Source organism: Pleurodeles waltl, chromosome 7 (assembly GCF_031143425.1).
Source record: "Pleurodeles waltl isolate 20211129_DDA chromosome 7, aPleWal1.hap1.20221129, whole genome shotgun sequence".
NCBI classification, from domain to species: Eukaryota; Metazoa; Chordata; class Amphibia; order Caudata; family Salamandridae; genus Pleurodeles; species Pleurodeles waltl.
In genome coordinates this window covers 824,484,095-824,556,183 of record NC_090446.1, presented here as the reverse complement: position 1 = coordinate 824,556,183, position 72,089 = coordinate 824,484,095, and positions in this window count along the sequence as shown.

Genomic DNA, 72,089 nt, shown 5'->3' with positions numbered 1-72,089 from the left:
GATGGAAGTCTAAATATTTCCAATGGTTTTTGTACCAGGCTCTTAGAGGAGGTGCAGCTTTTGTTCCCAGGCTTACAGGTTTGTAAATGAATGAACATTACATCGGACATCTTTTGCTTGGTATTCCCCCTAGACTTTTTCCTTCACTCCCATATTTTTGCGAAATTTATTTTGTTGGCTTAAGGACTGTACACTTCCACCTGCCAACAACTGGCAAAGGGCTAATGCTCTCCCCCTTAAATACAATGAAACTTGTAAGTTCCTTGTATATGGTACAGCATGCACCCAGGGCCTACAATCTAAATGCTACAAACAGGCTGCAGTATTCATGCAACCCACTAAAGTAGCTTGTAAAACATTTGTCAGGCTTCCTCTGCAGCCTATAGGGTAGTTTTAAAATGACATTTGAACATTTTCCTGGGTAGTATGCCTTTCTTTTTAATACTTGTGAAGCAACCCTATTGTAGGGCCAAAAGATTCATAGGGAAGGGTAAATGATATTTGAAAAGTAAGAAATGTGTGCTTATGTTAAACATGTCCTGGTATGGAAGGACTCCTAAAGCCCTCATTTCTCACAGTAGCAAGGCTATTTCTCCCATACACTAACACTGGGTTACCTTATTGCATTCAATATGGTATAACTTCAGTTTGTGAATAGGTAAATAAATTATTGTTCCACTCATTTGGACTTTAATTTAAATCCCTCTTTAATGGTGAAGTTGGATTTCAAGTTATTATTCTGAAAAAGCCACTTTTAGAAGGTTTGCATTATTTTGCCTACACCAAACATGCTTTTCTGTCAATGTCCAGGGTCATTGAACAGTTATTGCCTTTTTTATGGTGTTTTGTGTATTCATCGCAGTCATGAAGAGAAAAGGAACCTAGGTGTAGCAGAGGGAGGAGATCTTCCTGACAGAATAGTTGGGGAGGAGTTGTGCCCTGCCCTGATTACACATCAAAGGACCTTGCCTGCAACACGTTGAAATTATCCTGATACAGACCTACCCCTTCCTTTGTTACCCTAGAAAGTTTAATCCAAACCGGGTAAACTGGAAGAACTAACCAGAACCAATTTTGGAGTAGGCTAGGATTGTCCCCATCCTATACACACTCAAAGACTAGTAGTCTTTATAAAAGTAACACTTTCAGAACGTCACAAAATAACACACATGACTTGTGGAATATTTAGGAGAAGGCCTGAACTGCTGTCTAAAGAAGGAAAATTGGGACTGCTTGTTTTTAACTAATGATCCCCAGAAGTGACTCTGAGGGTCAGTTGGCTACCCTCCTGTTTGAGCTACAGGAAAACAACAAGCAGTAACAGTCCAGCTCACCAGCACCAAGTAAACCTGCCTGAGCCCTGCTGCTGGCTTCTGTCTGATTGAGTCTTGACCTCCATGAGGTTCCTCTTTCTTCCTCATCCCTTAACTGACACTATAGCATACCCGTCCTACTCCAAACCAACAAAACCTGCACTTTAGGTAAAAATCCAGAGGTTTGTGACTCTTCATGACCACAAGCATTCAGATTTTTGCCTCAAACTGCCCATGCATCCCGCCAATGCAAAGGTCCATCAATGACAGCTCTTCCCACAGGCACAATCTCTCCACAGCTCCCACCAACTCAAAGCTCTGGCTGAGGCTCCTTCTGGGGACTTTGACTCAAAGAAGGTCAAGCTCTTTATCGGGATGAACCTGCTCCCTGTATCCAACCTGCTCATCATCCCAGTCAACCTTAATTTTCTTTTTCTAAAATGTGTTTTCACTTTCTTATTGTTTGAGTGATGCATAAACATATTACATGTTGCTCTAATTAAATCTTGACTGCTGTTGTGCCAAGCTACCGGACGGCCAATTACATGTTTATTTAGTGACTTGATTCACCATGAAAATAATTGTATTTATTTGAGTGGGCGTTGTTAGACTTGGCATCCATGGCATGGTCTCAACTGTCTTTTTTCTTACCTCTTTCACTGTTTTGCTGGTTGTGGTACTCTGGGATCCTTACCACTGCTGACCAGTGTTATAATGCAAGTGCTCTCTGTGTAAACTGTATGTGTAATTGCTTTTCCATGATTGGCATATTTGATTTACTAGTAACTCCCTAGTTTAGTGCACTAGAGGTGCCTACAGCATGTTAATCAAATGCTACACCGACACAAGTAGCACTTTAAACAAGACTCAGCGGTGCCACTGCAGTGTCTGCGTGTGTAGTTTTAAACTGCCAATTTGACCTGTGTTTGTACAAACTTGCCAAGCCCAAACCTACCCTTTTTGTACATGTAAGGCATCCCTAACGTAGGCCCTAGGTAGCACCATAGGCAGAGTGCAGTGTATGTTAAAGGTAGGACGTGTACTTATGTGCTTTACATGTCCTGACAGTAAAATACTGCCAAATTCAGTTTTCACTGTTCCAAGGCCTGTCTCTCTCATAGGTTAACATGGGGGCTGCCTTTAAATATATTTTAAGTTTAGTTTCCCACTGTGAGCAGATAGCGATTTGGAGTTTGGGGTGTCTAAAATCACAATTTTGGTAAAGTTGGTTTTTAGATCGTCAGTTTGAAAATGCCACTTTTAGAAAGTGGGCATTTTCTTGCTTATCCATTCTGTGCCTCTGCCTGCTTATGTATTCCATGTCTGCGTCAGTCTGACAGTTGGGCTGTTGTGAATTCCCTCTAGACAGTGATACAAAAGGAGCTGGGGTTTATCCTGCATATCCTGATGAATCTTCCAGCCTAGAATGGGGAGGAAGGAGCTGACACTTACACCTGAAAGGGCTGTGCCTGTCCTCACACAATGCAGTCTCCAACCCCCTGTTGTGAATCTGGGACCAGACCTGAGCAAGGCTAGATCTTGTCAACAACACTTTCCCTAGAAGTCTGCCTACTTCAAAGGCAGAAAGGAGTTTAAGTAGTGGACCCCAAACCTCAGATTTTTAGATTACTTCTGAATCAAGAGGAATCTCTGCCAAGGAGAATAGTTGAAGAACTGGAGGAGGAGTACTGCCTCTTTGTCTGTGAGTGTGCTTTGCTGGGTTGGCCTGCAGTTGCTGCTTCTGCCTTGGAGAGGACAAAGACTGGACTTTGCTGTGTTTTCCTGCTTGTAAATTGTCTCCAAGGCCTTGGACTAAGCGTATCGCCCTGTTCTGAAGTCTCAGGGCCATCAAAGACTTCCTCTGTCAGCATCTGTACTCTCTTTCTGAAACTCCTCCCCTGCAAAGTGGTGCCCAATCTCATCCCTTGGCCCTTGAAAGGAGAAGTCGGTGGAACCAAGGTTGAAATCCATGCACAGGAGGCATATGGGAGAAAAATCGACACAGCACCTGTTTTGAGGGTGAAAAATTTATGCACCATCTGCATCTCGGCTGGGAAATCAACACAACACCCATGTGCGGCTGCTAAAATCGACACATCACTCAGGCTGTGCAGCTCTTTACCACTGTCAGCTGGAATTTCGCATACATCATGGCTGGCCGTCAAAACCACAGTGAACCTGGACAGACCCTAGGTTGCCCGTCTATAAATTGACACATCACTCTTCTGCGGGTGAGAAAAATTACGCATTGCCTACCCGACCGGAGGAAAAAAATAACACAGCCTCACTTGCAATCAACGAATCGACGCATCACTGACTTTTCCAATGCACGCTCGCCAGTGCAGTTTTATTTTTTAAGCAAACCAGGTAATTTGTGTAAGAACAACCCATTCATTGTTTTCTATGGATTAAGACTCTTTTTACTTTACAAATGTATAACATAACTTTGCTTATGTACGTTGGATTTTTCTTGTTTTGGTCTTGTTTGATTTAGATAAATATTGGCTTTTTTCTAACCTGGTGTTGTATCACTTTTGTGATGTTTTCTCTGTGCTACTGTGAGTTGGTACAAATACTTTACACATTGCCTCTGGGATAGGTCTGACTGCTTGTGCCAAGCTTGTGCCAAGCTACCAAGGGGGTGAGCAGGGGTTATCCTAGGGGTGTATCTCCCTTAACCTGACTGGAGTGAGAGTCCTTGCTCGAACAAAGTGCATACTGACTGTCAACCAGAGACCCCATTTCTAACAGATGTCCACCCCACTCAACTAGTAACTCACTTTCTTACAACTAGAATAAGGCAATACCTCACTATGGGACGATTAATTATGGTGTGTATTTTCTAATGGGACAGCAGGTTAAAAATAAAAGTGTATCATTCATGAGGGGTTAAACAACATATCACTTAGGGTTTGTAATTGTGTATCTCAATTTCAGGAGCACACATTTGAAATGAGATTCATGCTGGGAATTAAACATAGGATAGCTGATTGTCTTCAGAAGCAAAGATTGTAGATGAGGAAGAAGGTTTCATAATTTCTGCTACAAACAAATGTGCCATTCAATAAGAGGAACGTTTAGAAGAAATAGGCAAGGATGAAGGGTTTATGGAAATCAAACAATGGGGAAAAAAAGTTTGGTCAAAAGGAGGTGCATGGACACATTATGTTTTTTGGATGGTGGGAGAGGAATTGAAGCTCTAGGATGGCATGTTTTGCAGAGCTGAGAGGAGAAGGATTATGGGGAAAGCCCTTCAAGGCAATTAAGTCAAGTATCAACAACTTCAACTAAAAATCACAAAGTGTTTTATTTAGGTCCAGGTGAAATGCTAATCAAGCCAGTATAATTAGTGTAATTTTGAAAAGTTTGCATTACAACATTTATGTGGAAAGACAGAGAATGGGCAATTATGCCATATCACATATTTCCGGAGAGAAGTGTTAACACAAGATGTATATTTTGGATATTTTTCAATGTGAGCAACATTTCAGGAAGATTTTGCACCTAGGGAGACCATTCAGGTAACTTTGAGGGCACAATTATAATATGAATGTGAGCAGCAGTGTTTTGAATGTGAGAGGCAGTTCTTTTAACATACATGTTGTACTTGAGTGAGGCATTCAAGTAATATTTTAGTGTAAATTGCAAATCCAAATGTGAGTGCCAGTGTTTCAAATGTAAGAAATTGGAAATCAACTCAAATTACTTTTTGAAACTGAATTTTTACCCGGATGGATATTTTTTGATTGTGAGATGCATTTTGTATAGTTTTGGCTAATATTATGCTGCAGCAAATTAACACGATAAGCATATCCCTATTGTTTCTTATGTCAGATTTGGGTATACTTGTACCTAATAAAGTCATATACATTTCAGCCTATGTACATTGGCAAGAAAAGAAAGATTCCAAATGTGTTAATTTGAAGTCTGATCACAGTATCTGCACAATACTATTACCTATGTGGAAACTACTCTATAGGACAAAAAGCATGTTCTGTTAAATAAGAATTCAATGGTCCAATGTTAATAACAAGACATTTTACATGTGACAAACAAGATTTCAAATTGATGATCCTATTCCAAAATGAAAAGCAGAGGAGACAGGCAAGAACAATTTTTTTCCAAAATGAACTAATTTGAAACGGCAAACTTACTTGATTAACCACAAAGGGAATGAATGAACAGATTGACTACAAATGCTTTCTACAGCCACATGTGTTAAGAGTTATTATGATGTTCATTTATTCTAAAATGATGGCAACACACTTACAAAATATGTGACAGAATTGTCTTGGTAAGTTAAAAGAATATGTTGATCCTGGGAAGGAAAGACAGATTTTAAGAGAGTTAGAGCATGTACCAGAAAACACTTAATTACAGAGAACAACTGGTTTTGAAATTTCAGCAGGAATGCTTTGATATTCAGGAAATTACTTACAGAGAATATAATGATTTCTTGTAAAAAGAAAAAAAAAACAGACTAAAGAACAAGGAAAATGTTTAACTATCTCAAACCATATGCTACACCACTAAGAAGTCAATGCATTAATCAGATTGTTTATGGAGATTAGTTAGTTTAATAGTAGACCATGATCGGGTATAAAGTGTATTTCTAGAGGAGTTTTTTAAAGCATTTATGAGAAAATAATGAAGGACAAGACAGACTTTGATGAAAAGTAAAGAATGATTGTGAATGCTGTTATGTATATCGTACAAAAACAACCCTTTATTTTTTGAGACATAAAATATCAACTAGAACATTAGATCCATGGATATTAAATGGTTAAATATTTAAAATGCTTTCAAATCTGGAAGAGTTCAATTGTGCTACTGTAAGAAACCTTTAAACATCAGAATAGAAGTGAGAAGAAAGGATTTTCGTCTTATGTTTATTAATGCAAATTGCTTTGGTCATTTGTTGTTATGGGCTATTTTAAATTATATATACACTGTTATGTGCTTGTAATTATTGATAATATGAATGCAAATATTAGAAAATGAACAATAAGGGATCAGTAAATGTGAATTTAAGTTAAATATGAAAGAAATATGCATGATAAAGGAAAAATATATGTCAAATAGCATTGAAAATAACATTCATCATGATATGCTTTTTATATTAACTTAAAACTATATATGTTTCACCATGAACATTTAAGTTTAATTAAAAACCTATACCAATCAAATTGGTAGGTTCAAAACATATATGAGTATTAGGAAAATACAGGACATTCATACTGTGTACATGTAGTACAAATTCACAATCAAGATCTGTATGAATGTTTGGGACAACCCACAAATAAACCACTAGAATTTATTAACTATTTCGTAACAACTCCTCACATAACTACATGAACTACATGTTACATGTGCTTCAGTGTCATATTTCTTTAGATTTTCCTGGATTGTAAAGCTTTCGGTTCATGATCAGCATATACCCTCTTGGTAGCAGTGTGTAGGATACCATGTGTGCACTTTTGTTTTGTTATTTCCTCCTACAATGGTTCATGTTACTGGATCCCAACATTGGTTCCTCTGAATGTGCAGTAACTCATTTCGGGTGAAAACCGACAGCAGTGGTAACCATGGCAGAATCTCTATAAATTCTTTGAAGCAAACTATTGGTGGAGGAAATGTAATTACCTCCAAATAATTATTGAGGTGTGTGCAGTCTAAATATATATTTAACAAACAAAATACCATGCAAATTCTGATTCTGGAGGAAATACATCAGCTTTCAAAACTGGATGTTACTCTATATTAACACACACATGCAAATCTCATTATATCCTTCATTCCCCTCAGAGACAACTGTGAATACATTAAACACATTTTGATATTTGTTGTAGAAAGGGTGGAGTGAGATCTTGTCTCCCCCTCCAAAATACCTATAATTCAGGCTGTGCGTGGTGGAGGGTGATCACCTGCAGCGGAAAGCCACAGATATAGGGTTATAAGATCTTGCTTGCCATTAAAAAGAACATCGAATTTCAGTGAAAAGATGTAAAAGTGAAATTGAAAAAAATGTAAAAATGAGATTCAATGAAAAAATCAAAGGGTAGAGCTCTAGTTATGACTTTTAACAATACAAAATAATGGTAAAAATCCAAAAAAGCACTGAGATTTCCCAGTAATATTTAACTGACTTAATTATAACTTGCACCGATATAAAACACTACTTATGAGAACACATATTACATCAAGCCACATATATATTATATTATTGATGACATCTAACATCTATGGTGGTGCAAGTCATACATATGTCAGTTATGTATAACTGGTGAATATATATTAATTTGGGCTAGCCAAGATGACATTACAGGGTTCTTTACTATACTAATGTGGTGTCTGGCTACACTTACATTCAACCTCCCCTTTTTTGGTATGTGATAAATCAAAGAACATGTACATATTTGGGAAAAGGTGCAAGGGCTCCCATGATGTGGTTGCAGTAGTCGGCTCCAAGTTCCTTAAAAGACAAGAGCAGATATTACACTGGGTCAAATTAGCACTTTGATGAAATATTTTTCTGTGTTCATGAGCATTTCAATGATGTATCCATGATGTTTCTAAGCCATTGTCCAAGGCCAGAAATTCTTTACTGGGAATAGCTAAGAGAAGGTCAATCTTTTAACTTTAAAAAAAAGTAATTTCTAAAAAGGATAACCAAAGTGGTGTTGTACAGTGCAAAATGACACAACTTGAAGCTATCTATGATTGGAAGATTGCAGAGGAAATGAGAGGACTGAGTCCCCATCTCCTGAAATCATGGCCATAACATCTCACTTCATGTTGCTGCCAGCTCCCTCAGCCAATCAGATCACTCTATTATCTGAAGTTGGGTGATCAGAGGAATCACACAAGCCTCGTGTGAACTCAACCAACCAGATTTGAAGTTTTTGAACCTTAAATTCTCAAGAACTACTGAACATATTTCCACCAGATGGCAAAAAGCATGTGTTCTGGATTAAGATTTAGCTTTCTGCCAACTTTGGTGAATTTGATGTTATTCTGTTCATCTATTTTAAAATCGTGGGGAAACTGAGTGAGTTTTGGGAGTCCCATTTTTTCCACTTCACAGATCACCCAAAACCTTCCAGGGAGGAACTGAGGTGGATGACCATTTATTTTGGATTGTTTCTTCAAATAACACCAAAGTTATTAGCAAACCAAAAATATTTGTCCTATAGTAACCAGGTACTAACTATAAATACACAGTGATGACCACCACTGTATAGTAGTCATGTATTACAGAAATGTGGTAACCACTCTTTAAGTATAGTTGGGACTTACCACATATAGGAATCCCTCAGATTTTTTCTCACTAATAATTTTGCCTCATTTGATGAATCTCCTGAAAACTTTCCAGCCTATTAATTTTTCGATGTTAGCAGAGGATGGAAAGTTTTGTGGTGATTGGTCAAGGGGGTGAAACAATAAACGGGAGGTCCCAAGATGCTTTTGCTTACCACAGCATTTGTTACATAGATTTTGTACTCATGTGTAGCAGCCAAACGTCCAGTAGGGTTTCTATTTAGATTATGGTGTGCAGATGTTGTTTTTTGTGCTGCAGGTAAATAGGGTAAGTATTTTTTATGTCATAAGGTATTTAAGCTTACTGATATTGGTTGTTGTGGTAGTTTCACAAAATTTTGTGGAATTTCATGGTATTTTGTGAAACTACCACACTTCATAGTCATGGCATTCCATTATGGGTCTGATTTTGATCTTGACCGAAATACCGTTGTCCTACTGGGGAGGCAGTCCCAAGTACTCCATCAAGCTGATGGAGCTCCAATCATCATACTTAAATCTATGGGAGATGAACCACCATCCGTGTCAATGGAGCATACTCCTTTGCACCAGTTTATCCTGCAGCTGATGTGGCGGACTCCAGTGCTGACAATGACTACTCCATTGCCGTCAGGACAGCTGCATTGCACCAACAATATATAGATAAAACAGTTGTGCTGGTGGTGTACCAGTGATGGACCCATGATGGCAGGAGTTATACCCATAAGTATACATATTGTAAATGTGTTTTCATTTTCACTGTAGTTATTTAAATAGGTAAGTGTATCTCAATTTTTGCTTAAGTATTGTCAATGGTGTTAGCAACTGACTACAATAACCATGATGTCATTTTTTTGTCTCTGCAAATCACAAATGCAATGGTATGCTGCCTCCATTTTCTTTCAGATATTCACAAATGTCAACGTTTTATGTACTTGTCATTCACCATTTCATGGTATGTTTGAACATGTAATCTGCTGCATTGATCCAGTATGTTGTCATCTTTTTGTTAGTCCATTGGATTGATTCAATTGCTTCCATCTAAAATCATACTTTGTGAATTCAAAGGCTTCATTTGTAGCTGAGGACACATTTGATGTACAATAAGGACCTTTAATTTTATTTTGTTTGTAAGTCATCTTAGGTTCAACACCCATGACCAGTAGACTACACCCTGTAACAGAAGACACCTTCACTCCAGACCAGGATCAAGCCTTCAGTGAGAACACCACTCCGGCAGATGTGGACAAGCTTGGCCCATGTAGTCTGTATGGGCAGACAGCTCCAGTGATCCACACTCAGCCCACTCCTAAACCTCCCTCCCCACCTGCTACAACACTGCAGCTTCAGAATACCACCACTCACTGTGCTCAAAGGAATATAACACTCATTGTGTGCCCCCCAGTCCTGACTATTGATGAGCAACCACCACATCCTCCTCCAGTTCTGCCAGGACCCAGTGGGATGGACCACACTGCGTCAGGGCCATAGGATAGTGGTGTAGGGGTCATGGGAGGGAATCTGTGTGCCAACAAAGTGAGGTCACAGGGATAACTGTCACAAAGAACACCATTGGCTGAGTCCTAGGTGCACTGCATTAGTCCCAAGACACGATGGGCCAGGCCATAACAGAGATCTTGGAGATGAAGCAGGTGCAAAGCGAGCACAATGCAGAGATGCAAAATCTCAACCTTAATTTCTGGTACCTGATTGGGATGATGTATAATATTTTCTACCACATGTGTAGGGGTTTTCCCCTACCATCTTCTCCTGTCTGTCGTCCTTCAACATCAGGACAAACTACACCTGCCACAGACAGGGAGGCCCTTTCAAAACAGAACATTGCTGTACCTACCCTAGTCCTGTAGCTGTGGATCTACCCCCTCCCTACCTGAGGAGAGGACATGCCTCCACACCACCAGGAAAGGATGGTTAGACTTCAAAGAGGTGATGAACCTAATTTCCTCCAGTGTGTGTCTACCATTCACTCTGTGGACTATTTCAGGGACACATTTACCTTTTGTGAGGGCATTTGTATTTTGTACATTGGACTCCAAACACTTTTTGCACAACAAAAAAAAATAGTTTTATCCACCATGATCGGCATTAGTTGTTTTTCCTTGTTTTTTTTTAAATTCTGGTTTCAAAGATAGTTCACTAATTTTTGTTACAAAATAAATGCACATAACTTAAAGTCAAAGACTGGTGTAGTATTTTCTGCGTTATTTCCTTTTCTATGTCTTACTTACACCATCATTTGTTACACCTGTCAACAAATAGGATTCAAAACTTGAGTTTCCCATTAAAAAAGCTGGAAAAGGAAGCATGAAATCTCAAGGTATTGGCGTCATACATTTTTAGGCAACAAGTCTTTGACAAAATCATATGTGATTTTCACAAACCATGAATAACCAAATAGTCCAAGCCATTTAGAAGTTGGCACTACACAACCTTGACACCATAGACAAAAGGGAACATTTCATAAAACCTAATTAAATAGGATAATTGAAAAATGTACACTTTCACTTTAAATGTGCGCCTAATGTTTATGTGTCTTGTACTGTATCACACAGGCACGTCATAATGTGATCAGGATATTATATCAGCATTTTTTAATACAATCACGTATTGTTATCACTTAAATGCTGCAATCACGATTGCTCTGCACGTTTGGGGTATTGAATGTCAAGGTTTTGCGCATCATCCTTTAGCATATAATAAAACAATGATGCTGCCAATGTTAGGGCAGGCTAATTCTTCCAATTGTGTTTCCATAGGCAATAATCTGATGTTGTCATATGAGACAGGTAAACAATCTGAAGAAGCATGGTACCAGGTGATAACCGTGGTGTGCAAGGTTTTTTTCTAAGGAAAAATAACACTGTCCTTTTTTCATTGTGGAGGCTCTCTCCGTTGTTTTGAGCTGGGTTTTTAAGTCACAACTTAGAAATGTCTAACTCAAGATGACGGTGAAGGATCCTAAAACAGAATAAAAAGGGGAAATTAATGATTTCACATGGGAAATTTGACTGAAATGATAAGTTAGGAAGACACGTATATTTAGCACGAACAAAGATAATCTATGTCAGTAAACACAGTAGTTAATTTATGGAAACTTTTATCAACGAACATCTTTGCCTTGGATTTTCGTGTACTGGCCATTCCTACTAAACTGCTATCACAGACTGATATGTTCAGTACGTCACAAGCTGTTCTGACATTTTATGTTACAATATGTAATAGTACACTTACACTCAGTTGAAAAAGAGGTCAATAACATATATATATGGGTCAGTTCCTTCCTCTTCACCACCTTCACCTTCACTGAGCATTTCAACATCCTCACCCGGTGACTCTTCATGGTCTCCATCCTCTGTGATGATTGGGATATTCCATTGCAGGGTGATGTTGTGCAAAATGCAGCAGGCAGATGTGATTTTGTACATCTTATTGGGTCAGCAGAGGAGGGATACACCAGTCTTATCCAGACAGCAAATTCTGGCCTTGAGGAGCCTAGAAACCTGCTACACTGGCCTCTGTGTTCTTCCATGTGTCTCATTAAAGCAGATTTCCCCTCAGTGGATTCCTCATCAGTGCTAACAGCCATGGTCGGTTAGGATTAGCTCAGTCTCCTACATGAAAGCAATAAGTAAACAGATTAAGATTAGATCAAGGCATTGTACATTCCTAAACTAGGATTAAAGCAAATGATCTTCAAGTCATTTTATAACTACCAACCAGCTAGGCCCTCTTAGATCCAGATTGTGACATTTGCAGGGGTATGGTGCTGCTCCGTAGTGCAAGGTGTTGACCCTAAAAAGTGGGTACCCAACTTGAGATGGACAAATCAGGTAAGCAGGCAACGTGCACATTGATGGAATGGAAGTTCATCTGATTGTGGTAGACTTGTTCACTGGTACAATGCAAAATGTGTGCCATCAATTACTCCAACCACATGTTGTGCGCCCCCCCCCCAAAGCATAAAATTCCCCTTCACATTGGTAAAATCCTGATGTTTTGGAAAATAGATAAAGCTCTTGATGTGTCTCGTCATCGAAGCAAGGACTTCTCATAGCACACCACTGAAAGTTGGTTGTGACATGCCTCCAGATACTGCCATAGTGTATTTGAAAGATCCTCTGGACACAAATTTAATTATTACTATGAGTGCCACTATTGGTGTTATTGCTGTTGTATTCCTATTGTGAGGCAGGAGATGAGGCTGCAGCTGGTGACATAAATCCAGTATACTTTAGCTATTTGACCTGAATTTCTTTATGATGTTCCTTTCCTCTGTGGGGGCAAACTCTGGAAATGGTCTGAAGTCTTGAGACTATTGTCTTCTACCCTTCTTTGGGGTTATATGTCAGCAATTAAGGAAAACAAACTGTCACCTAAAAGGTTAAACACAATACATTGATAATGAGCACACAACTTATGTCTGATTAAAACTAGCAATCTTATTGTGCCATACATGTACACACAATTTTTACTTAATGTTACAACTTGAAACCTCAATTTTTACTATGTCTGATATGTTCAGCAAATAATATGTACATTATACATTTGAAATGTATTATTTGCACATTATTATTATTTTGTTACCATAGCATAAACTGCAGCACTATCGCTGTTGAGCATAGTAACAATTCACTATTTAATGTGTCATATTTTTGCAAAAACACTGCTGTACATATCTGACATTGGTAAACAAACCAGCCCACATTTTGAGTGGTGGAGATGAACACGGCCGTTGACGAAAGTTGACCGCATAGCAGGTGTAACACTCCACAATGGACCCAGCCATAGGCTAATATATGTGACAGCTACGGATGAAAGTCAATGGCTGTGTCTGTCTCCATTGCTGATTGTGTATGCCATGTACTTGTACTCTGCAGACCAAAAAAAGCTAATTTGCTTCCTAACAATGCACCTAACAATACCTCCTCGATTGTTGCTTCTGTTACAGACCTCTGGGAGCTACGATGCCAGGTAAAGCAGGTGACAGGACCCCTGCCATCTCTGCTGAGTAGTTGGAACCCCTCACCACAGTGGTCCCATCCCTGTACAGCCATCTGTATGGGAACCCAGAGGAACAGGTACATATTTCAGTGGGAAATATTTTACTGAGTAACTTTGTCCTTCTTTATAATCAGGCAATTTCAACCTTTTTGTTCATGGGTGAAGTAATGTGATTGAAAGTGGTGAACTGAATAATTTAGCTGGGTATAGAATGTTGTTTGACAATGTTAGAAATGTCTGTACGTTGAATTGAGAAGTCATCTGAAAGAATAAGCAGAATTGTCAGTTAGTTACCCACAGTTCTAGACTTCATTAGACAAACTACAGGTTCCTTACTTCTAGTGGGGAGTTGACACCTTAGCACTAGTATAAGTGAAAACCTACAGTTCATATCAAAATGTGAGAAATCTAAAGTGCAAGAAGAATCATTGAAGTTATAGAGTTGTCTGATGCTGTTCTGTCAAGTGAAATTAGAGTCCATATATTGAAATAACAGTATCTGTAAAATTTGAATATATGTCTTCAAGCCACATTTGGGGAAAGGTATTACCTGTGATGCAAGTCTAAATGACAGAGGCTCTCTATAATCCATATAATTCAAACCATGCTATCTGACTCTTAATAGATTAGGTATTAAGACAATGTAGCTGCGTGGGGAGTATATGCAAATAATGTACAGGTTGCTTAGCCTTTAGTAGCTCACAATGATTTAGACTCATCAGGAGTGGGTTTCACTACAGAGTAGGTTTTATAGCCCTGATCTAGATGATGTTTGTGAATTGGATTGGTGACATGAAGAGATAAAAAGTGTCAAGGGCACTCAACAGATCACTGCAAATTAGTATTTCCTAGGGACTTTTAAATGTTGGTAAATAATCTGTGCTGAATGTTTTGGACATGCATGTGAGAGATGCAACAATACAGTGCCATAGCACTAAAGACAAACACAGTGAATCAAAACATATTTTGTTTTTATTTTTTCTCATTCATACATGTCAATGACCATCAAATGTGTGAAATCTGGAAGGCCATCATCAAGAAGGAGTGGACCCTGCGGGTCTACAATAAGTATAGCCTACATTGTGTGAAGAGGTGAGATGACCTATGATACTAGACCAGAAAGTCAGCTGAATTCCACTCAGACAATCCACCCAATGAAGCAAGCGTATGCACCATACCATGACCACTCGAATGGCCTGCATCCTTTCAATGGCCTGCCAGAAACTTGATGGACAGTTGAGGATCCACGAGCAGCATCAAGAGGGTGAGTTATTGTTTGTAGCTACTCTAGTTTTTTTATTTTTATTTACAGCACTGTGTTGTGGCATCAACATGACAGCTGACATACATCCAGCGCACACAAGGATTTCTGGGGGTGTGAGTTTTTCAGACAGTGACTGATGATGTGTTTGGTGTATTGATTTGTGATAAAGTTTGCCATTAGATTCCTCATCACAAGTCAAGCACTTTTTGAGCAGACGTGTGGCCGCATAAAAAAAAAGAGGTACCTGCATTTTTCAATGTTATGAGGGCCAGTTGTACGTAACATGCCATATATGAAGATTGGGTCAGGTTTGATGCTCCGTCACAAATGTGAGTAGATAATGTAGGCAGTATAGGCCCTAATACAGGTGACGTGGCATACTGAGCATGATACTGTTGATTCAGATTTTACATTGACAAGTTTGTACAAAGACCAAATGATAATGAGCATCAGGTCCAAAGGACTGGAACCATGAGTCTGATGGCATCATTCCTTATTAAAAACATGTTAGAAATATGTTTTCACAGAAAGATTCAAGACAGTTCAGGTTGACAGTAGCAGATTGGCATGAAACAATGGCAGCTGGCTTGTATTTACAGCGGGGTTGAGGGCGCTTGGGTACCATAATAATACTTTTTTTTAAAGGCACATACCTGACAGCATCCTCTTCTCTTCACAGCATCCTCCTCTCCTCATGTCATGCACCTGGAAGCTCCAATGCAGGACAAGGAAACTACACAAATAAAATGTGGTGCTGTTTTCATACGGGTTACCAGCATGAAAGAAGTATCAGGCTTAGTAGGGCAAGAGCACTGCAGGCTTGTGCTTTCTGTAACCTAGCTGTCGTAAGACAGCTAGGTTAGAGAAGTCTAAATTGTGCATATTAGGCTGGCCATCGCAAGATATCCGGCCAATGGGGCATGAACACTTTAAACTAAAGTGCACAGCTCCCTGTTCTGTCACTCAGCAGCAATTGTTTTGCTCTGTCCTGATACTCTTTTCAAAACAAGGTGCTGAAAAATAAAATGGTATCTTTATTACCATTTTATTTTTCAGTTCTGAGGGAATTTTTGAGTCTTAGTCCTTCACAAATGTTCATGAAAGCCAGTCTGTTTCAACCAACATGAATTCTTTAGGCATACTGCATGATTGAAACAGAGAGGAATGTGTCCACGTTGTTGGCAGAGGTACACATATACCAAGGAACAATTTAGTGTCCTTAGTTATATCCAAATGAGAAATCAATTAGGGTGAGAAATGTGATACTTAAAGGGAAAATTGTAGATTGGAAGGGTACATCACACATATGTTGGAGGATCCTATCTTGAAAAGTCAAAATCAGGCTCAAAATTTGATTCCTTTAGGAATGTGAACATGTTTTCGCTTTGTACTGAAGTGGATTAGAAATGTGTCAAGGACTTTTGTTAGACCTGACAGCCTTAGGGTGGTCACCCCTAACTTTTTGCCTGCCTCCCTCCACTTTTGAGATACTGTTGTTGATGGGTTGTAGACTCTGTGCACTTTACCACTGCTAACCAGTGCCAAAGTGCATATGCTCTCTCCCTTTAAACATGATAGCATTGGATCACACCCAATTGGGCTATTTAATGTACTTGTAAGTCCCTAGTAGAGTGCACTATATGTGCCCATGGCCTGTAGATTAAAAGATACTAATGGGCCTGCAGCACTAATGGTGCCACCCGCTTCAGTTGCCCCTTGACCTTGTCTCAGGACTGCCATTGGAAGGCCTATGTGTGCAGTTTTACCGGCAATTTGACTTGGCATTTAAAAGTACTTGCCAAGCCTAAAACTCCCCTTTTTCTACATATAAGTCACCCCTAAGGTGTGCCCTAGGTAACCCCTAGGGCAGGGTGCTGTGTAGTTTACATGTCCTTGTAGTGTAAAACTCCTACATTCGTTTTTACACTACTGTGAGGCCTGCTCCCTTCATAGGCTAACATTGGGGCTGCCCTCATCCATTGTTTGAATGGTAGCTGCTGATCTGAAAGGAGTAGGAAGGTCATATTTAGTATGGCCAGAATGGTAATACAAAATCCTGCTGACTGGTGAAGTTGGATTTAATATTACTATTTTAGAAATGCCACTGTTAGAAAGTGAGCATTTCTCTGCACTTAAATCTTTCTGTGCCTTACAACCCACGTCTGGCTGGGTTTATTGAACAGCTCCTTGTGCATTCACTCCGGCACACCCCAAACACAGAATACTCAGCCTCACTTGCATACATCTGCATTTTGAATGGATCTTCCTGGGCTGGGAGGGTGGAGGGCCTGTTCTCACACAAAGGCCTGCCTCACCCCCTACTGGGACCCTGGCAGACAGGATTGAACTGAAAGGGGACCTGGTGCACTTCTAAGCCATTCCTTGAAGTTTCCCCACTTCAAAGGCACATTTGGGTATAAAAACAGGGCCTCTGCCCTACCACCTCAGACACTTCCTGGAGAAGAAACCTGAACCAGAACCAGCACCCTGACAAGAAGAACTGCCTGGCTGTTTAACGGACTCACCTGACTGCTTTCTGAAGAGGACTGCTGCCTTGCTGTTTCCCTGCTGTTTTGCTGCTCTAATGCTTTGCTGCAGAAGCGCTCTCGAAGGGCTTGGATAGAGCTTGTCTGGTGTTCCCTGAAGTCTCAGGACCAAAAAGACTTCTCTCCTGCAGCTGAAATCCCCGTGTGGTGAAAATTTGAAGCACTGCCTTCCAAGAAGGACGCACAGCCTGCTCGCGGTGAAAAATTCACTGCTTGTTGAGTCCTGAATGACGCATCCCGACTTCGCGACTGAAGATCGATGCAGCGCCAGTGACGCGACCGGACCTTCGACGCCCGGCCCTACTGGATCGACGCAAGGCAACTCAGAACGACCCCGCCCAACTTCCTGAGAGGAATCGATGCAACGCCCTACCGTGCGGAAGAAAATTGCACGCATTGCCTACCGGAATCGACTCAGCCCCTGTGACTTTGCTCCGAAAGCCCATGATTGCACGCATCGTCCCCAGGGCATCTGAAAACCCTGCAACAAGAAGATGATCCCAGTCCGCATGCTGGACATCGACGCAACATCTTCCCCGTGTGGAAAATAACTATGCAAGTCCATGTGCGAAGGGGCGAAACCGACACACACTCACCATTTTCCAGGCATCTCCTCTTCTGCGGTCCCTTGCAAGGATTTTTCAATGAAAACCAGTTACTTTGCCCTGCAAGAGACACTTGTTATTTCTAGGAGATCTTAAGACACTTTTTATGCTTTTACAGTAATATTTTGACTCTAAGCCACTTGATATCACTTTCAGTGATTTCCCTACATTTGCTTATTTCATCTTTAATTGTTTTGACCTGCATTCATTCAGATAAATAAATATATTTTTCTAAACACTGTGTGGTGTATTTTTGTGGTGTTATATTGTGGTATTGTATGATTTATTGCACAAATACTTTACACATTGCCTTCTATGTTAAGCCTGACTGTTCAGTGCCAAGCTACCAGAGGGTGGGCACAGGATAATTTGGATTGTGTGTGAATTACCCTGACTAGAGTGAGGGTCCTTGCTTGAACAGGGGGTAACCTGGCTGCCAACCAAAGACCCCATTTATAAAACCTTTGTATTTACAAATGCTGTTGAAGCCATTTATCAATCCACTACGAAAATATTTTTAAAATATCCTCAAAAGCATAGGTATGCACACAGTGTGCATTACATTGCTAACCTAATTCAGTACAGACTCCACAAAATATATAGTACATTTGAAATACAATTTAGTTACTTGAAATAAGTGTTAGCATTGTGAAATGGTCAGACAAAGGAAACACTCTTTAAGTTGTTTATAGGCATATTGATACAACATTGCAGCATTTGTGGACACACATTGATCCATATTTTACTTTTGGTAAATGTAAATGATACAGATTATTTGACCTTGTAAACACACTGTTCAAATGTATTTCTGGTTAATGTAATTTTTGGAGCTATAAGTTCAGTATTGTAAACAACAATGGCCTGGCAATCAGAGGCATGCAACTGTATATGCAGAGAAGAAAAATGATAAGAGACAAGGAAATACATGATATAGGAACTAGCATGAGGAATTTCAAAACGTGACCAAATGTAATCAGTAAATGTTCCCTACATGCATGAGATACTAATGATAAAGAAGCCACGTTTCAGAGCCTTGAAGCTGGTTAAATATTTAGGGGAATTTTTAAGAGGCCCTAGCACCTCTTTGCACCACATTAATGTCATTTTTCATGCTAATGTGGCTCAACAAGGCCAGAATCGATGTGCCATATTTACAAAGTGTTGCATTTCATGCAATGTGCCAGTTTGTAACCCCTTGCACCACATTATGCCTGCGCCAGGCATAATGTAGGCAAGGGGACCAAAAACATGGGGCAAAGAAAGCTCAGAGCAGGCGTTAAAAGGGGGCATGTCATTGTTTTCAATGAGCCCTCTGTACTGTTCAGGGTTAGTGCCAACAATTTGGCGCTAACCCTGAACAGTACATCAATACCGTCAGAGATTCTGATGCTTTTGCCCACTACCCTGTGCCATGGTGCACTTTATTTTAAATTTGGCGCATACATAGTGGCAGTCGGGTGGGCATGGGGCAGCAAGGAAAGTGGCCTACATGCAATGTAGCTCCTTTTTCTTAGATCAGGCCCTTAGACATGGCAAATTTTTTCTGAGCAAAGTTCATGTTGAATTCTATTTACACATATTGACTCAAACTTTTGCATCTGTCTTTTCAGCATCAGGGACAGATGGAGGAGTCATTGGCCAGGTCAATCAATCAGTCAATCAATCAATATATTTATAAACCGCACTACATACCCGTGAGGGTTTCAAGGCGCTGGGGAGAAAAAAAGGGGGGGGTTCTGCTACTGATCGAAGAGCCAGGTCTTGAGGTGTCCTCCGAAGGTGAGTAGGTCCTGGATCTGTCTAAGGTCAGACGGGGGGTGTTCCAGGTCTTGGCGGCAAAGTAGGAAAGAGATCTGCCGCCGGAGGATTTGCGTCGGATGCGGGGGATGGAGGCGAGGGCGAGGTTGGAAGAGGGGAGTTGTCGGGTGGGGGTGTAGAAGCTGAGTCTGTTGTTAAGGTAGGCTGGTCCGGTGTTGTGGAGTGCTTTGTGTGCGTGGGTGAGGAGTTTGAAGGTGATCCTCTTGTCGACGGGGAGCCAGTGCAGGTCTCTCAGGTAGGGGGTGATGTGGCTGCGGCAGGGAATGTTGAAGATGAGTCGGGCGGAGGCGTTTTGGATGCGTTGGAGGCGTTGCAGGTGTTGACGAGGGCCTGAATTACTGTTTTTCTTGTTTCGGTTGGGATCCATTTGTAGATTCTGTGAAGCATGCGGAGGGTGTTGTAGCAGGAGGAGGAGATGGCGTTGACCTGTTTTGACATGGAGAGGGATGAGTTGAGGATGAAGCCAAGGTTGCGTGCATAGTCGGTTGGCGTTGGAGGGGTACCCAGCGTGGCTGGCCACCACGAGTCGTCCCAGGAGGAGGGGGTGGGCCCGAGGACGAGACCTGCGTTTTGTCCGAGTTCAGTTTCAGCCGGCTGCCTCTCATCCAGACGGCGACGGCCTTCATGCCCTCGTCGAGGTTGGTTTTGGCGGCGTGTGGGTCCTTGGTGAGGGAGAGGATGAGTTGGGTGGCATCGCCATAGGAGATGATGTTGAGGTTGTGTTGGCGGGCCACTTGTGCGAGGGGGGCCATGTAGATGTTGAACAACGTCGGGCTGAGGAATGAGCCCTGGGGTACGCCGCAGATGATGTTGGTGGCTTCGGATTGGAAAGAGGGGAGGCGGATTCTCTGGGTTCTTCCGGAGAGGAAGGATGTGGTCCAGTCGAGGGCTTTCTCTTGGATCCCTGCTTCGAGGAGGCGGATTTTCAGGGTGTGGTGGCAGACTGTGTCGAAGGCGGGTGACAGGTCTAGGAGGATGAGGGTTGATGCTTCTCCATTGTCGAGTTGGCTTCTGATGTCGTCTGTGGCGGCGAGGAGAGCGGTCTCGGTGCTGTGGTTCCTTCTGAATCCGGACTGGGTGGGGTCTAGGATGTTGTTGTCTTCGAGGTATCGGGTGAGTTGAGTGTTGACGATTTTCTCAATTACTTTCGCCGGGAATGGGAGCAAGGAGATGGGCTGGAAGTTCTTCAGGTCTTTGGGGTCCGCCTTTGGTTTTTTGAGTAGAGCGTTGATTTCGGCGTGTTTCCAGCTGTCCAGGAATCTTGCTGTTTTGAAGGAGAGGTTGACGACCTTCCGTAGGTGTGATGCTATGGCTGTGTCTGCTTTGTTGTATATGTGGTGTGGGCACGGGTCTGACGGTGATCGGGAGTGGATGGAATTCATGGTCTTGCATGTTTTGTCGTCGTTGATGCTGGTCCAGGAGGTCAGGCAGTTGGTACGGGTGGCATTCGTGGAGGGGGAGACTGGCGTGTTTGAGGTAGTAGGGGTGTTGAAGCTGTCATGGATGTCTGCGATCTTTCGGTGGAAAGCAGTGGCTAGGGCGTCACACAGTTCTTGGGAGGGGGGATGTTGTTGATGGTGGCGCTGGGGTTGGAGAGCTCCTTCACGATGTTGAAGAGTTCTTTGCAGTCGTGAGTGTTGTTTTCCAGGCGAGTTTTGAAGGAGGATCTTTTTGCTAGCCTGAGGAGTTGGTGATGACTGCGTGTGGCGTCCTTAAGTGCTGTGTGGCTGTTGGGTGTGCATTCGTGGAGCCATTTCTTTTTGAGTTTACGGCAGTTGCGTTTGGAGGCTTGGAGGTCGTTGGTGAACCAGGTGGCTTTTCTGTTGGTTTGGTTGTTAGAGGGTTTCTTGAGTGGTGCGAGGCGGTTGGCGCAGTCTTCGATCCATAGCCTGAGGTTGTGGGCGGTGAAGTCAGGGACGGTGGGGTTGGTGGGTCGTTTCTGGGCTAGGGCGTTGGTCAACTGGTCTTCGGTGACTTTGCTCCAGCGACGACGGGGTGGTTGCTCAGTGTGGTGGTGTTCGGTTTGTTTCTTCAAGGTGAAGTGGATGCAGTGGTGATCGGTCCAGTGGAGTTCAGTGGTGCGATTGAAGATGACGTGGTCGCTTGTGGAGAAGATGGGGTCTAGAGTGTGGCCGGCAGTGTGAGTGGGTGTGTTGACAAGCTGTCTGAGGCCGAGGTTGGTGAGGTTGTCGATCAGGGTGGTGGAGTTGATGTTGTTATTGTTTTCAAGGTGGAAGTTTAGGTCCCCGAGGAGGCTGTAGGCCGTGGAGGCGAGTGCGTGGGTGCTGGCAAGGTCGGCGATGGTGTTGCTGAACAGTGCCCTGGGTCCAGGAGGTCTGTAGACGAGTGTTCCTCTGAGGGTGGTGTTGGAGTTGGTGTGGATTTGAAAGTGTAGGAGTTCAGTGGAGTTGAGGGAGTCGTTCAGGCGGGTGTGGACTTCGAGGGTGGCCTTGTGGATGATGGCTATGCCTCCTCTGTTTCTGTTGATGAGGTCTTTGCGGGAGATCTTGTACCCGTCCGGAATGGCTATGGCGATGTCAGGCACTGAAGAGTTGTTCCACCAGGTTTCGGTCAGGAAGGCTACGTGGGGGCGGTAGAGTCGAGCAGGTCCCAGAGCTCAATGGCGTGCTTATGTGCGGAGCGAGTGTTGAGTATGCAGTGGAGGTGGTTGGTCTTGGTCCTGGGAGGTTTATGGGCTCTGACGCACGTGAAGCTGCAGTTGTGGCAGGAGAAGGGTCCGTGTGTGTTTCTCGGAGTGGCCTGGAAGCAGGTGGTGTCTCGGCCAGTGTTGAGTGCGAGGAGGGTTCTGGCGTCGTAACGGAGGCTGGTGGTGTGGCTGTTGCAGGGTCCAGGGGTTCTGGTGCTGGGTGCGGTCCAGGCACGGACGGGCGCAGGCGGGCTTGCCTCTAGCGTGCCTCAGGCACGCCAGAGGTGCGCCCGCTGCGCAGTCGTGCAGTGACCGCCATTAAGAAGGGAGGGGGGAAGGAGGAGCGGCTGGGAGGCGGGAGGCGCGGGTGAATGTGGGCGCGGGGGTTGGGGGAGCGGGGAGAGAGCAGGAAAAAGACGCAGAACGGGGGGAAAAGTGAAAAAAAGACAAAAGGCCCAAAAAGTGAAAAAAGTGAAAAGACAAAAAGTGAAAAAAGCAGAGGGAAGCAGAACAAGAAATGCAAGAATGCAGAAAGGAAAGTCAAGGATAGCCAAAGATCGCAGAAGAATGGACAGAGCAACAGAGAAACAGAAAAAACACTCTAGCGCTCACCAGGGCGGATCGGGTCCAGGAGGGCCTTGATCCCTTGGAGCAGCGAGGGCGGGGAGGGGGAGACACGGGAACGGCTTGGTGGCGCTGTGCGCGCAGGGAGTGTATTACCTGGCCAAAACAGGTCAGGAGGCACTCACCTTAGCGCGCAGCGACCGCCATTAAGAAGCTGGTCACTGTGGTTCCAGTGCTGACACCACCAACACCGAGGGACCCAGTGCCATGGAGGGTAAGGGAACTGGCATAGGGACCACAAGCTCATCAACATCGTCTCTGGAGGCCTTCACAGAAGACCAGTCCCTAGTGGGGATGGACCCTACTGTGACTTTACCACCTGCATCCTTGTCTGCCACCTACGTTCCCATCGCTACCCTCCACCTTACTCCCCCAAGTTGGTTAAACCAACCCCTAAAAAGAAAGGTGTCTCCTTTGCTGCAGGTACCTCCCATCCCGGCTGTTAAGAACTCTGCATCAGGTTGGATTCTTATCCTTGTTCCAGTTGTGTTGTGTCTGCGTAGAGACTCATTTTACAACACCTCTTAAAGTTTGTAGCTACCGGCTAGTTTCGGGAAGTAAAATGTTTTCAATCCGCTCAGATATTTTATTGTGATATATTACACTGTAGCGATTGCTGTAGCAGTCATTGACTTTGCTGGTTTAAGTTCCAGTTTATCTATTTCTAAGTAGGTTATCTTTTTAATACATAGGAAATTGAATATTCTGAGGAGATTTTTCAAGAGATTAATTATGGGCATTCTGGAGCAGTACATTATTGATTTTTCTAGCAGTCTTTAAGACCTGAAGGTGACTGCACTATGATTGGGGTGTCATAAAGGAGTAGCTTCACCTGTGTAACAGTGTTATGCTAACTCACTGTGCGTAATTTTGTTTGGAAGCACTTGCACTTTTGGTAGTGTTTCACATTGGCTTCAATCCTTTTTCACCTATTGGTTTAACTCACTTATATTACTTTTTCGTTTAGAAAGGTGATAGAGAGAGTATACATATTATCTAAGGCATATATTCTATCTAAGACGGATATTATTTTGTTTTTTCCCTTCTGGAGTACAGAGATAGGATATCTCTTTTCACCATCCTATATGTCAATTGCAATCTTTTGGGGAGCCTTATATGTCGAATTTCTTTTCTTCTTTTTTTCTTTCTTTCTTCTTTCTCCCTTCTTTTTTCTTTATGTTTTGTCTCCCATTTTTGGTGTTTGTTTGCATTTTCTTTACTCATCCTGCGTTTTATGTGTGATTTGTCCTTGTATGGTTTCTATCCTAAATTTTGTTATCGTAAATATTGTTTTTGTCTCTGTTGCAGAATCATTCAATATAGGACTACTAAATATGTCCCTAGGAAAGCATTATTTTTTAACTACTCTTTGACGTGCCCTGAGGAAGGTGAGCGACCCTGGCAGGTCGTGAAGTCACCGAAACGTACGTCGGCACTGGCTTATACATCAAGGACACTGCTTTGGATTTACCTGACATGCCACACAGCCCAGTGGGTACTAATTGAAGGTCTGATATGGACATTCCAGGACCATGAATGAAATCATTATCAAGTTGTAAGACTTCAAAAATATTTGACTGGAAATATGATACCAAGAGGGTCATGAAAATTGAACATTGTTATATTATTGAATAATGTTAATCCGGTTTCTTTGAGAATGATGGTTTACTTTGACAGCATCGATTTGGCTGTCTGTTGGGGGTATTCCTTTGCTATTATAGATTAATTTGTCCTTTTTTGTATCTATTGTATTAATTTTTTTTAGGATTGGTGTGAATGTATTGGAGTGATTGTGTATACTATTTTTTATTTATTCTTTTTTCCTAGGGAGGGTTATCAATTGGATAATTTTTTAGTTGATTAGTGATAAAGGCACTTTTGTGATTATCCAAGTAAATAATATATATTTGAATTATTAAAAAGTATGAAATATGTATACATCTTTGGTGGTAATACCTATAGCTTACCAGAATACTTTAAGAAATTTAAAGAAATGTGAGGTTCTCCATAAAGTGCTCCATAAAGCAGTGTAAACATATGCAGAGTAATATAAATACATTTCTCTATTACCACTTTAATAAAGTGGGACAACAATAAAACCTTTATCTACAACCCTAACTCAGTTGGCTGGGAAACTGTGCTGAAAATACATGGCATCTTTTATATTTTAAAAACACAGCCATTACTCAACCAGCTACTGCTTACTCATTGGTATGTTTCTTGGTGTACCACAAAGGCGCAGGGGTATACTACAGCACAAGATATGACTAAGTATTTAAATATTTATAACTTCTACATCACTTACACTATTTACACCTATTACCAAAAATTAACATTTAAACCACATGATATATATTCCTGTCACATTACATCAACATCTACTCCCACACTACATCTTTTTCAATGATCCTATTGCACTCTAGCCCACTGCATCTATTCATCTCTACTATATATCACTCCACAAAATGCTACTCCACTGTAGCTAATCCACTGTATGCTATTCCACTCTACTACACTCAACTCTATACACCTCCACTCTACAAAACTTCACTCTACGCTTCTATGCTCTAGACCACTCTATTCTATGATACTTAAGTCTATGATACTCCACTGTACGCACCTCCACTCTAAGCCACTCCACTTTAAGCTATTCCACGTACACAGCTCCACTGTTTGACACTGTATTCCATTCTATGCCACTCCACTCTACACCACTCCACTGTATGTTTATCATGATATGCCACTGCACTCTCTTTGAAACTCCACTGTATGCCACTGTATGCCACTCTATTGTACCTAACTACACTGTATCACTACAGTCTATCCTATATTCAACTCTTCTCTACTCTACAAAACTCCACATGATGATATTCCTCTCTATACAACTCCACTGTCTGCTATTCCAGTTTTCCCTATTCCATTGTATCCCACTACACTGGACCTCACTCCACTCCGGTGTATGCCATTCTACTGTATGCCATTTCACTCTATGCTACTCCACTCTACACCACTCTCCTCTACCCCACTCCAGTGTATGCTATTCTGCTGTACGCCACTCCAATGTGCACAACTTCTCTCTGTGCTATTCCACTGTATAACAGTACACTGCACCTCACTTCATGAAGCACTACTCCACTCTACTGTACTCCAATATACACTACTCTATCATATGGTATTCCATTGTGTTACACTCCCCTCTATGCCACTCCACTTTACACCACTATGTGCTATTTTACTGCTCACCACCCCACTGTACATCACTCCACTCAACACCACTCCAGTCTATGGCACTCCACTGTACACCCCTCTACTGTATGCTACTCCACTGTACGCTATTCCACTTCATACCACTCATCTATACCCCATCCTACTCTATGCTATTACACTGTCTGCCACTCCACTCTACACCACTATACTCTACCCTATTCCACTATATGCCACTCCATTGTTCACTACCCCATTCTAAGCAACTCAACTGTATGACACTCAACAGTACACAACTTCACTCTATGATAGTTCACTGTGTACCACTTCACTGAATGCAAACACACTCAATGCCACTCCAATCTATGGTAATCTACTCTATGTCACTCTACTCTATGCTACTTCAGTATACACACAACCACTCTACTCTATTCCACTTTACACAATTCAATTCTACACCAGTCAACTCAATGTTATTCCACTCTACCCCACTTCACAGTACACCACTCTACTCCACATTATCCCACTGTATGCCACTCCACTGTATGGTTCTCCACTCTACGCTATTCCACTGTACTCCACTGCAATGTATGCCATTCCATTCCACTCCACTCTATCTCACTGTATGCCAATCCACTGTATTCAACTCCACTTAATGCCATTCCAGGGTATGACATTCCACTCTAACCCACTCTACTATATGCCACTACAGTCTAACGCGCTCCACTGTGTGCCACTTTGCTCCATGCCACAACAAACACTCAATGCCACGATACTCTACAATAAAACCCAAATGATACAACACTGTACAGCACTGCAATCTATGCCACTCCAGTCTATGCCACACGATTACACTCTTCTCTACAAACCTTCACTCACTTTATGAGACTCTATGCCCCACCACCCTACCAACCTGCCATCGCAGACCACAGTCCCAGAGATCACCGCCTCCATGGGGCAAAAATTGAAATGAAGGAGGGGGCGGTGAATGGTCCTGGGGATTGCCAGCCCCCAGGGCTAGCTCCCGCTATCTCCCGAGGTGCCCAACCTTGGGAGGAAGCTGTTTGCTGTTGCTTGTCGTGAGCTGAGAGCTCCCCCCAAGCAAAAGTCAACAGAACTCTGCTTTCAGCACAAAACTGGACTGAGCGCAAACAGAAAGCAGTGAAAAGGAGGGAGAGACAGGCAGAAGGCATGCACAAAACAGGGCTGAGCACAAGCAGAAAGCAGTGAGAAAGAGGGAAGAGCAGGCATCAGGCATGGACAAATCGGGCTGGGCGTAAGCAGAAAGCGGTATGAAGAAGGGAGAGGCAGGCAGCAGAAATGGACAAAACCAGTCCAAGTGGAAGGACAAAGCAGTGAGAAGGAGAGAGAAGCAGGCACGCACAAAATTGGGCTGAGCGCAAGCAGAAAACAGTGAGAAAGAGGGAGAGGTAGGCATGCACAAAACCTTCCTGAGTGCAAGGAAAAAGAGATGAGAAGGAGGGAGAGGGAGGCACGCACAAACCAGACTGAGCATAAGCAGAAGGCATAGAGAAGTAGGAAGAGGCAGGCAGCAGGCACACACAAAACCGGGCTGAGAGCAAGCAGAAAGCAGTGAAAATGAGGGAGAGACAGGAAGCAGGCGTCCCCAAAGCTGGATGTGTGCAAGCTGAGAGCAGTGAGAAAGAGGGAAAGGCAGGCAGCAGGCATGCACAAAACCGGGATGAGCGCAAGCAGAAAGCAATGAGAAGGAGGACGAGATAGGCAGCAGGTATGCAGAAAACCAGGCTTAGCACAAGCAGAAAGCAGCAAGAAGGAGGAAGAAGCAGGCAGCAGGTATGCCAACAACCCAGCTAAATGCAGGAGGAAAGCAATGAGAAGGACGGGGAAGCACTTAGCATGCATGCACAAAACCAGGCTGAGCACAAGTAGAAAGTAGTATGAAGGAGAGAGAAGCAAATAGCAGACATGCACAAAACTGGGCTGAAAGCAAGCAGAAAGCAGTGAGAAAGAGGAAAAGCAGGCACACACAAAACCAAAGCAGCACGAAGCAGGGAAAGGAGGCCAGCAGCTACGCACAAAACCGGGCAGAGAGTAAGCACAAAGTAGTGAGAAGGAAGGATAGGCAGGCTTCAGGCATGCACAAAACAGGGGTAAGTGCAAGCAGAAATCCGTGAGATGGAGGGAGAGGTAGACAACAAGAAGCACAAAATAGGGATGAGAACAAGCGGAAAGTAGTAAGAAGGAGGGAGAGGAAGGCAACAGGCACACACAAAACAAAGCAAAGCGCAAACAAAAAGCAGAAAGCATTGAGAAGGATGGAGAGGTAGGCAGAAGGCAAGTACAAAACTGAGTTGCGCACAAGGCTAAAGCAGTGAGAAAGAGGCAGAAGCAGGCAGCAGGCCCTCACAAAACTGGTAAGAGTGTCAGCAGAAAGCAGTAAGAAGGAGGTAGCAGCAGGCAGCAGCCAAGAACAAAACCGGGCTGAGCAGAGGCAGAAACCAGAGGGAAGGAAGAGGCAGGCAGCAGGTAAACACAAAATTGGAATGAACTCAAGCATAAAGCAATGAGAAGGATGGAGAGGTAGGCAAGGGGTATGTTCAGAAGTGGGCTGAGTGCAAGAGAAAATCTGCGAGAATGAGGGAAAGGAGGAGAGCAGGCATGCATAAAACTGGGTTGCGCGCAAGGAAAAAGCACTGACATGGAGGAAAAAACAGGTAGCAGGCATGCACAAAACCAGGATGAGTGCATGGACAAAGCAGTGAGGAGGAAGGAGAGGCAGGAAGCAGGCATGCACAAAACTTGGCTGAGTGCAAGGAGAAAGAACTGAGAAGGAGGGAGAAGTGTGCAACAGGCATGCACAAACCGGGCTGAGCAGGAGGAGAAAACAGTGAGAAGAAGGGAAAGGAGGACAGCAGGCATTCACAAAACTAGGCTGAAAGCAAGGAGAATGCAATGAGAAGGAGGAAGAGGCTGGCAGCAGACACACACAAATTGGGCTGAGCTTAAGCAGAAAACAGTGCGAAGGAGGGAGAGGCAGACAGCAGGCACCCACAAAACCTGGCTGAGAATAAGGATAATGTCATGAAAGGAGAGAGAGGCAGGTAGCGGGCAATCAAAAAACTGGGCGGATCACCAGCAGAAATCAGTGAGAAGGAGGGAGAGGCAGGAAGCAGGCGTTCACAAAACCGGGCTGAGCACAAGCAGAATGTGGTGAGAAGGAGGGAGAGGCAGGCAGCAGGCACACACTCCACCAGACTGAGCGCAATAAGAAAGCAATAAGAAGAAGGGCAGCAGGTACACACAAATCCAGGCTGAGTGGAAGAAAAAAGCAATGAGAAAGACCGGACTGGGTGCAAGATGAAAACTGTGAGAAGAAAGGAAAGGGGAGTACCAGGCATGCATAAAACCGGGATGAGAGCAAGGAAAAGGCAGAGAAAAGGAGGGAAAGGATGGCAGCAGGAACGAACAAAACCAGGCTGAACACAAGGAAAACAAGTAAGACGGAGGACGAGGTAGGCAAGCATAATGCACAAAACTAAGCTTTAAACAAGCTGAAAACAGTGAGAAGGAGGGAGAGGCAGGCAGCAGGCACTCACAAAACCCAACAAGGGGCATGTAGAAAGCCTTGACATGGACGTAGATGCAGGCAAGCACTAAACTGGGCAAGGTGAATGTAGAAAGCATTGACATGGACAGAGACGCAGGCAGCAGGCAAGCACTAAACTGTTTTGAGTCCAAGCAAGAAGCAGTGAGAAGGAGGGAGAGGCAGTCAGCAGGCATGAACAAAACTGGTTTAAGCACAAGCCAAAAGCAGTGGGAAGTAAGGAAAGAAAGGCAGCAGGAATGGGCAAAACCAGGCTGAGTGCAAGGGCAAAGCAGTGAGAAGGAGGGAGAGGCAGGCATGCACAACACTGGGCAGAGCACAGGCAAAAAGCAGTGAGAAGATGGGGGATGCAGGCAGCAGGCATGCACAAAACCAGGTTGACTGCAAGCAGAAAGCACTGAAAAGGAAGGAAAGGAGGACAGCAGGCACACACAAAACTGGGCTGAGAGCAAGGAAAAGCAGTGAGAAGGCGGAAAAGGCAGGCAGTAGGCACACACAAAACTGTGCTGAGTGCAAGCAGAAAGCAGTGAGAATGAGGGAGAGACATGCATCAGGAACACACAAAACAGGGATGAGAACAAGGAGAAAGCAGTGAGAAGGAGAAAAGGAAGATAATAGGCACACTCAAAACTGAGCTGAGAACAAGGAGAAAGTCATGAGAAGGAGGGAGAAGCAGGCGGAAGCCTTGTACAAAACCAGGCTGAGCACAAGCAGATACAGTGAGAAGGAGGAAGAGGCCAGCAGCAGGTATGCATGAAACTGGGCTGAACACAAACAGAATGCAGTGAAAAGGAGGGTGAGGCAGACAGCAGGCATGCACACAACCGGACTGAACATCAGGAGAAAGCAGGTTGAATGAGGGAGAGGCAGGCAGGAGGCATGCACAAAACCAGGCTGAGCACAAGTAGAAAGCAGTGACTGGAGGAAGGGGCAGGCAACAAGCACACACAACACCAGGCTTAGTGTAAAGAGAAAGCAGTGAGGAGGATGGAAAGGAGACATTATGCATGCAGAAAACCAGGCTGAGCACAAGGAGAAAGCAGTAAAGAGGAGAGAAAGGCAAGCAGCAGGCATGTACCAAACCTGGCAGAGTGCAAGGAAAAAGTAATAAGAAGGAGGAAAGGCAGCAGGCATGCACAAAACTGGGCTGAGCACTAGGAGAAAGCAGTGAGAAGGAGGGAAAGTCAAGGAGCAGGCAAAGGGGGTTGAGGGATGCAAGGGCAAAGCAGAGAGAACTAATGAAAGGCAAGTGGCAGGCACACAGAACACCCTGTTTTTTTGTGTGCCTTATCTTTGCTTTTCCTTGAGGGCTGTGCACAGCATTTGATTGGATGCATGCACAGGGGTTGGATGCATATGAAGGGTTGACCACAGTTGCTGGCCGCAGGCCAGAGCCTTTGTTCAACCCCCTCAATGCATTAAAAATCACAAAGAAACTCACTGAAAAAAACAAAGGTTACAACAATGTTGTTTGTCAATGTGGCTAGTATATCTCAATTAACACTGAGTTCTTGGCCGAACATTCAGTGCCCTTCCAGATGACAAATATGTTATCAATGTATCAAGCCTAGAGCACTATGTGTTTGTCATAAAGATGGAAATTCAACATCACTTGTTCCTGCCACTAGCCCATGTATAAACCAGCGTAATTGGGGCTGAAACAAGTCCCCATCATAGTGCCCAGGGTTTTGTGGTAAAATTAGCCACCAAGGATGAAGAAGTTTTTTTGGAGACATTATTCAATCATGTCCAAGATCATTCCATTATGGAGCAAATATATAAGTGACCTGGTGCCATGCCTTGATTCCCAGATGATGGGGGATACACATATAGAGATTCCGTACATCCAACCCTATGAGAGGAAAATCTTCTTCCCAAGTGATTCCATCAATTATCCTGAGACAATCCCCACTGACACATACATATGAGGGCAATGACTCAACCAGTGGTTGTAAAAAGAAGTCAACATATCTTGAGGTATTTTTTTCTAAGGGGCAATTTAGAAAATACACAATGGGTCCCACTGTAGGGTTTGTAGGATTTTTGTGCATTTCGGGCAGGAGATTGAGGATGGGATTTGGGGATTTTTGTTTAGGAGAAACTGATACTCTTCCCACTCCAAAAGCCCCTGCTCCCTCTAATCCATCAATTTGTCCCAGGAGGTTTGATTGACTGTGTCAATGTAAGATTTCTTTGCAATGTATATAACAAGTAGTATCAGTTGACTGTCTGTGACCCTCAGTCAGCTCCATCCCCCTAGAGATCACTACAATGTCGCCCCTTTTGTCTGAATTATGAATCACAATATCCTCTCTACTTTGTAATTCAGACAGTACATTTTTCTGAAAGAAACACAGGTTAAATGATCTGTTTATACATCTGGATCTTAATATTTTAAGGTCTTTTATCATTCCTGTTTCGAAAACATGAACTCCGTCAAATGGCATACTGGAAGAAAACACAGATTTTGACCAAAAACCACTGGGACAATGCAAGTCAAGTGGGATGCCCACATTTTCTATGTTTAAAATGGGGTCCTTATGATATGAAGTAAGTTCAGCCATTTCGCGTAACATATGCAACTGATTAATGTCACCAGTGCACAATTTAGATGGGGTAGAAACATTTGGTGGTTAGGCACTTTGTTTCAACTCAAACGATTTCTTACATTTTAGTGTTCTGGTAAAATTAAACGAATCAATGCAGCTAGCAGTATAATTAAAAGAGGAATTGGGGGAGAAAGACAGACCCAAATGATCACTGCCACATGGTTAGTTACTGTAACTTTTTTTAAAAAAAATTTAGTGAATTTCTATGGTTTTTTTATGTAACGTAATTTGAATTACTGTACCTAATTCCAACCCCACTGCATGCAGCCTTTGGCTGTGCACAGTGAGGTTTGGTCGCAAGGTCTGGCCTACAGCCAGGCCTTGCCGCCAAGCCCTTATAACTCCCCAACTCCGTGCCAGTTTGGCCACAGAGCCTGTCCCTCTCAATGGATCGGTGAGTGGGTGCGTGAGTGTCTCAAAGCGGCTGAAAGTGGGTGTGTAGGTCTATGAGTGAGTCTGAGCCAGTGCATGAGTGTCTGAGTGGGTGCATGAGTCTTGGGACCATGTCCTGTGAAATAAAATGTCAGCCGCAACTTTCTAGTCAGGTTGTGGTCAGCCAATTACAGCGCTTCTTTTCATACACGCATTCACGAAAATTCATGAATTTCAGTGAAATGTTCACGAAGTTGCCCGAGCCAGAGATAAACAAATCTGAATTTCCCTAAATTTCTCAAAAACTACTGAACAGATTTACACCAAAAAAAGCAAAAGCACAACACAAAAAGGTAGCTTTCTGCAACATTTGGTGCAATTCTGTTCAACGGTTCAGGCTGTAGTCATTTTCAAAGGTCCTATGGGAGCTAACATGGTAAACACAACTTTTTTGACACCCCCTATTTTATTTGCCCTGCTTGATGGATCACAATGAAACTCCCCGTGCACAACTAGAATTACCGGCATACCTTTTCTGAAAAGTTTGTGAAGATTTGTCAAATGGCATCAAAGATACAGGCAAGTCAAAGAAAAAGCTTTTTCTATGGAAACATGGTCCTAACTATAACTATCTATATATATATATATATCTAGGAAAAAGAATAAAATGTCCCTGCAACCTTTGGTTGTTTTCAATAAATTCCTACGTTTTTTTTTAATTGTATTTCCAAACAATAGCAACCCTGTAACCTTTGTCCCTGTTACCTTTTGTATTTTTATTTTTACGTTTTTTGTTTAACTTGTGTATAATGTTTAGTTTTTTTAGGTAATTATACTTTTTTTGTCATACATACTTAGATATTAACCCCATATGTCTGGGGAAAAAGTGTTAGGAATCCTTTCATTAAGTTCTCTGCCACAATTAAATACACAAACCCTGTACAGTGTTGCAAATTGAATTGAAGAGGCCCAATTCTTATAAAAGTCCTGCTAATACTGTTTTAGACTTTATTCAGTATTTAGACAGTTCTGAAGTAGTATTGTAATATTATAATTTTGGAACCGCGGCACCATTTGCAGTTCCATAGAAGTAAAGAGGCGAACGGTATGGTTTCGGTTCCGAATGTGCAGTTTGTATCTGTGAATTTGCAATAATTATCTTTTATTTTTTTTAAAAAGTACATTTTGCACCCCATTCTTTCCCATATAAACAGAAGACTTAATATATTTACAACTCACAAACATATTTTATTTATTTACAATATAACACAAAACTTATTTTTGGGTAGGGCCCCTCCATAACCAGTTATTCTTCTGCTACCTCTTGAGGGAGAAGCATCTGAGCTGTAATCCTCCTGCTACAGAAGTTTCCAGAATGGCTAAAGGGAGTGCTCACCACCACTTGGAGAGTCTCAAGACATTGCTGAAGAAGATGATTTTCAAGAGGTGCCTTCTTCATCTAGAAAAGAGACTGATGTATGGATATTTTTAACCATACCTAGTAGGGGAAAAAAAAGACAGTGCACGAATTGTGAAATTCAACCTTGTGGCACATTAAAAAGTGCAGCCTCAGAACGTTGAGTATGTGTAAACATCTGTCCACAATCCACAAACGGGCATACCAACGAATGATGAGAGAAAAAGAACTGACACATTCCGGTGCAGAAACTGGTACATCATCATCTAGCCTAGCTACTACTCAGAATATTAGTACCTCAGCCACATGTACTGAAGTAGGTCATATGGTAACATCCTGCAGCATTTGCCATAATCTTTTGGTTGCAAAAGTTAAAAATGTCAACAACTTTTTTTTGCATGTCAAAAACCACCAATGCTATTTTTTTCTTCAAAATAGCAGTCATTGCACACTGTTGTGGTTTCATAATGCAAAAGTATTGCATTTAAGATTTTCAAAAATTTCTAATACATTTTCTAAAAGAAAAAATAAATAAATACTTGTTCTATCAAAAAATAAAAAAAATGGTTAGTCTTAGAAGCACCACTGAATCAAAGAAATAGCTGTGTTCGAGTCTTTGTTACTCATCAGTAGTTCCCTTCCTGTGTGAGTCCATATATACCTTTTCTTTTCAATGTATAAGTCTGTTAATTACTTTCTGTCCAAGTGTCTTAATCTATCCATAATTGTGTCCCTGGGTGTGTTAGTATATGTGTAAATCTGATCATGTTTATATTATTGTATACAATAGAGTCTACCTGTATGTTTGGATGAAAGCTTTACTATATAACTGGCTTTGTTGGTTTCTGCATTAGTGTATGCCTGGGTCTCTCTGAGTATGAGACTGTCTGTGTAGGTGTAAGAGTGCTTGTAGCAGTCTCTGCCTGGATGTCAGACTGAGTGTGATGGTACCTGTGAGAGTAGCTGTATGGGTGTGAGGATGAGTGTCTGAGTGTGTCTTTGGGTTTGACACTCCATGTGAGAGTCTCGATATGAGACTGAGCATAAGAGTCTCTGCATGTGAGAGGGACTGTGACAGTGCCTGCTTGGATGTGAGGGTGGGTGTGAGAGTGTCTCTGAGTGTGAGAGTGTTTGTGTACATGTGACAGTGGATATAACAGCATTTTTCTAGGTGTGAGAATGGCTGTCACAGAGTCTGTCTTGATGTTGGCCTGGGTGTAAGGGTACCTATCTGGGTGTGAGGATGAGTGTCAGAGTGCATCTCTGGGTTTGACATTACATGTGAAAGTCTCTATATTACATGAGAGTCTGTGTCTGGGTGTGAGAGGGAGTGTGACATTGTCTGCCTGGATGTGAGGGTGGATGTGACAGTGTCTCCCTGGGTGCGAGAGTAAGTTAAAGTGTGTCAGTGTTCATGTGACAGTGGATGTAACACCATCTCTGTAGGTGTGAGAGTGGCCATGACAGTGTCTGCCTGCATGTCACATTGGGTGTGAGAGTGTCTCTTTGTGTGTAATACTGATTGCGACAGTGACTCTAATAGAATGTATTTTTTTTTATGTTTTCTGAGCTCTGAGGATTCATCTGCGAATTCACACTTGGCTCTGCTGGGCCCCGCGTGTTGATCCGCAGATCTCACAAAGCATCCCAAAAAATCATTTTGCACATTTCAAAGGCACTATTTGTCCCATCACCACAACTATATCACCCCCATGGGGTCAGGGAACCTGTACCCTGACCCCATCAACTCAGTGGCCACCCACGTTTCAGCCCCAGGTATTGTTGACCAAGAAAATAAAATGGCAGCAGCAACATTTCTCCCAGGTTGCGGGCAGCTAATCAGATTCTTCCTATGGTGCATGGATCCACAGATCGACACCCTGTGGATCCGCGGAGGGTCTGTGTCCCTATTTATCTATATTTTTTGGCCTTATATCTTTCCAAAACTACTGAATGGATTAGCACCAAATCTCGAAAAGCGTAATCTGTGGAACAGATTCTAGCTTTGTGCCAAATTTGGTGTAATTCCGTTCAGTAGTTTGGGCTGTAGGCGTGTCTAAAGGTCCTATAAAAATGAATGGGGTCTCCCTTTTTCTCTGCCCCCACTTGACAGATGACCCCAATACTTTCAAGACAGAAGCTGGATTTAACAAAGTATAAGTTTTGAAAAGTTCGTGAAGATTCGTCAAATGGCTCTAAAGTTATGGACAAAGCAAAAAACACTCTTTCTATAGAAAGTCCTAAATATAAGTACCTACTGGTGACCGCCAGTAGGTAAATGTGTATATATATATATATATATATATATATATATATATATAGAGAGAGAGAGAGAGAGGGATAGATAGATAGATAGATAGATAGATAGATAGATAGATAGATAGATAGATAGATAGATAGATAGATAGATAGATAGAGTTATCCCAAGTAACTATGCACTGATGGCAGCCATTGTCCCTGTCTCTAGTCTCCCCCTCCAACTTCCTCCACCCAGACCCAAACCCCTGTACCTCAGCCTATCCCAAGTGCACCATCAGACCAGCATGCACACACGTCAACACACAAGGGAAGCTCAGGCAAACATAAGCACCACACATCCCACAGGCACTCACGCAAGCATCATACACATGCAGACATACCAACATCCACTGCCTCCATTGTGTCCCCCTCCTCCTCGTCTCCCTCCTCCCTCCCTGTCTCGTCTCCACTCACACCTGCATGCACTACATCGTCAGCCACTACCTCCATCACCAGCACACCCACCACCACACCCGCTTACGTGCACTCACCATCCCCACTACCATTCACACATCCCCTGTGTCCTTTCCCAGTGTGTCTGTGAGACCACCTCCCAAGGTACACAAACGCAGCCACACACCCACCCAACAGCCATCCACCTCACGACAGCCTCCAGCCCATGCACCTTCACCCAAAATCAGCAAACATACACCTCCTACAACCGCAACCTCTTCCTCCACTCCCAAACCCTCTCCATCTACCCGTCCCAGTATGTCCAACCTTGACCTCTTTGCCTCACCACCCCCACCCCTTCAGTCTCCTATGGCCCGCCTCTCCAGGTCCCAACCCAGCACCTCAGCCACAACATCTGCGCGAACAGTGGTTCCAGTAGTAACCGGCTTCTGAAGTGCGCCAGGCAGCAGGGCAGCCAGTGTGCCAAGGAGCCAGAGCACGGACAGTCCTCCACCTCAAAAGCATAAAAAGTTGGCCAGTGCCCGGCGGGAGAGAGGAAAAAAATCTGCCACCAAAGCCGCTCCCAGGGGTACAGTTGGGAGTGTGGAGACAGCTGCACCACCATCCAAGGTGGGGAAGGGGCACAGTAAAACCGGCAAGTCTGGGAAAACCTGCACGGCGGACCAGACCGCAACATGCACCGCTGGCAAGGACACCCCCGCCACCAGCACCGCTGCCAAGGACACCGCCGCCACCAGCACCGCTGAACAGGACACTACCGCCACCAGCACTGCTGAACAGGATACCGCCGCCACCAGCACCTCTGGCAAGGACACCACCGCCACCAGCACCGCTGAACCTGACACCGCCACCAACAGCACCGCTGAACAGGCACCGCCGCAACAAGCACCGCTGGCCGGTGAGCGCCAAAGATTCTGTCGCTACTGAGGCCGCCACGAGCAGGATGAAGCACTCTGGGCACAAAGCCCCCTCCAGAACCATTGGAGTAAGGAATCCACTACCTCAATCCTTGGCAGGATGAAGCACTCTGGGCACAAAGCCCCCTCCAGAACCAGTGGAGACTGTTATCCACTTGAGTGACTGTGGCTTTGCACTCCCCAGGATGCAGCAGTGGGCAAACCACCCACTGTAGAGACTTGAGAGACTGTGGCTTTGCACTCCCCAGGATGCAGCAGTGGGAAAACCACACACTGTAGAGACTTGAGAGACTGTGGCTTTGCACTCCCCAGGATAAAGCAGCGGGCAAAAAACCCACTGGAGAGACTTGAGAGACTGTGGCTTTGCACTCCCCAGGATACATCAATGGGCATGCCGCCCCTTCGTGGATCTGGTATCGTCCACTTATCCGGCTGAGGTGCCCTCCCTTCCCTTCCCCCTGAGGTGCCTGTTTTATTTCTATCTGATGCCCCAGCAGTGTTCTCTCCGTCTTGTTCGGGTATTGAGTGTGGGCCTCGCCCATGCATTTTGGGCCCAGTGGTTCACGGACTATGATGGTGGAATCCCTTGGACTTTTATTCTTAGTGTATATATTTGTTTATAGTGTGAATATCTTTATATATGTATATATTTTTGATTTATGTATTTGGATATATTACAATCATTCGACTCACTTCCAGGTGGGGTTGGGGGTTGTAACTGTAATGTATCATGATGTATTAGTGTGTGTGTTGTCGTGGGTGAGGGTGGGGGTGGGGGTGGGTGTGTTGCGTGTGTGTGTCACTCTCTTTTCTCTCCCCCCTCCCCTGTGTCGTAGGTGCAGTACTCACTGTGGTCTTCGCCGCCGTCTTTGTTGTTCCTGGTAGAGAAGCAGGAGGATAAAGGCTGGCAGTATCTGGAGCTCGGGTTCCATGGCATCCTGATTCCTCGCGGTGTGTGTAGAGATGAGCGTTTTCCCTTCCAAGTCCTGTTTCCGCTGTGTTTTTGTTCGCGGTGAATCTGCCCCGGAAAACGTGGCGGATTGGACTGTTGTAATTCTGTGGGCGGTACATTGTCCTCCGCCTGTCTGTTGGCAGTTACCGCCGCAGTATTTGTTTGTACCGCTTTGGCGGTCGGAGTGTTAAAGTGGCTGTCTATGTTGGCGGTTTCCGCCACGGTCGTGATTCCAATTTTTTTCCTGCCGGCCTGTTGGAGGTTTTACCGCCGCTTTAACACCGACCTCCAGGGTTGTAATGACCACCTGAGTGTGCTGCTGTACTCCCCTGAAGATGTGTGCAACATAATAGTAGTCTGTTGTGTCTTACGCAACATTACAGTACATCAGGGCTTAAACATACCTTGCAACACTCACCTATGTCAAAGGAAAAGGACCATTGTCCCACACAGAGAGCAAGGTATGCAGGTGCATGACCATCTGGTGGACACTTTTTTCACATGAGTCACCAGTTTTGTTACAGCCTTTATGTGGTTTCAAAGTCTGCTGGCAATGATTTTTGGTGGATATTTAAAACTATGTCCATAAATTCCATCCTGAGACTTCTCTGTAAGCCATTCATAATAGGTGTAAACAACAAATGTTGTGTTGGAAAGTAGATTATTGGTGAGGACAGGTAAGTACCTACACTTAGCAAAAGGCCACTACGCCCCACTAGGTCGAGTTAGGTCTCAATAGAATAAACCCAGCTCAACTCTTGGTAGCATGGCAATGAGCAGCAAGGCTTAACTTAGGAGACAAAGGGCCTCATTACAACCCTGTCGGTCAAAGACTGCCAGGGCTGTTTTGGAGATTGTACCGCCAACAGGCTAGCGGTACAATCTTGTGGATTACGACCGCGGCGGAAGTGCCGCGGTCGCACCGCCTGGACCGGCGGTTTACCGCCATGGTTGTCCCGGCGGTTTACCACCATGGTGGTTTTAATCCGCCAGGGCAGTGCTGCTTGCTGTGCTGCCCAGGGGATTACGAGTCCCCTTCCTGCCAGCCTCTCCATGGCGGTAGAGACCGCCATGGAAAGGCTGGCGGGAAGGGGAGTTGCGTGGCCCCTGGGGGCTCCTGCACTGCCCATGCACTTGGCATGGGCAGTGCAGGGGCCCCCAGGCACAGCCCCACATTGCTTTTCACTGTCTGCACAGCAGACAGTGAAAAGCGCAATGGGTGCAGCTGCACCCGTCGCTCAGCCAGAACACCCCTGGCTCCATTAGGAGCCGGCTCCCATGTTGCGGCCGACATCCCCGCCGGCCCAGCGAAGTGCGGCCACATTGGCTGCCGCACAGCGGTTAAACCGCCGCCCGCCAAGGTTGTAATGAGGCCCAAAGTGTGTAAAGCATTTAAGTATCACAAAACAGTAATTAAATAAAACACAGGAAACAGTAAAAAAATCCAAAACCAATTTATAAAAATAGGAAATATTTTTATCTTTAATTTGACACCAAAATGAATATAAAATAGGATAAGGGGAACCAGAGATATGATTTTTTAAAGAATTTTTGTTTTTAGCTTATAGAAACGAATAGCGCCAATCTGGTCATCAGGTCGCACCTCGACCGGGACAAAGTCAAAGTTTAAGGCCGACCGCGATGGAGCCCTGCTCAGCTACAGCAAGTTGGAGGCCTTGGTCAAAAGTTTACCTTCGGACTTAGTTGTTTTCTTGAAGATTTTCTTCAGTGGGATGAAGTCGCCAGTCCAATCTGTCCGCCCCGGAGCTCTTCTTTGGAAATGCGTCGCAGGAGAACTTGGTGAAGATTTCTACGTTCGGATTTAGATGATTTTTCAAGACGAAAATCCTTAACCGGCCCAAATCTGAATCTTGATCAAACGTCCCTGGGGCCCTCTTCCGTATCGGATCGTGAGGTCTTGGTCAACTTTCTCTGTTAGGACGTAGTCACTTTTTTGAAGATTTTCCTCAGTGGGACAAACCTGCACATCAGGCCGAGTCGCGGTTGAGGCAAGCCAACTAGACTCACTGCAGCGGGTCGGTCCCTGTATGGAGCTTTTTCCAAAAAGTTCACCAATCTTCTTCCAGAAGGTCTTTGAAGGTCCTTTAGGAGTCCACATCTCACCCCAAGGTACCAGAAGCTCTGAGTTGCTCCTTGAGAGTGCGGACTCCAACTCCCAGAATGCATCTGGCTCAAACTCCAAAATGGCTACTGGGCAGTGGTCTGCTGGTCAGTTTCTTCAGGATTTGATTCAGGGCACTCTGGTTAGCAATTTTTCATCTGTAGCAAACAGGGAGTCCCTGCTTGAACTAGTTGAACCCAGGCAAAGTCCTTCTTGTGGTGAAGCCCAAGTGTGCAGCTGGTGCAGTCCTTCAGAGTGCAGTGTCCAGGTGCAGGTCAGGGGTCCAGCAGGGCAGTCCTTCTTCTTCTGATGTACTTCCTTGTAGGGATCTGAGGTGTAGGGGCAGGATTTTTAGAGGTTAGATCTGGCTGAGCCCACCCACTCGTGTGGCTAAAAATCCTAAACCTACCTCTCTCCTGCCTTCTCCTAATCTCATCAAGAGGGCATCTAATTGTCTGGTGTTGCAGGATGTAAGGGAAGTGGTGGGCTGCTCCAAATATCCTTCCCTGCCTTTGAAGACCAGTTTGGCTGCTCTTCCCCCATCCTGTTTCCCCATCTGATGCGGCAGATCTCCTCTCCTAGGTAGATCCTTTGTGTTCAGCTGAAGCCACTTCACACCTCATCAAGGCAGCCTACCAGGCTACCAGAGGCTGGCCAATCAGAGAAGGGCACTACAGAGCTGAAGTTGGCAACTTTCAGGTAGAGTTTTAAAATTCTTTACCTGAACTAATTATACTAAATCCAACAATTGTAAGTTGTGGGATTTATTATAACAATTAATTTAATACCAAACTCATGGTATCTGATACTTAAGTGGACTTTATTAATTAAAATAAAGTCTCCACATTTTTTCGCCTATGGAGGCCATTCACTACAGTGAGGGGAAAATGGATGTGGCTATTTTATCTCACCAGGGATTATAAATCAATTTTAAAAGGTCCCTGCTTATAGTTACATTGCACCCAACCCTAGGGGTACATAGTGCAGACCTTAGGGGTGACTTATATGTAAAAATAAGGTAGTTTAAGACTTTGGAAGTGCTTTTAATTCCAAAGTCGAATTTGCATATAACTTTAGTGTAAAAGCAGTCAGCAAGGCAGGCCTGCCTTTAAAATGACACTGGGTACCTCAGCAGTACACCTATAGGTGCACCACCAATGCTGGATGGAGTCCCTTAACCTGCATGCCCTACCATATACTAGGGACATATAGGTAGGTTGATACTGCCAACTATAATTAGCCTAATTTGCATATGCACTTTGCACAGAGTACTGGCCATGGGGCTGGTAAGCAGTACCCAGGGCATGGCCAAGAGTCAGTAACCACCAGTATCTGTCCAAAAAGTTTGGGGGTGACCAGGGCAAAAAGGAGGATGTTCCTACATGTTGTCAAGACTCAGAAATTAGGTTGTGCCACAGATTTTGTACCCATGTCAGGGATTAGTGTTGACAAAGTCTCAACGGACTTAATTACGTTAGGGGAGTGCAAGTCACTGCATTTGTGAGGTCTTCCTGAAAACTTTGTCAGCACCAAGTGCCACAAGGATGGATGCTTATGAATAGAGTCATTGAGGATTGGCATTGTGTACAAGAAGGAAACCTACAAGTATATGTGAAAAAGAAATTTTACAATTAGGTGTGAAACTTGGATTTTTGTGATACGCACACTCCAAACAAGCACAACTTCCCTATTTACCTGAGGCTTGTTGTGTGGCACACTGTTCTTTAAGCAATAGCCCTCTACACACACACACACACACACACACGTCATGGGGTGACAGGCAGTGTTGGAAACATAATGATCCACCCACTGGACATTGTATATTACATAACATAGGTACATCTAAAATACCACGTTCTGTTAATTATGAAAGCAATTTGATGTCAGTGTTGGAGACACAGTAGTTATGGTGTTGACATAGGCCCTGATTCACAAAAGTAAACATACTTTTTTGTGTAAGTTTACAATTGTTTGCTACTCACAAAGAGAGCCACAACTAGAATCTTTAGAGTGGAGGCTGTGGACATGATAAGATAGGTCCTTTTACGTGTAGAGACTCCACACTCATAAATATACTAGTCATACACTTTCTTGTAAATAGCAAACAATCATAAACTTCCATAAAAAGTAAGTTTACTTTTGTGAATGAGACCCATACTGAGACCAGGTATGTACAAATCTTAAGTTGCTATGAAACACTGCCTCATAATGGGTCGCATGCTGCTATACTGAAATACTACACCTTTTTTTGTGTATAGGATTAATAACATTTTACATATGCATGTTCCATTTTAGAAATATCTCTTGTATTTGTGTGTACTGCTACTCAGGTGTAGTGATATATCTTTCATATGTACATCATGTAAAATAACATGTGTATTGTCCTGGATTTTCCATGCTTAGAAACAGAATCCTTCATATGTTCAAACACAAATCAGGATATATAGTATTGTATGAGTAATGCTGGATGCATCACACACACATTTCTAAAGGACATATAATTGTGTATGTTGCTGTCTCTAGGATAATTTCAGGTATCAAAAAACGTATTTTCACAAGGAATTGGTGGCTTTGTTTGTGAAATTATTGGTTAAATAACACATCCTCCCAGCACTAATATCACATTTAGGACCTGATTATGACCTTGGTGGATGGGATACTCCATCCCAAACATGACGGATATCCCACCCGCCATTTTACAAGTTCCATAATAATGGAACTTGTAATAAGGGGAATGGGATATTCATCACGTTTGTGACGGAGTATCCCATTAACCAAGGTCGTAATCAGGTCATCAGTCCTGAAGAAACACATGTATCCTTGTTTCTGAAACACGCCCCCTGCACTGCAGTGTGTTGGAATATGTTGGCAGATTTGGGTTTGCCCTGCATTATTCTGCCATTCATCTGGGCCCTTTATAGCTCAGAGTATTTATGAAGCACACACTTAGTTAGGAGGTGCAACTTTATCTCACTGAAAGTAAGTGCCTTGTCTTCAAGTCCCTCAGCCATGTTTTGGGCAGGTTAGTTAAAGAGTGCATCAGGATGGCTGATGATCTTGCTTGAAGGTGAGGATGGCTCACAATTACCCTAAAATGGCTGCCTGCAACATCCTGTATTGAACTACCTGCTTATTTCATGTTTGTCATTTTCTGTATCAAATCTTTGTTCTCTCAGTGAACTGTGTAACCTCCAACCTGAGTGTGGAGTCTCCGCCCGGGTGCAGAGTTTCTTCCACAAGTTGGTAAACTCTGCACACGAGATGGAGACAGTTCGACACAGGTCTGTCAATCATCTGAACAATTTCATGTAGTGACTTGGAAATGCCAGACAGGTTAGCCCCTATGGCACAAATGTCCTGCCCTGACATCAGCCTATTGGTGGACAAATTAATCCTCCCACTGGCCACGTCCACCATCTGCCAGCCCCCTCTGCATGAGACAGCCTCTGATGTTGCCCTCAGGTCCACCCAGATGGGGAGGGGTGACACGTGGAAGGCTGTGTGCAGGGGATTGGTGCATAGAGGATAACTGCTCCTCACCAGGGTTGTTAGACCCCTCAGATGCATGAGAGAAGGCCAGGAATGCACTGTCATTGGCGGAGGAGTTACAGAGAAGCAACATGTCTACCTTGGATGTGAGGACTGTGACGAGTTGATGGTTGTGTTGGGACAGGTGTGTGCCCTGGCTGGTTGGCTGACAGTTGGGAATGGGCAATCCTCAGAGGAGATGTGGGAGGCACAATGCTGGCCAGATCTGATGTAGGCCTCAGTGTTTAGCCCAGTGGGCCAATATTGTCCTCCTGATAATCCAATCCCTCCTTAACAACCAGAACATCATCATCTTTTTCATCCTTATCTTTTACCTCTTCATCCTCCTCTTCTTGAGCATTGCTGGCCACTAACATTGCTGCTTGGAGGATCATTGGATTCTCCCCTTGGATTGCTGTCCGCCTTTAACTGGTGAATGGTTTAGCTTCATCAAGCAACTCTTTGTCCTCAGCACCTGAAAGACAGAAGTTGCAACATGCTAAGGGCATGATTTAGATATTGGCAGACAAGTTCCTCCATCACAATGGTGACGGATATGAAATCTAAATCCCATCATGTGGTATGGGATTTAGAAACTGGAGGACGGGATATCAGTCACTGTTGCGACTGTGTAGCTTGTTCACCAATATCTACATCAGGCCCTAAGTATTTTCAATTCTATGTCATGCTACAACACAAAGGATGGGTCAGTTATTCTTTGCATCTATCCGATGTTCCATGTGTGACCTGCTTCGTGTAAATCTACATCTGCCAGCTCACGCTGTAGCATTGAGGTGCTCAATTCAGATGTGCAATGCAAAATAAAACTCATCAGCTCCAGTCATAGCTCTATGTGGTACTTAGATGTCATCTTTTGAACCTGGCTCCTTGAGTCTGTGTCTGAAGAGGTGTTCTTGATTCAGCAGGTTCAGAAGGAAGTGAGTCTGTAATTGATGTTTTGCATGAAATATATGTGAACACTGATTATGGTAGGAACATATTACACACCACCATCAGGTGCTTCAAAATAGTGACAATATCTGCAAATATCCTTTCACCAGGATTTGGTTATTGTGCACTATTTGAGAATCAATACTTTACAACACTATATGGCACACTTACCTGATGGACGAATAGTAGTGGGTCTGACTGCGAAGCTGCAATGTCTCCCAAATGCCTGGACGAGGTACTTTGGATGACTGAGGATAACCTGACATCAGCTGTAGTATACTATACATATCCATATTTCAGTACAAAGGATGGTGTAAATCATTTTACACCTATATGTCATAGATATAGATTTTCAACTGAGCTGTGGCTGAATATAAGCAATTTGGAACATCCTGTAAATATTACAAATAAAAGTAGAGTCATGCTTTCAATATCCATCATGTAATAAAGTATTATTCTCTTATTGGCTACATCTGAGCATATAAAGAAAAGTGACAAAAGGGATATTACACACACACCACATATTACTGAAATATCATTCAATATTTAAGACTATGACATTTTATTAAAGTCATTTTAAGTGTATTTACCAGGATCTATTATCCGCCCGGTGTGTGGTGCCTGACCATATGTCACACCTGTGCATGCAACAGAGATTGCTGTAGTAGGTGTTTTTCTGGCCAATGTCACAAGCCCTAAAATTATATGAATGTATTTTATTTACATTCTAATTGACACATAATGAACAACATATCTTAGTTCAGTTCACGTTTGAGGCTATTGATGGATTCAATGTGAAAAACAACTATGGGTTGTCTGATTACAATGTAGTAAATGGGGCCCTCTTCTGGCCATATTGAAGTACCAGTTTGTGCTTTAGTATGGGTTGATGTACCCCATGATGTTGCCTTCCTGCAAGTGAAGGAACCTCTGCTTTAGTGGGTGAATCTACTCTAGCTATATATGACAATAAATAGAAACTGTCAACAGACACTACCAACACCTGATGATTATGTACACCGTTTCCCATATTTACTCAATTGCATTTGCAAGATAAATATGATAGTTACTAAATCAGGCACATTTTCTAGCGCCACATACCAGTGTAAAAGAAAATCACTAGCAGTGATGGGCCACTGTTTGTATATGGGAAACTAGGAGTTAACATGTCCATTATAAAGAATTATTGGACTTGTAGTGCAATAGACAAAAGGAGACACAATGAGACAAACTGAGATTTGGAAGTCAACATTTCCATCACAAAGGATTTTGGAACTTAGTGCAATAGACAAAATGAGGATCAATGAGACAAAATGAGATTCAATGAATATCTGCACAAACTTGAAGTGACTTACATAGTCACATTTGCAGCACATTGTACACACTTATCTTTTTAAATCATTTTTTAAATCATCACATATTACCTGCACCACATTAGGGTCATCATTAACAGGCAGTGCGTGCAGAAGCTGTGGGTGCATGGTGGAGAGGACATCCTTCTTAAGTGGGGTGAGATAGAGATGGGTTCTAGTTTGTCCCCAGGGAGAGCTCTGGCCACCTCTATCATGGTAAACTTCTCCTTCAACTGCCTCCTCTCATCCTGCCTCTTCTTTTTGAAGTCTGTGGCTGATCGGACATCCTCCCCCAATGTACTGACTGCCATAGCCAACTGCTGCCATAGGGCTGCCTTCTGTATTCGACTGCTACGTTATGGAGGTACACCATGCAGTTTTTGTAGTTCCTCACTACAAAGGATACAATCATATTGGTTTGCTCCTCAGTGTAGTTATTTTCCTCCGCACATGTAACAGTACAGGAAGGTAAAGTATGGGTGTGGAAAAAACAGAGCCTTGGATGTGTGCTGCTTTTATGTGATTTGTAGTGCATGGGTTGCAGGTGAATTGAAGTGTTTGCAGGTGTACGAAATTACACCCCCTTCACCTGAGTGCGGAGATTCTGCCCCGAGAGTTGAACCTCAGAAGTTGTATTGCTGCAGCGCCAAGAAATCCTAGCTATTACTTCAAGCTAAATAGTGGATTCCGTGCCTTAGGCCATTGGATTGACGCAACATCGGCTTAAGGGGATGTCAATAATGGATGTCATAGTCATTAACAAAAATCAAGATATTCAATAATCTAAACACTACACAATAATCACACCAGTTTATTAAGAAGCAATATGAATTTATTTCCCTATATTAACAATGCTAATGTCACGAAAATAACCCTCAAACATAAATGATAAGCATTTATAATCAATAATGGCTGATTATAACGTCTTATATATTTGAGTTTAATCAAAGCAAGCAAGCAAATTATCTCAAGTTTCATAACACTGATTAACAACACCAATATTGGCAACAGCGTTAAATTATACATTAGGGCAAAATATCAAAGAATGTCAATATAAATCATGAGCATGTAAAGATAAATTCCCTCACTAAACACAAATTAGCATTAACATGTTCGACTTCATGTAAAAGGAATTTAGAAACACAAATTTAGAAAACCATACTAACTCAGGTTATTATAAAAATTGTTATTGTCGTTATACAGCAATTAATTTATAAGTTGCAGCAGGTACCTGTAAAGCAAGAGGGTCTGGTCTACATCGACAGCTAGCCCCACATCGCTAATATGACTCAAACCTCCACTAAGAACTCCCTCAATCCAAAAACTTTGACAGAAGTACTCAGAATAAGAAACTGCGAAGATCTCAAACAAGAACAAGACTAAGACTAGGTGACAGCTCATGATATCATTTTGTAAAAAGCTCACAATTGGTCAGTACATGGGCTGTTATTCAATTCAGCCAATAAACTGCTATTAGATAACTGAAATTTTACTGACGGCAGTATTAGCTAGACACAGTTATAACAGTTTTCTTCTCCTCTTCCGTTTAGCCTGTAGCTCCATTGTTCCATCTCATGAAAACTTCTCTTCTCAGAGAAAAACATCCTACTTAGTAACTTCTACTTCCATCCTCGAGGAAGAAACCACACAATAGTGACAATTTTAAACTTATAAAACATTCAAACTAGTGTAATGACTTAACAAATCTGACCTTGTAAAACCTAATGCAGCAACCCACTAGGGATAGCTGTTTACATATCTATAAGCTATTAATCACACTCTTTTAGGTAAGCATTGGGCAACAGAAAATAACTGCATTTTTAACTGAAGTTTTGCTTAAACAGAGAACAAAAATTAATTATGGTGACCATTTCGAAAAGTCACCCATTTTCCACATGTTAGTTCATCAATGATCAGTACATTATTAATTAAAAATAAATCATTAAATATTTCCACTCCAGCAATATCGAAAGTCCCATCTGTGAATACTGAAAGCAGTAAATTTAGACTTTTGGACTAACTTTACCTTTGTGAATCTGCCCAAAGACTACATTTACATTTAAGGTGTTATGCTCTAACACTCACAATCATATTCCTCTTGTTCAATAAACTCTACCAATAGCAATATGTGTTTTCAATACAATTTGAAATGATATATCCAGATGAGCCGTTGTCTGCTTATAGTCATCTAAAACCGTGCTGCCAGTGGCATAAGGGAAATTGTCATAGTGGTTAATTTTCTGAAGGCCCAATAATCCACTTGTAAGTAATTAATTCATTTTTGGTACAATCGGCAACTTAAGTTTATATCATTCTGTTCGAGTATTTTGTTTCGCGGATCTCTGTCATCAGATGTTCTTAATATGAAGCTCTGCAACATATTTTAATGAGGATTTTTATTTTACTAAAAACAAAATTACTAAATCAAATTGCTTGAACATTGCCGCAAGGATTTAAGGGTCACATGTACATGACACATTTCAAAATCTTTCAACTACACAAGGAGAGTCTGATATCAGTATCTGCTGTTACCTAGGAACCATGAATGGAGATTAAAACAACCTTTGATGCTAGCATTGAACAGAACATTTTGTAAAACATTAAGATATCATTAAGCATCAGTATTTTCGTTATTTTAACATTCTTACAGTTTAGCTATATGTATACTTCAACCCACACGCCCAGCCAACGTGAGTATCTGAATAACAAGTACATCATGTCTCACAAATAAATGTTTTACTGCACTAGGAACATAACAGGGAGCTAAACGTTTCCAATATGACATTGCATTTCTAGAAATACAATCCCTATTTTTTGCTTGCTTTATATACTCAAATGTCTGTCTCAACTCTGGCAACGGATAAATGTACTTTTCAGGCCAATTTAGTAAGGTCTCTCATACATATGTTGAAGATTTTTGGCGAACCCCAAAACCTTGGCTCCGAACAGCTGCTTCAGAGTGGGTGGAGAAATCGATGAGCTCATAATTACACTGAATCACTTAAGAAGGATTTCAACCTCGATTGTTAAATTACTTTGAATAAAATAGTTAAAAGAGATGCAATGCCGGACAATCTTGCAAAATTATCATCAAGTGCTAAAGTTAAGTGATTACTGACATTTTGGTCACATACCAATCACCTTAAGAAGTGAATAGGCGTCCTGCACAGAACACTTATTCACCTGGCGTAATATGTATCCAACCCAAACGAAACAGGAGTAAATAGGGAAGCTTCAAGTCCACTTTGGTAACAGTCCCAATCTAGAACTACAAATATATAAAAAAAGAAAGACAATCAGTCAACGATTCATTAACAGCTACACCAGACATGTCAACACTAATCAGTACATCTTAACTAACCCGCATAACCTATAGACAATAGACAATAGCTGCCTATTAATTAAATAAAGAAGGCAAATACAGAGGACACCAGAATAATATACGTAAAAATGAATGAAAATGAACACCTCGGCGCTCCGTCATTTTCACAATGGATGGATGCGCTGTATATAATTAAATACAGCGCATCCCTGGGTTGTCCCCATGCGCTGGAGCTAAATTGAGCTGCTTAGCACTAACGCAGACATTCTTGCACCATCGTGCAAGGATGTCTGCGTTAAGGGGTTTGATTGTTCATGTGTGGGAAGGTATCCTATCCTGCACATAAACAATCACTAATGGCAATGTGGCACGTCTGTGTGTGCTGCAGAATGCAAAAGTGTCATTTTGTAAGATTGTTTATGTGCAGGAAAGGACACCTGAACTTTTCTCCCAGCACATAATTTTTTGGGGCCACTATATAGATATTTTGTTAATTTGGCAAGGGCAAGAATCTGTACTCCAACTCTTATTGGAATCACTTACACCTAACCGATGGAATATTGACATAACCGATCAATTTTCTAGAACTACAATTGAACTTTTAGACCTAACTCTGTATATCAAGAATGATCAATTACATACTCGTCTTCATAGAAAGAAGACTGCAGCAAACTCAATCTTACATGCTTCCAGCTGTCATCCATCGAGTATCATCCGTAACATTCTGGCAGGAGAGTTCAGAAGAGCAAGATTGAACTGCAGCGAATTGACTGACTACGAGGAAGTCTCCTTGGAATTAATTCAATGCCTCTCCACCAGAGGATATAATACCCGCAACCTAAATAAGATTAAGGAGCATTATGCTAAATCAGACCACAACATGATGCTCTATAAGTCTAAATCTACAGATAAGATTTCTGTGATTCGTTTTGTTACTGACTATCATAATGGACATCATTTGATTCAGAACATACTCCGTAAGCATTGGTATTTGCTGCAGAATAATCCCTCTATTAATCAATATCTTTCGCCCTATCCCCAAATGGGTTTCAGAAGAGCTTCAAATCTTAAGGATAAAATTTGTTCCTCTTTCTACTCAGACGCACCCTTCAAACAAAGAATGTTACCAAGACCTAATGGCTTTTATTGTTGTACAAAATGTTCAATCTGTAAACTTGGTCTCTCAAAATCCAAATCTGTTTTGATTAATGACCATGTACTTACGATTCGAGATTTCATTAACTGTGCTAGCATTAATACTGTCTATATTATTATTTGTCCCTGCAAAAAAGCATATATTGGGAGCACGATCCGGGCACTGAAGACCAGGATACAAGAACACTATCGCAATATACAGAAAAATGACATTAAACTTCTGTTGATGGAACACTTTCTGGAACATCACCCTAATGACCGTACTTTTTCTTTTTGTGGTCTCATACAGTTGCAACCCCACCCCAGAGGGGGTAATTTGGAACTTCAGCTACATCAGAGTGAAACTCACCTTATAATCCATTATGACACCGTACGGAGAGGATTGAATAAAGACCTGAAATGGCATTTTTGGCTGCATTAATCATCTTCCTCATTAAGACTGTTTCTAGTGGTATATAATGTTATATAAAACCATTGTAGAATTCCTTTTTATTTGAATTAGGACCTCATTTCATACTATTTGTATGCTTTGGATCTCTCTAAAATAGCTAATACATTATTCCCATTTCTATCGCTATCTCTCATGACTATTTGCTATTCAGAGTTTATCTATTACTTCTCCAAATGGGTACTCAATTTTTCTGGCAGTCTTAGGTTTCCCATTACTTAGGTAATAGATCACCTTCAATTAAAATTTCTTCTATGTTGCTTTATTCAAATCTGCCTCGAGTTAAGATCCTCCCCTCTTTTAAACTTGACCTATTGTCCATTCTTTCCGTTTTCTTTTTTGTCTTATTTCGGTATTTAATTTGAAGTAACACGTAGTATCTTATTGTAATTCACTTTATTCCTCATTATTATTTTTTCCTGTTATGTCGGGTTTTTCGGCCCGTTTCAATATGGCGCCCGCAAAATTCTGAGATTCTTAATATTATGGCCCAATATAGCAATAAGGATTAAGTTAATATCGGACAGTCCTATTTAATACACGTACACAGGTGCTGAGACCTCTCTAAAAAGGCAACCGATTAATTCTGTACCATTGCCCATTTTTTCCCATTTTCCTATTTTTCTATTTTCATTATTTATTAATGTGAAGTATTTCATACTATTTTACTTTATTACACTTTATTTTTTCTACAATATCGGGTTTCTCGGCCCGTTCTAACATGGCGTCTGCAATATTTAGGGAGTCTTAATATAATGGCCCCAAAAAGCGATTAAGGACTAAGCCAGTATCGGATAGTCCCATTTAAACGCGTACATGCGCGTTGAAACCTTCTCAAGATGGCGTCCGATTAAGACACGCATTCGGCAATTCGCTGCCGTTTTTCTCTGAAGGCTCCTTTTCCATGGTATTCGGGTAAGTTTCATTATCCTGACTAGAGAAATAAGGATAATATCTAGCACTTGGACTGCCATTTATTTAGACTTCCCATTATTGTAAGGAACTAGCGGTTTGCTTGCCAAACTCAATTGTCGGGGCAAATGCATAATATTGGTTTAATAGATATCCAACATACTGTGAAACGACCCCTTGAAGTTTAGACACTACTTTCTCTTTCATTATCTTTTCAACACTATTTGTTGCATTGCAGTGTTGATATTCCTTCATACGCTGTATTTGACACCAAATCATGTGACTATCTCCTTTCTTGTTTTATGTATGGTATTTGTTGAATTTTCTATCAAAATCCAGACCAATTACTACAACGATGTGCTGTATAAACGTGAATATTATACTGGTAAGGCTATTTGCTCTTCGCCACTTTTTCTGTGTTTTCCAAAATATATCCACTAATAATTAATCATGGTTATGTCCTATTAACAAAACTCACTTTGCATGGCTGTTTTGTAGTGCCAGCACCCCCAACCCATATAACTTCCTCACAGGTCATCTTTTACGAATCATCTTATTCACGAATGGTCTAATAGCCACTATTAGACAAACATGGACTAGGACTAATTGGAGGTCACCATATCTCTTTTCATTTCTTTTCACTGAAACTATGTAATATATTATCCTTATACTTCAGTTTACCAGGAATCCTTAGTCACTCTTGTTAAATCCTAATCATTTTTATTCTACACAAAGTCCAGGAATAAAAGTATGGAATGGTCACAGCCCTGCATGTTACAGTGCGTGTTCATACTCCACCCATCTTTAAACTATTCTTAATAGGTCTATTAGTGACCTTAATTTGTTCATTCTTAATTGATTACTGCCTTGAGGAAGCCCCAGGTGGAATCACCATAGAGGGCGAAACACGTGTCGGCTGCTGCAACTGTCTCACATTCATCTACCTCCTGGATACACATATGAATCAATGACTGGCTTTGTTTGGTTCCACTTCCACTAATTGTCCTCATATGGACTTATGAACTTATAAATAAAGACTGTGTACATTTGACTCATCTACGTGGGTTCTCATCCTTCACACGGTTTGGACATAAACAATCATGCGTGGTATTTTGCTCTTTTTATGCGTGCTGCAGAATGCAGCACACATAGAAAAAAGCAAAAAACGAGGAGGAACAAAAGTATTCCTCCTCGTCGTGCCTTGATAACCCTACACCTGGGGTGGAGTTAGATTTTGGCGCTGTCTCAGGTTTAGGAAAGCACATAAATCTGGGCAGCATCAAAATGCAATGGGTGTTGCTGTGGCACACCCACAAAAAGTGGCTTAATGCTACCTCGTAAATACGGCGCAGAGCACAGTGCCACAGGAGGGTGACGAAAAGTAACGCTCCGGTTGGGCTTATAAATGTGCCTCTTTTGATCCCAACACCAGGGGGAATATATGTGGATATATTTTAGCCGTGTATGACATCATAGTCATCATAAAGAGAAAGAAAAGAAACGAGTGAACTCTCACCATCCTATCTCCCCAAAATGTTGCTGTTTTTCCTTTGAGAGCTACCTCCTGACTCTGTTCCTAACCATATATATATTATGTTTATCCAAAACAGGAAAAATAGTGCTACTTTGAGTCTTGCTACAGGGCTCTAAAATCCGTGATAACCACTTGACAGTGTCTTGGCCCCTAAGCGGTTACAACTTGATTTTCCCCTGGTTCTGCCATCCTCATGTGGTCAACTTCATCCAGTGACACCATTCCTCTAGTCTTGCATCTGGTGCAACCTCACTCTTTTGTATGGCGGGCCCCCTTTAATGCTCTCACCTAGAGATTTCCCAGTCCTGAACTCCCTCTAGCAGTACACTTCTTCCTGGGATGCTCAGCCCTTCTATCTGTGCTGTTTCCTCATGTAAAGACCATCACATCTTCCTCAAATCTTTCCCTCCTTAAATCCCCCTTCTACTGATCCTGCTTGGTGCAGCAGCTGTCTGCTACTCGCTTCAGATTCTACTTCCTCCATGGCTGTCAAGTCCATATTTTGCTATTGAGTACATTCTTCTCATTCCTCTGGCATCCCTCCCTTTGCTCTTCTTTGATGTTGACCACTGTGTCTTCCTTTCCTCCTTCTTATCTCCAGGATGGACTCCATCTCCTTTTTCCTTCTACAGTGATCTACTACCTCCTGAGTTAATGGTTCTTTCTTCAGTCCAACACATGCTCTGGTCCTCATGCCGCCCCAAAGATGTTGTTCCATTTATAAAATAAATTTCTGATAAGGATGGCGGAGGTATTGGTGACAGCAGCATTGTTGAAAAAATAGGTGGCACTAGTGCTTGTTGGAGTAACTGTGGAGGGGTCACCTAGCCAGTATTCTCTTCAGAGATATGCTTCTTTTCACCTTCTATTTTTATAGCCAGAAACTAACCATTCTATCATTGAATGCATGATTTATTTGAGGTGTGATTGGAAAACAGAAAAATAAAGTAACAAGGAAATTGTTCTTTGAGTGTAAACATTCAAAGCTGCACATAGAGGTCTAAAGCAACTATTAACAAGAAAAATATATTCAATTCATAATGACTGGCCCATATTTATGTCTCTTTATTTATTGTAGTGATAATCTGTTGGTGTTGCAGTGGAAAGGGTCCTACTCCCTTAGCATAAGAGGACACTTTCCATCGACAGAGTCAACTGGGGCTTTGTGCTTGTAAGTTGTCTTCCAAGAAGCCCCAGTTGTTTTTTGGATGAATGAAAGAGCATCCTTCGCCCAATTTCACTTACATATTATAATGGTTGTAGCAACATTGTGCTATACCCTCAATCTCTACAGGTTTTTGGCTTTTTTCTGTTGCAGGCACCTGGCCCACTTACACAAGTGAGGTATCATTTTTATTGGGAGACGTAGGGGAAATGCTGGATGGAAGGAAATTTGTGGCTCCTCAGTTTCCAGATCTTTCTGTCACCAAAATGTGAAGAAAAAGTGTTTTTTAGCCAAATGTTGACGTCTGCAATAGATTCTGGGTAAGAAAACACTAGGGGATCAATGCAAGTCACACCTCCCTGGACTCTCTCGGGTGTCTAGTTTTCAGAAATGTTTGGGTTTGGTAGGTTTCCCTATATGATTACTGAGCCCAGGACCACAAACGCAGGTGCCCCCCCAAAAAATAGTTAGTTTAATTATTTTTATAATTTTTATGTGTTCACGTTGTGCTTTGAGACATTTACTGTTGCGGGTACTAGGCCTACCCAAACAAGTGAGGTGTCTAGTTTTCAGTTTCTCTAGGTGCCGGCTGAGTTAGAGGCAAAAATCCACAGGTAGTCCCTTTGCAAAAAACAGCTCTGTTTTCTTTGGGAAAATGTCATGTGTCCACGTTGTGTTATGGGGCATTTCCTGTCACAGGCACTAGGCCTACCCTTCCTGTCACGGGCACTAGCCCTACCCACACAAGTGAAATATCATTTTCAGGCGACTTGGGGGAAAGCAGGGTGAAAGGAAAGTTGTGGCTCCTCTCAGATTCCAGAACTTTCTGTCACCAAAATGTGAGGAAAAGGTGTTTCCTTTAGCCAAATTTTAAGGTTTGCAAAGGATTCTGGGGAACAGAACCTGGTGAGAGCCCCACAAGTCACCCTATCTTGGATTCCCCTAGGTGTCTAGCTTTAAAAAATGCACAGGTTTGGTAGGTTTCTCTAGGTACCGGCTGAGCTAAAGGCAGAAATCCACTGGTAGGCACTTTGCAAAAACAGCTCTGTTTCTTTGGGAAAATGTGATGTGTCCACGTTGTGTTTGGGGGCATTTTCTGTCACGGGCACTAGGCCTACCCACACAAGTGATGTACGATTTTTATCGGGAGACTTGGGGGAACCCTGGGTATAAGGACATTTGTTGCTCCTATCAGATTCCAGAACTTTGTGTCACCGAAATGTGAGGAAAAAGTGTTTTGTTTGCCAAATTTTGAGGTTTGCAAAGGATTCTGGGGAACAGAACCCAGTGAGAGCCCCACAAGTCACCCTATCATGGATACGCCTAGGAGTCTAGTTTTAAAAAATGCACAAGGTTTGGTAGGTTTCCCTAGGTGCTGGCTGAGCTAGAGGCCAAAATTCACAGGTTAGCATTTTGCAAAAAACACCTCTGTTTTCTTTGGGAAAATGTGATGTGTCCACATTTTGTTTTGGTGCATTTCCTGTTGCGGGCACTAGGCCTACCCACACAAGTGAGGTACCATTTTTTATAGTGACACGCTGGGTAGAAGGAAATTTGTGCCTCCTCTCAGATTCCAGAACTTTCTGTCACCGAAATGTGAAGGAAAAGTGTTTCTTTTAGCCAAATGTTGCCGTTTGTAAAGGATTCTGGGTAACAGAACCTGGTGAGAGCCCGACAAGTCACCCTATCTTGGATTACCTTAGGTGTCTAGTTTTCAAAATTGCACAGGTTTGGTATGTTTCCATAGGTGCCGGCTGAGATAGAGGCCAAAATTCACTGGATGGCATTTTGCAAAAAACACCTCTGTTTTCTTTGGGAAAATGTGATGTGTCCACATTGTGTTTTGAGGCATTTCCTGTCGCGGGTACTAGGCCTACCCACACAAGTGAGGTATAATTTTTATCGGGAGACGTGGGAGAACCCTGTGTGGAAGGAAATTTGTGGCTCCTCTCAGATTCTAGAAATCTCTGTTACTGAAATGTGAGGAAAAAGTGTTTTTTAGCCAAATTGTGAGCTATGCAAAGGATTCTGGGGAACAGAACCTGGTGAGAGTCCCACAACTCACCCCATCTTGGATTCCCCTGGGTGTTTAGTTTTCAAAAATGCCCATGTTTGGTAGGTTTCCCTAGGTGACGGCTGAGCTAGAGGCAAAAATTCACAGGTTGGCACTTTGCAAAAAAGAGCTCTATTTTCTTTGGGAAAATTTGATTTGTCCATGTTGTGTTTTGGGGGCATTTCCTGTCACGGACACGAGGCCTGCCCACACAACTGATGTATCATTTTTATCTGGAGACTTGGGGGAATGCTGAGTGGAAGGAAATTTGTGGCTCCTCTCAGATTCTAGATCTTTCTGTCACTGAAATTTGAGGAAAAAGTTTATTTTTTAGCCAAATTTTGAGGTTTGCAAAGAATTCTGGGTAACAGAACCTGGAGAGAGCCCCAAAAGTCATCCCATCTTGGATTCCCCTAGGTGTCTAGCTTTCAAAAATGCACAGACTTCGTAGGTTTCCCTAGGTGCCGGCTGAGCTGGAGGCCAAAATTCACAAGTAGGCACTTTGCAAAAAACAGCTCTGTTTTCTTTGGGAAAATGTGTTGTGCGCACGTTGTGTTATGGGGCATTTCCTGTCATGGGCATTAGGCCTACCCACGCAAGTGAGGTATCATTTTTATCGGGAGATGTGGGGGAATGCTGGGTAGAAGGAAATTTGTGGCTCCTCTCAGATTCCAAAAATTTCTGTCACCGAAATGTGAGGAAAAAGTATTGTTTTAGCCAAATTTTTAGTTTTCAAAGGATTCTGGGTAACAGAACCTGGTGAGAGCCCCACAAGTCACCCCATCTTAGATTCCCCTAGGTGTCTTGTTTTAAAAAATGCACAGGTTTGGTAGGTTTCATTGGGTGCCTGCTGAGCTAGAAGCCAAAATTCACAGGTTGGCATTTTGCAAAAAAAGACCTTTGAAAATGTGATGTGTCCACATTGTGTTTTGGGGCATTTCCTGTCACGGAGACTAGGTCTACCCACACAAGTGAGGTATTATTTTTATCAGGACACATAGGGGAATGCTTTGTGGAAGGAAATTTGTGGCTCCTCTCAGATTCCAGAACTATCTGTCACTAAAATGTGAGGAAAATGTGTTTTTTTAGCTAGATTATGAGGTTTGCAAAGAATTCTGGGTAACAAAACCTGGTGAGATCTCCACAAGTCACCCCATATTGGATGCCCATAGGTACCTAGTTTTCAGAAATGCCCAGGTTTCATAGGTTTCCCTAGGTGCCGGCCGAGCTAGAGGCAAAAATCCACAGGTAGGCCCTTTGCAAAAAACAGCTCTGGGTTTTTTGGGAAAATGTCATGTGTCCACGTTGTGTTATGGGGCATTTCCTGTCACGGGCACCAGGCCTAACCACACGAGTGAGGTATAATTTTTATTGGGACATTTGGGGAAACCCTTTTTTAGGAAGGAAATGTGTGGCTCCTCTCAGATTCCAGAACTTTCTGTCACTGAAATGTGAGGAAAGGGTGTTTTTTTTAGCCAAACTTTGAGGTTTGCAAAGGATTCTGGGTAACAGAACCTTGTGAGAGCCACACAAGTCACCACATCTTAGATTATCCTAGGTGTCTAGCTTTCAAAAATGCACAGACTTGGTAGGTTTCCCTAGGTGCCGGCTGAGCTGGAGGCCAAAATTCACAAGTAGGCACTTTGCAAAAAACAGCTCTGTTTTCTTTGGGAAAATGTGATGTGTCCACATTGTGTTTTGGGGCATTTCCTGTCACGGAGACTAGGTCTACCCACACAAGTGAGGTATTATTTTTATCAGGACACATAGGGGAATGCTTTGTGGAAGGAAATTTGTGGCTCCTCTCAGATTCCAGAACTATCTGTCACTAAAATGTGAGGAAAATGTGTTTTTTTAGCTAGATTATGAGGTTTGCAAAGAATTCTGGGTAACAAAACCTGGTGAGATCTCCACAAGTCACCCCATATTGGATGCCCATAGGTACCTAGTTTTCAGAAATGCACAGGTTTCATAGGTTTCCCTAGGTGCCGGCCGAGCTAGAGGCAAAAATCCACAGGTAGGCCCTTTGCAAAAAACAGCTCTGGGTTTTTTGGGAAAATGTCATGTGTCCACGTTGTGTTATGGGGCATTTCCTGTCACGGGCACCAGGCCTAACCACACGAGTGAGGTATAATTTTTATTGGGACATTTGGGGAAACCCTTTTTTAGGAAGGAAATTTGTGGCTCCTCTCAGATTCCAGAACTTTCTGTCACTGAAATGTGAGGAAAGGGTGTTTTTTTTAGCCAAACTTTGAGGTTTGCAAAGGATTCTGGGTAACAGAACCTTGTGAGAGCCACACAAGTCACCACATCTTAGATTATCCTAGGTGTCTAGCTTTCAAAAATGCACAGACTTGGTAGGTTTCCCTAGGTGCCGGCTGAGCTGGAGGCCAAAATTCACAAGTAGGCACTTTGCAAAAAACAGCTCTGTTTTCTTTGGGAAAATGTGTCCACGTTGTGTTATGGGGCATTTCCTGTCACGGGCACTAGGCCTACCCACACAAGTGAGGTATCATTTTTATCGGGAGATGTGGGGGAATGCTGGGTAGAAGGAAATTTGTGGCTCCTCTCAGATTCCAAAACTTTCTGTCACCGAAATGTGAGGAAAAAGTATTGTTTTAGCCAAATTTTGAGTTTTCAAAGGATTCTGGGTAACAGAACCTGGTGAGAGCCCCACACGTCACCCCATCTTAGATTCCCCTAGGTGTCTAGTTTTCAAAAATGCACAGGTTTGGTAGGTTTCATTGGGTGCCTGCTGAGCTAGAAGCCAAAATTCACAGGTTGGCATTTTGCAAAAAAAGACCTTTGAAAATGTGATGTGTCCACATTGTGTTTTGGGGCATTTCCTGTCAGGGGGACTAGGTCTACCCACACAAGTGAGGTATTATTTTTATCAGGACACATAGGGGAATGCTTTGTGGAAGGAAATTTGTGGCTCCTCTCAGATTCCAGAACTATCTGTCACCAAAATGTGAGGAAAATGTGTTTTTTTAGCTAGATTATGAGGTATGCAAAGAATTCTGGGTAACAAAACCTGGTGAGAGCTCCACAAGTCACCCCATATTGGATGCCCATAGGTGTCTAGTTTTCAGAAATGCACAGGTTTCATAGGTTTCCCTAGGTGCCGGCCGAGCTAGAGGCAAAAATCCACAGGTAGGCCCTTTGCAAAAAACAGCTCTGTTTTTTTTGGGAAAATGTCATGTGTCCACGTTGTGTTATGGGGCATTTCCTGTCACGGGCACCAGGCCTAACCACACAAGTGAGGTATCATTTTTATTGGGACATTTGGGGAAACGCTTTGAGGAAGGAAATTTGTGGCTTCTCTCAGATTCCAGAACTTTCTGTCACCAAAATGTGAGGAAAGGGTGTTTTTTTTTAGCCAAACTTTGAGGTTTGCAAAGGATTCTGGGTAACAGAACCTTGTGAGAGCCACACAAGTCACCCCATCTTGGATTCCCCTATGTGTCTAGTTTTCAGAAATACACGGGTTTCATAGGGTTCCCTAGGTGCCGGCTGAAATAGAAGCAAAAATCCACAGGTAGGCCCTTTGCATAAAACAGCTCTGTTTTCTTTGGGAAACTGTCATGTGTCCACGTTGTGTTATGGGGCATTTCCTGTCACGGGTACTAGGCCTCCCCTTAATGTCACAGGCATTAGGCCTAATTACACAAGTGAGGTATCATTTTTATCGGGTGACTTGGGGGAATGCTGGGTGGAAGGAAATTTGTGGCTCCTCTCAGGTTCCAGAACTTTTAGTCACCGAAATGTGAGGAAAAGGTGTTTTATTTAGCCAAATATTGAGGTTTGCAAAGGCTTCTGGGTAACAGAACCTGGTAAGAGCTCCACAAGTCACCCTATCTTGGATTTCCATAGGTGTCTAGCTTTAAAAAAGGCACAGGTTTGGAAGGCTTCCCTATGTGCCGGCTGAGCTACAGGCCAAAATCCACTGGTAGGCACTTTGCAAAAAACAGCTCTGTTTCTTTGGGAAAATGTGATGTGTCCACGTTGTGGTTGGGTGCATTTTATGTCACGGGCACTAGGCCTACCCACACAAGTGATGTACGATTTTTATCGGGAGACTTGGAGGAACCCTTGGTGTAAGGAAATTTGTGGCTCCTGTCAGATTTCCAGAACTTTCTGTTACCAAAATATGAGGAAAAAGTGTTTTGTTTGCCAAATTTTGAGGTTTGCAAAGGATTCTGGGGAACAGAACCCAGTGAGAGCCCCACAAGTCACCCTATCTTGGATTCCCCTAGGAGTCTAGTTTTAAAAAATGCACAGGTTTGTAAGATTTCCCTAGGTGCCGGCTGATCTAGAAGCCAAAATTCACTGGTTAGCATTTTGCAAAAAAATCCTCTGTTTTCTTTGGGAAAAATGTGATGTGTCCACATTTTTTTTGAGGCATTTCCTGTCGCGGGCACTAGGCCTACTCACACAAGTGTGGTATCATTTTTATCAGGACACTTGGGGGAACGCTGGGTAGAAGGAAATGTGAGCCTCCTCTCAGATTCCAGAACTTTCTGTCACCGAAATGTGAAGGAAAAGTGTTTTTTTTAGTCACATTTTGTGGTTTGCAAAGGATTCTGGGTAAAAGAACCTGGTGAGAGCCCCACAAGTCACCCCATCTTGGATTCCCCTAGGTGTCTAGTATTCAAAATTGCACAGGTTTGGTAGGTTTCCATAGGTGCCAGCTGAGATAGAGGCCAAAATTCACAGGTTGGCATTTTGCAAAAAACTCCTCTGTTTTCTTTGGGAAAAATGTGATGTGTCCACATTGTTTTTGAGGCATTTCCTGTCGCGGGCACTAGGCCTACTCACACAAGTGTGGTATCATTTTTATCGGGACACTTGGGGGAACGCTGGGTAGAAGGAAATGTGAGCCTCCTCTCAGATTCCAGAACTTTCTGTCACCGAAATGTGAAGGAAAAGTGTTTTTTTTTAGTCACATTTTGTGGTTTGCAAAGGATTCTGGGTAAAAGAACCTGGTGAGAGCCCCACAAGTCACCCCATCTTGGATTCCCCTAGGTGTCTAGTATTCAAAATTGCACAGGTTTGTTAGGTTTCCATAGGTGCCGGCTGAGATAGAGGCCAAAATTCACAGGTTGGCATTTTGCAAAAAACACCTCTGTTTTCTTTCAGAAAATGTGATGTGTCCACGTTGTGTTTTGGGGCACTTTCTGTCACAGGTACTAGGCCTACCCATACAAGTGAGGTATCATTTTTATCGGGAGACTTGGGGGAACCCTGTGTGGAAGGAAATTTGTGGCTCCTCTCAGATTCTAGAACTTCCTGTCACTGAAATGTGAGAAAAAAGTTTTTTATAGCCAAATTTTGAGGTTTGCAAAGGACTCTGGGGAACAGATCCTGGTGAGAACCCCACAACTCACCCCATCTTGGATTCCCCAAAGTGTTTAGTTTTCAAAAATGCAAAGGTTTGGTAGGTTTCCCTAGGTGCCGGCTGAGCTAGAATCCAAAATTCACAGGTTGGCACTTTGCAAAAAACACCTCTGTTTTCTTTGGGAAAATTTGATGTGTCCACATTGTGTTTTTGGGCATTTCCTGTTGCAGGCACTAGGCCTACCCACACAAGTGAGATACCATTTTTATCGGGAGGCTTGGGGGAAAGCTGGGTGGGAGGAAATTTGTGGGTCCTCTCGGATTCTAGAACTTTCTGTCACCGAAATTTGAGGAAAAAGTTTTTTTTTAGCCAAATTTTGAGGTTTGCAAAGGATTCTGGGTAACAGAACCTGGTGAGAGCCCCACAAGTCACCCCATCTTAGATGCCCCTAGGTGTCTAGTTTTCAGAAATGCACAGGTTTCATAGGCTTCCCTAGGTGCCGGCTGATCTAGAGGCAAAAATCCACATGTAGGCCCTTTGCAAAAAACAGCTCTGTTTTCTTTGGGAAAATGTCATGTGTCCACGTTGTGTTATGGGGTATTTCCTGTCACGGGCACTAGGCCTACCCATACAAGTGAGGTACCATTTTTATCGGGAGACATGGGGGAAAGCTGGGTGGAAGGAAATTTGTGGCTCCTCTCAGATTCTAGAACTTTCTGTCACTGAAATGTGAGAAAAAGGTGTTTTATTTAGCCAAATGTTGAGGTTTGCAAAGGATTCTGGGTAACAGATCCTGGTGAGAGCCCCACAAGTCACCCCTTCTTAGATTCCCCTAGGTGTCTAGTATTAAAAAATGCACAGGTTTGGTAGGTTTCCCTAGGTGCTTGCTAAGCTAGAGGCCAAAATTCACAGGTTGGCATTTTGCAAAAAAAAACTCTGAAAATGTGATGTGTCCACATTGTGTTTTGGGGCATTTCCTGTCACGGGCACTAGGCCTACCCACAAAAGTGAGGAATTATTTTTATCGGGCGATTTGGGGAACGCTGGGTGGAAGGACATTTGTGACTCCCCTGAGAGTCAAGAACTTTCTGTCACCGAAATGTGAGGAAAAGGTGTTTTTTAGCCAACTTTTGAGGTTTGCAAAGAATTCTGGGTAACAGAACCTGGTGAGAGCCCCGCAAGTCACCCCATCTTAGATTCCCCTAGGTGTTTAGTTTTCAAAAATTCACAGGTTTGGTAGGCTTCCCTAGGTGCCTGCTGAGTTAGAGGCCAAAATACAAAGGTTGGCATTTTGCAAAAAAAACCTCTGAAAATGTGATGTGTCCACATTAAGTTTTGGGGCATTTTCTGTCGCGGGCACTAGGCCTACCCACACAACTGCTGTATCATTTTTATCCGGATACTTGGGGGAACGCTGGGTGGAAGGAAATTTGTGGCTCCTCTCAGATTCTAGAAGTTTCTGTCACCGAAATTTGAGGAAAAAGTGTTTTTTTTAGCCAAATTTTGAGGTTTGCAAATGATTCTGGGTAACAGAACCTGGTGAGAGCACAACAAGTCACCCTATATTGGATTCACCTAAGTGTCTAGTTTTAAAAAATGCACAGGTTTGGTAGGTTTTCCTAGGTGCCGGCTGAGCTAGAGGTCAAAATCCACAGATAGGCACTTTTCAAAAACCACCTCTGTTTTCTTTGGGAAAATGTGATGTGTCCAGATTGTGTTTTGGGGCATTTTCTGTCACGGGCACTAGGCCTATCCACACAACTGATGTATCAATTTTATCCGGATACTTGGGGGAACGCTGGGTGGAAGGAAATGTGTGGCTCCTCTCAGATTGTAGAAGTTTCTGTCACTGAAATTTGAGGAAAGTGTTTTTTTTAGCCAAATTTTGAGGTTTGCAAAGGATTCTGGGTAACAGAACCTGGTGAGAGCCCCACAACTCACCCCATCTTGGATTCCCCTAGGTGTCTAGGTTTCTGAAATGCACAGGTTTCATAGGTTTTCCTAGGTGCCGGCTGAGCTAGAGGCAAAAATCCACAGGTAGGCCCTTTGCAAAAAACAGCTCTGTTTTCTTTGGGAAAATGTCATGTGCCCATGTTGTGTTATGGGACATTTCCTGTCACGGGCACTAGGTCTACCCACACAAGTGAGGTATCATTTTTATTGGACGACTTGGGGAACGCTGGGTGGCAGGAAATTTGGGGCTCCTCTCAGATTCTTGAACTTTCTGTCACCGAAATCTGAGGAAAAAGTGTTTTTTTAGCCAAATTTTGAGGTTTGCAAAGGATTCTGGGTAACAGAACCTAGTGAGAGCCCCACAAGTCACCACATCATAGATTCCCCTAGATGTCTAGTTTTAAAAAATGAACAGGTTTAGTAGGTTTCCCTAGGTGCCGGCTGAAGTAGAGGCCAAAATTCACAGGTTGACTCTTTGCAAAAAACAGCTCTATTTTCTTTGGGAAAATGTGATGTGTACACGTTGTGTTTTGGGGCATTTCCTGTCACGGGACCTAGGCCTACCCACACAACTGATGTATAATTTTTATCTGGAGACTTGGGGGAATGCTGGGTGGATGGAAATTTGTGGCTCCTCTCAGATTCTAGAACTTTCTGTCACCGAAATTTGAGGAAAAAGTTTTTTATTTAGCCACATTTTGAGGTTTGGAAAAGATTCTGGGTAACAGAACCTGGTGGGAGCCACACAAGTCATCCCATCTTGGATTCCCCTAGGTTTCTAGCTTTAAAAAATGCACAGGTTTGGTAGGTTTCCCTAGGTGCCGGCTGAGCTAGAGGCCAAAATTCACAGTTTGGCACGTTGCAAAAAACACATCTGTTTTCTTTAGGAAAATGTGATGTGTCCTCCTGGTCTTTTGGGGCATGTCCTGTCGTGGGCACTAGGCCTACCCACACAAGTGAGGTATCATTTGTATCGGGACACTTGGGGGAACGCTTTGTGGAAGGAAATTTGTGGCTCCTCTCAGATTCTAGATCAATCTGTTACCAAAATATGAGGAAAAAGAGTTTTTTTAGCCAAATTTTGAGGTTTGCAAAGGATTCTGGGTAACAGAACCTTGTGAAAGCCCCACAAGTCACCACATCATAGATTCCCCTAGATGTCTAGTTTTAAAAAATGAACAGGTTTGGTAGTTTTCCCTAAGTGCCGGCTGAAGTAGAGGCCAAAATTCACAGGTTGACTGCAAAAAACAGCTCTATTTTCTTTGGGAAAATGTGATGTGTACAAGTTGTGTTTTGGGGCATTTCCTGTCGCGGGATCTAGGCCTACCCACACAACTGATGTATCATTTTTATCTGGAGACTTGGGGGAATGCTGGGTGGAAGGAAATTTGTGGCTTCTCTCGGATTCTAGAACTTTCTGTCACCGAAATTTGAGGAAAAAGTGTTTTATTTAGCCACATTTTGAGGTTTGGAAAGGATTCTGTGTAACCGAACCTGGATAGAGCCCCACAAGTCATCCCATCTTGGATTCCCCTAGGTGTCTAGATTTTAAATATGCACAGGTTTGGTAGGTTTCCCTAGGTGCCGGCTGATCTAGAGGCCAAAATTCACAGGTTGGCATTTTGCCAAAAAAAACATCTGAAAATTTGATGTGTCCACATTGTGTTTTGGGGCAAGTCCTGTCGCGGGCACTAGGCCTACCCACACAAGTGAGGTATCATTTTTATTGGGCGACTTGGGGGAACGCTGAGTGGAAAAACATTTGTGGGTCCTCTCAGATTCCAGAACTTTCTGTAACCGAAATGGGATGAAAAGATGTTTTATTTAGCCAAATTTTGAGGTTTGCAAAGGATTGTGGGTAACAGAACCTGGTGAGAGCCCCACAAGTCACCCTATCTTGGATTCCCCTAGGTGTCTAGTTTTCAAAAATGCACAGGTTTGATAGGTTTCTCTAGGTGCCGGCTGAGCTGGAGGCCAAAATTCACAGGTTGGCACTTTGCAAAAAACACCTCTGTTTTCTTTAGGAAAATGTGATGTGTCCTCATGGTCTTTTGGGGCATGTCCTTTCGCGGGCACTAGGCCTACCCACACAAGTGAGGTATCATTTTTATCGGGACACCTAGAGGAACGCTTTGTGGAAGGAAATTCGTGGCTCCTCTCAGATTCTAGAACTTTCTTTCACCAAAATAGGAGGAAAAAGTGTTTTTTTAGCCAAATGTTGAGGTTTCTAAAGGATTCTGGGTAACAGAACCTTGTGAGAGCCACACAAGTCACCCCATCTTAGATTCCCCTAGATGTCTAGTTTTCATAAATGCACAAGTTTGATAGGTTTCCCTAGGTGTACGCTGAGCTAGAGGGCAAAATCCACAGGTAGGCCCTTTGCAAAAAACAGCTCTGTTTTCTTTGGGAAAATGTCATGTTTCCACGTTGTGTTATGGGGCATTTCCTGTCACGGGCGCTAGGCCTAACCACACAAGTGATATATCATTTATATCGGGCAACATGGGGGAACGCTGGGTGGAAAGAAATTTGTAGCTCCTCCCAGATTCCAGAAGTTTCTGTCACCGAAATGTGATGAAAAGATGTTTTATTTAGCCAAATTTTGAGGTTGGCAAAGGATTGTGGATAACAGAACCTGGTGAGAGCCCCACAAATCACCCTATCTTTGATTCCCCTAGGTGCCTAGTTTTAAAAAATGCACAGGTTTCGTAGGTTTCCCTAGATGCCGGCTGAGCTAGAGGCCAAAATTCACAGGTAGGCACTTTGCAAAAACAGCTCTGTTTTCTTTGGGAAAATGTGATATGTCTGCATAGTGTTATGGGGCATTTCCTGTCACGGGCACTAGGCCTACCCACACAAGTGAGGTCTCATGTTATCGGGAGACGTGGGGAAACGCAGGGTAGAAGGAAATTTGTGACTCCTCTCAGATTCCAGAACTTTCTGTCACTGAAATATGAGGACAAAGTAATTTTTTAGCCAAATTTTGGGGTTTGCAAAGGATTCTGGGTAACAGATCCCAGTGAGAGCCCCGCAAGTCACCCCATCTTAGATTTCCCTAGATGTATAGTTTTAAAAAATGCACAGGTTTGGTAGGTTTCCCTAGGTGCTGGCTGAGCTAGAGGTCAAAATCCACAGGTTGGCACTTTGCAAAAAACACTTCTGTTTTGTTTAGGAAAATGTAATGTGTCCTCGTAGTCTTTTGGGGCATGTCCTGTCACGGGCAATAGGCCTACCCACACAAGTGAGGTAGCATTTTTATCAGGACACTTGGGGGAACGCTTTGTGGAAGGAAATTTGTGGCTCCTCTCAGATTCTAGAACTTTCTGTCACAGAAATTTGAGGAAAAAGTGTTTTTTTAGCCAAATTTTGTGGTTTGCAAAGGGTTCTGGGTAACAGAACCTGGAGAGAGCCCCACAAGTCATCCCATCTTGGATTCCCCTAGGTGTCTAGCTGTAAAAAATGAACAGGTTTGGTAGGTTTCCCTAGGTGCCGGCTGAAGTAGAGGCCAAAATTCACAGGTTGACTCTTTGCAAAAAAACAGCTCTATTTTCTTTGGGAAAATGTGATGTGTACACGTTGTGTTTTGGGGCATTTCCTGTCGCGGGAACTAGGCCTACCCACACAACTGATGTTTCATTTTTATCTGGAGACTTGGGGGAATGCTGGGTGGAAGGAAATTTGTTGCTCCTCTCGGATTCTAGAACTTTCTGTCACCAAAATTTGAGGAAAAAGTGTTTTATTTAGCCACATTTTGAGGTTTGGAAAGGATTCTGTGTAACCGAACCTGGATAGAGCCCCACAAGTCATCCCATCTTGGATTCCCCTAAGTGTCTAGATTTTAAATATGCACAGGTTTGGTAGGTTTCCCTAGGTGCCGGCTGATCTAGAGGCCAAAATTCACAGGTTGGCATTTTGCCAAAAAAAACATCTGAAAATTTGATGTGTCCACATTGTGTTTTGGGGCAAGTCCTGTCGCGGGCACTAGGCCTACCCACACAAGTGAGGTATCATTTTTATCGGGCGACTTGGGGGAACGCTGAGTGGAAAAACATTTGTGGGTCCTCTCAGATTCCAGAACTTTCTGTAACCGAAATGCGATGAAAAGATGTTTTATTTAGCCAAATTTTGAGGTTTGCAAAGGATTGTGGGTAACAGAACCTGGTGAGAGCCCCACAAGTCACCCTATCTTGGATTCCCCTAGGTGTCTAGTTTTCAAAAATGCACAGGTTTGATAGGTTTCTCTAGGTGCCGGCTGAGCTGGAGGCCAAAATTCACAGGTTGGCACTTTGCAAAAAACACCTCTGTTTTCTTTAGGAAAATGTGATGTGTCCTCATGGTCTTTTGGGGCATGTCCTTTCGCGGGCACTAGGCCTACCCACACAAGTGAGGTATCATTTTTATCGGGACACCTAGAGGAACGCTTTGTGGAAGGAAATTCGTGGCTCCTCTCAGATTCTAGAACTTTCTTTCACCAAAATAGGAGGAAAAAGTGTTTTTTTAGCCAAATGTTGAGGTTTCTAAAGGATTCTGGGTAACAGAACCTTGTGAGAGCCACACAAGTCACCCCATCTTAGATTCCCCTAGATGTCTAGTTTTCATAAATGCACAAGTTTGATAGGTTTCCCTAGGTGTACGCTGAGCTAGAGGGCAAAATCCACAGGTAGGCCCTTTGCAAAAAACAGCTCTGTTTTCTTTGGGAAAATGTCATGTTTCCACGTTGTGTTATGGGGCATTTCCTGTCACGGGCGCTAGGCCTAACCACACAAGTGATATATCATTTATATCGGGCAACATGGGGGAACGCTGGGTGGAAAGAAATTTGTAGCTACTCCCAGATTCCAGAAGTTTCTGTCACCGAAATGTGATGAAAAGATGTTTTATTTAGCCAAATTTTGAGGTTGGCAAAGGATTGTGGATAACAGAACCTGGTGAGAGCCCCACAAATCACCCTATCTTTGATTCCCCTAGGTGCCTAGTTTTAAAAAATGCACAGGTTTCGTAGGTTTCCCTAGATGCCGGCTGAGCTAGAGGCCAAAATTCACAGGTAGGCACTTTGCAAAAACAGCTCTGTTTTCTTTGGGAAAATGTGATATGTCTGCATAGTGTTATGGGGCATTTCCTGTCACGGGCACTAGGCCTACCCACACAAGTGAGGTCTCATGTTATCGGGAGACGTGGGGAAACGCAGGGTAGAAGGAAATTTGTGGCTCCTCTCAGATTCCAGAACTTTCTGTCACTGAAATATGAGGACAAAGTATTTTTTTAGCCAAATTTTGGGGTTTGCAAAGGATTCTGGGTAACAGATCCCAGTGAGAGCCCCACAAGTCACCCCATCTTAGATTTCCCTAGATGTATAGTTTTAAAAAATGCACAGGTTTGGTAGGTTTCCCTAGGTGCTGGCTGAGCTAGAGGTCAAAATCCACAGGTTGGCACTTTGCAAAAAACACTTCTGTTTTGTTTAGGAAAATGTAATGTGTCCTCGTAGTCTTTTGGGGCATGTCCTGTCACGGGCAATAGGCCTACCCACACAAGTGAGGAAGCATTTTTATCAGGACACTTGGGGGAACGCTTTGTGGAAGGAAATTTGTGGCTCCTCTCAGATTCTAGAACTTTCTGTCACAGAAATTTGAGGAAAAAGTGTTTTTTTAGCCAAATTTTGTGGTTTGCAAAAGGTTCTGGGTAACAGAACCTGGAGAGAGCCCCACAAGTCATCCCATCTTGGATTCCCCTAGGTGTCTAGCTGTAAAAAATGAACAGGTTTGGTAGGTTTCCCTAGGTGCCGGCTGAAGTAGAGGCCAAAATTCACAGGTTGACTCTTTGCAAAAAAACAGCTCTATTTTCTTTGGGAAAATGTGATGTGTACACGTTGTGTTTTGGGGCATTTCCTGTCGCGGGAACTAGGCCTACCCACACAACTGATGTTTCATTTTTATCTGGAGACTTGGGGGAATGCTGGGTGGAAGGAAATTTGTTGCTCCTCTCGGATTCTAGAACTTTCTGTCACCAAAATTTGAGGAAAAAGTGTTTTATTTAGCCACATTTTGAGGTTTGGAAAGGATTCTGGGTAACAGAACCTGGAGAGAGCCCCACAAGTCATACCATCTTGGATTCCCCTAGGTGTCTAGATTTTAAAAATGCACAGGTTTGGTAGGTTTCCCTAGGTGCCGGCTGAGCTAGAGGCCAAAATTCACAAGTAGGCACTTTGCAAAAAACAGCTCTGTTTTCTTTGGGAAAATGTGTTGTGTCCACATGGGTGTTATAGGGCATGTCCTGTCACGGGCAATAGGCCTACCCTCACAAGTAAGGTAGCATTTTTATCTGGACACTTGGGGGAACGCTTTGTGGAAGGAAATTTGTGGCTCCTCTCAGATTCTAGAACTTTCTGTCACCGAAATTTGAGGAAAAAGTGTTTTTTTAGCCACATTTTGTGGTTTGCAAAGGATTCTGGGTAACAGAACCTGGAGAGAGCCCCACAAGTCACCCCCATCTTGGATTCCCCTAGGTGTCTAGATTTTAAAAATGCACAGGTTTGGTAGGTTTCCTAGGTGCCGGCTGAGCTAGAGGCCAAAATTCACAGGTAGGCACTTTGCAAAAAACACCTCTGTTTTCTTTGGGAAAATGTGTTGCATCCACGTTTTATTATGGGGCATTTCCTGTCACGGGCACTAGGCCTACCCACACAAGTGAGGTATCATTTTTATCAGGAGACGTGGGGGAACGCTGGGAAGAAGGAAATTTGTGGCTCCTCTCAGACTACAAAACTTTCTGTCACCGAAATGTGAGGAAAAAGTATTTTTTTAACCAAATTTTGAGGTTTGCAAAGGATTCTGGGTAATAGAGCCTTGTGAGAGCCCCCAATTCACCTCATCTGGGATTCCCCTAAGTGTCTAGTTTTCGGAAATTAACAGGTTTCATAGGTTTCCCTAGGTGCCGGCTGAGCTAGAGGCAAAAATCCAGAGGTAGGCCCTTTGCAAAAAACAGCTCTGTTTTCTTTGGGAAAATGTCATGTGTCCACGTTGTGTTATGGGGCATTTCCTGTCATGGGCACTAGGTCTACCCACACAAGTGATGTACGATTTTTATCAGGAGACTTGGGGGAACCCTGGGTGTAAGGAAATTTGTGGCTCCTCTCAGATTCCAGAACTTTCTGTCACTGAAATGTGAGGAAAAAGTATTTTTTTAGCCAAATGTTGGGGTTTGCAAAGGATTCTGGGTAACAGAACCTGGTGAGAGCCCCACAAGACACCCGATCTTGGATTTCCCTCGGTGTCTAGTTTTCAGAAATGCACAGGTTTCATAAGTTTACCTAGGTGCCGGCTGAGTTAGAGGCCAAAATTGCAGGTTGGCATTTT